Raw genomic sequence first — 72,089 nt, 5'->3', positions numbered from 1 at the left:
GAGATTTTAATTTTTAACAGTTATTTTCGTTTACTTGACTAGGAAAGAATTTAGACGAGTCGTCTTCGTGGAAATATTTTTTACAAGTCGAATGATTTTAATCATCATCATCATCAGCCGCAGGATGTCCATTGCTGGGCATGGGCCTTCCCGAAGATTTCCAGATCGACTTATTGGAAGTGGCTTGCATCCAGCGACCTACAACTACTTTTATTAAGTCATCTGTCCATCTCGTGGGTGGACGGCCGACGCTGTGAGTTAACTTTAAGTTTTTCTGCTCATTCAATCTACATAATATCTTATACTATATTAATTGATACCAACCGTGATGCTATTCCAACGTGAGGGCGACTTCAAAAACTTTTCAAGCATCGGAGAAAATAAAATTTAGTTTTACATTCAGCCATATTGTGTCCGGCTTCAAATCATTCTACACGATCCAATTCTGATAAAATAAGATAGAAACATAAAAATAAATCGATCTGGGAATCGAACCCAAGACCTCCGAGTACACTATCCATTTACATCCACTACACCATGGATTCGACCACCTTGTATTAGATTCATGATTCATATAAGTAACAATAAAATATAACGGAGTGCAATAAGTTAACGTTACATAATAAAGATAAATTGGTATCCACGTTAACCGCTTTGTGGGGCTAAATTTAGATAGTTTCGTACAATGGAACTTTTACCATCGCGCGCTAATGCTTCCTGAAACATAACATTAGCTATATGCAATGCATTGGCGTGAACTTGCTGCCTACACATATTAGAGTACTATAAGGGCTTTATAAATAAAGCAATCTCACCTTTGAGTTTTTTTTGCTTTGAATGTCGAGACGAGCTAGCCGTTCGCCTGATGGTAAGAAATACATACATACAACACCAATAAACAAAAGCAATACCATCCAACAACTTAAATTACAAAGTATTGTGTGATATTCCACTGCGCTCGCCATCTGAGACATGAGATGTTAAGTCTTATTATGTCCAGTAGTTACACTGCCTAATATGTTCTTCAAACCGGAACACAACATTCACTATACACTGCTGCTTGACGACAGTAATAAACATTGAGGTGGTACCTACCCAGGCGGACTCTCACATATGAGATACCTACCACCAGAACGTAGTACCTAGCATTTACTTATGTCAACAGGTCGAAATTCTTTAAATAACCTAACGCTTTGTAGTTAAACCACGTCGTTCTTATTATGACAGATTAGCTTTTGATTTGATTAAAGATTTATTCAAATCTGTTCTGTAGTTTTTTCGTGAAAGAGGAACAAACATACGTACATCCATCCTCACAAACTTTCGCATTTATATTATTAGTGGGATAAGCACAGACAAAAAATATTGTTCGCTATTGAAGTTTTCGACAATCGCTACACTCGGAAACACGCCCGCTTGCGATATTAATTTTTAACAGTGAAGGGTCAGAATTTGTTTGAAAAAAGTTAAATTGCCAGACGAAGTAATGGGCATTGAGTATTCGCGAAAAAAGTTCTTATTAGTAATAATAAAGAAGAAAGTAAATGGTAAAATTTGTATTTTGGTGTTAAGTAAATAAATTTTAACAAATGGAGCTATCGGCGTTCAATGTTTATTTTTTTGCAATAGAAATAAGTAACAAGTCAATAGATTATAATGGTAATATAATATTTGTTGAGTTACTAAATAATACTGTTAAGTAACCTGTTATATTTTGCAATAAAAATATAATCAAGATACTGTGACATCATTCTGCGTAGATCGGACCGTCAACAGCTAAAAAGAAACATATTTGTATAATTATAAAATGTATGCCAATATTGTAACTTTGACTTTTCGGATGATCAACACATCAGTCCGTCCCGTAACCACGTGACCACGAATGCTGCAAAGTATTCGAAACATCGAGACAAAATTATAATATAAAAAACCGCGAAAAAAAATGTAAAAATAGTTTTATTTCAAACAACAAATCTCAATATATTAAAGACTTAAAAGAAAGTGTAAATAAAAAGCTATATTAAGTTGCGAAAACTATGCGATGAAAATAATAAAAACGTCTGAAGCAATTATTGTAACATTTGTTTGTTCCACTATAGTTTGTAAATTGGCTAACTTTTATGAGCTAGGGAATAGTTCGACTTACGTTCTTAATTTCTTATTAAGAATTTATTGTTGAACAACTTACGGTTATATTGGTCAGATCGTTTTGGGTTTTCTTTAAATTGTTTGTGAACTTTGGTGGTCGTGAGATGTTTTTGTTTGCCAAATCATAGTTGGTTTTTATATAACTGATTCATGATACGAGTACGTTGTAATCATCAGATAATTCTGATGGTAAATTAATGTATATAATCAGAATAAAAATTATAACTTTGAATTAAAATACACTAGCTTTTGCTCGCGGCTTCCTCCGCGTGAATTTGTTTTCCGGGATAAAAGTCGGGCTATATATTTTTCCGGGATAGTAACCTACAACCTTTCCAGGGTCTAAACTATCTCCATACCAAATTTCGTTTTGTTATACCACTTTTTATGTCGTTACGTTCCCGTGGGAATAGGATAAAAAGTATCCTATGTCCGTCTCCTAGTTCTAAGCTACCTTCCTACCAATTTTCAGCCAAATCGGTTCAGCCGTTCTTGAGTTATAAATAGTGTAACTAACACAACTTTCTTTTATAAATATAGATTACACTAAACACACATTAGAAATCCTATGACACACGTACTTACTTCTTTATACGTGCACTGCGAAGTGGTCCCACTGCCTCTGAAGGTACGTCAAGTGAAGTCCAATAGAATGTCAACTGACGACAGATGATTAACACAATTATACCGGAATGTTGGAACTGGGTATACACAGGCTGATCCCAGAACGCGACACACTTACGTGGACCACTACGGGAGTTTAACACCTACATTCTGCCACCAGCAATAATATGAATAAAACTATTCAAAATACTTTACATTGTACCATTTCAGAATATCCCATACAGCACAATCCTTTATAGCAGGTTATAAATCAAACTATTTCTCATACATTTTGCGCTATAACTAAAACATTCACGTTATGTTAACTCCACGCTCCGGTCGAATACGAACGTCAGTAAAATCTTGCAATAATTTCTCTGCGGTCGCTCTCATGTTAGGGTTGGCACTCGGAACTTTGTTTTGATATTGATTGAATTTTTCATTTTTTTTTTTATATTTTGTACTTATTAATACCATATAGGGTAGTACATTTTAAGTAATATAAAGTTTTTCTCACTTGTTTTGATTTTACAGTAATTTTTTGGGTCATTATGTATAACATTAATTATTATTGTACTCATCTACAAACTCCATAAGACATATAAAGTCCTAATATTATAAATTCGAAAGTTTGTGAGCATGGATGTATGTATGTATGTTTGTTGCTCTTTCACGAAAAAACTACTCAACGGGTTTGAATAAAACTTTACTGTAATATTGGTTATACATTAGAATAACACATAGGCTACAATTAATAATGATTTTGTCTAATTTGGTCATAATAAAGCGATACATATCAAGTAAGTTGGACAAATAATACTATCCCGTACAACTTCTCCACGTGGGGAAAAGCTAGTAATATATAAATCAGAGACAGCACAAACTAAAACCTGTCATATGGCGTTGCTTATGGCTGTAATGAAAAAGGAATTCTATCATATTCTAATCATGTGTTTTCTAATCGACAAACTGACGTGGTCTGCCTATCTAACTCGCCATTGAAGCCCGGCTATCCTCCATATCGCAACCGAAATACGTCACCAGCGGTACTTAGGTTGATATATTACATATTATAGGTACGTACATATGTATAAATATACACTGGCGGACTCATAAACCGCATCAATGTTCAAGACGCATTTGAAATAAACATATTAACAAAGTATTCAAACTTTTTATACAAATTTTATAAAGCCCTCAGTGTAAATTTACTTAGCAGGATAAAATAGTTTAATTAATCACAATGAATGGTATGATAGGTATACTCATAATAAAAAATTTACGAATGAAAAGTAAATTTTCATAATTTTCTTTCGTAGTCCAAATGGTTAGATACGTAATAAATAATGGTAGCTGGTATTTCTTTTTATCTTCTATGAAAATAATGTGTCATTAAATTCCAAGAACTACTCGGAGTATCTAATTATTTGAGGGATAATGACGGTCACAATTCATTTATTTTTTATGAGTTCAATGCTATTATTACAAAAAAGATAATTTGTATTAATTTTAGTGTTTGATATTTAAAATTTTGTTTCTTATCAAGATTAATATTTATAAGTGATTGCGTTTTAAAGCTTAAAGGCAAGGAAGGCATAACTATTGGGTCATCGCTTTAAATACTAAAATTCCATCAATATATATGTGCTACGTACTAGATTTGGCGTTCCGACCATTCACTGTGTTCAACTGCATTGAACTGTTATCCATTCAAACTGATTTAAGTATGGTGTCAATATTGATGCGTGTGGATGTGTACGGTGTGCGCTCAAAATATAAAAACGCTAGTCTAAGTGCAAAGTTGGATGTGAATAAAAAATATTAATGAAATAAGTAAAATTATTTTTTAAGTCAATAAATAGATTATGACAGTGACATTTTGGTTGCCATTTTAGTTCAGATTTTGAACAAATAGTTTATATGGACGTTCGTATATATATAATATATAATAATAAATAATATCAGCCCTGTATTATATACTTGCCCACTGCAGAGCACGGGCCTCCTCTACTACTGAGAGGGATTAGGCCTTAGTCCACCACGCTGGCCTAGTGCGGATTGGTAGACTTCACACACCTTCGAAATTCCTATAGAGAACTTCTCAGATGTGCAAGGTTTCCTCACGATGTTTTCCTTCACCGTTAAAGCGAACGATAAATTCACAAAGAATACACACATTGGGATTGGATGGGATTTGAACCTGCGGACATTCGTCTCAGCAGTCCGTTCCACACCCAACTAGGCTATCGCCGCTTACAATATACGTCAATGCTAAATTTCATACGTAGCAGCCCTACAGACAATGCAAAGAGATTACACTGCCTGCCACAAACGCGTATTGCATATAGGCAATGCTATGTAATAAAACACATAACCCGCTCCACTCCGCGGTGTACGAACAATAAGAGTCTTACATTCGCATTAATACCGTGTGCTTAAGGTTTAATCGGTGGATGACCAGTTTTCGTGACCGATAGTGTACTATGAAATTGATAGCTGGTAAAATTATTTATCCGTTATTTCGCTGTTCCGTTTAAGCGTCTGCACATCATTTATGAATCGTATTAGCATACAGATGAATGAGAGGAAACTTTGCCGGTCTTTACATTTTTTTTATTGCTTTGGATGATGAGACGAGCTTGCCAGTAACCGATAACCCCTGTTGGTAATCGATACGACCGCCCATAAACAGCAGAAACACCATCCAACACCTTGAATTACAAAGTATTGTTTGGTATTCCACTGCGCTCGCCATCCTGAGATATGAGAAAGTCTTATATGTAGTAGTTAAACTGGCTACAATATCCTTCAAACCGACACACAAAAATGACTATACACTGCTACTTGGCGGTAGAAATAGACATTGCGTTGGTATCTACCCAGGTGAACTCTCACATATGAGAGACCTAACAAAAACAAAATATATAATATACCACCAGTAGATTATATATTTTGTCAGTGTTAAAAATTGTGACGACACGCCTAAAAGTGATGTAAAATGTCGACTCCATAACATATCTTCTAATAATTGCCAACATTTTCAACTATAATTTAAACGATCTATTTAAAAATTAATTTTCAAAATTCTAACATCTTTGGTCAAATGACTGGGAAAAGAGGTAGCCTATATGCCATCTAAGACATGGTCTTATATGCCAAATTTTATCAAAATACGTACAGCGGTTTCTTCGTTTAATTCTAACGAACATTCAAATATCTTAACTTAAAACACTACAACTTTTACATCTGTACTAACACAAGCTAAATAGTTTATTTGTGTAAACGCACTAATCTCAGGTACTAGTTAACAGATTTTCTTTTTCATTAAGGGAGCTACATTACTCCTGAGAGCCAAAGGCTACTTTTTAAACCGAGAAAATATTTATACCAGAAAATCTTTTTAACACGAGCAGAGTCATAGACAAAAGCTAGTTTATAATATTAGTAAAAATATCGTATGTAGCGGAGATGTTAATATTATTTTTAATAAATAATTTGTTTCATTTTCCTGTTTTCTTCTATCCTGGTAAAATAATATTACGTGATGTAACCTTCAGAGTTGTTTAGTTTTAATTTCTCGTCGTTTCTTTGAGTTATATGAGTAAATTAACAGTTACATTTTATTTAATAAGTATGAGGTATAAATAAACAATACAAACACTATCCAACACCTTGAACTACAAAGTATTGTTTGGTATACCACTGCGCTCGCCATCCTGAGACATGAGATGTTAAGTCTTATTATGTCCAGTAGTTACACTGTACATCGTACCTAGTGTAATACAACGGTACATAAGCCAGATATCGAACCTTCAACCATCATCTCAAGTCTGTTTCCTCCCACTAAGCTATAATAATCCATTACCAACATAAACTAATTATTAAAACACATGTAACATCAGCTGTAACACCAATAAACACCATTAACATTTTAGTTCCAAGTAAAATAGTTCAATTGATCTCCAAGGAACATACGGGTAGGTCAAACGGGCCAATAGTTTATTCTGCGGGCCGTTCCGAATAATATAACTCAAAACCGCTGTTACGCTCTGTTTAACACGTTTGAGAGCTATTAACGTGGATTATTAAATTTCATGTCTTACGGAATTGGATCTTCATGGTAATTCAGGGTTGGAAGGTGATGTATATTTTCGTGACGGTATATTATTATATTTTAAAATAACAAAATTAAAATACTTTATTTATCACGTAGGCGAACAAAGTTGCACTTATAATACGTCAAAACAATGTATAGGGATACTAACTATTATTTCTACATAACAATTAAAATTACTTATATAACTATGGTCATTTTTAAATTAGTGATAAAATTTATAAGGAATAACAAAGTATACATTTTGAATTATATAAAAAAGTTGCGATAGCTTAATGGGAGAGGAATGGACTGTTGAAACAAATATCTGCAGATTCAAAACCCAAGAGCAAGTATCTGACTTTTTTAAAGTTATGTGACTGTTCTTTGTGAATTATCGTTTGCTTCCACGGTGAAGGAAAACATTGGAGGAAACCAGCATTCCTGAGAAGTTCTCTTCATTAATTTCGAAGGTACGTGAAGTCTGCCAATCCGCACTAGGCCAGCGTGGTGGACTACTAAACACTTTCAATGGTAAAGGTGTTCGTGTCTAGCAATGGACAATATATAATATAGAGCTAATATTATAATATGTTTTTTGTGTAAGTATTCAATATGTCTTAAGGAAATGTTCTTGAAAGACCTTATACACTATGCTACAAGGGAGAACAAAACAAAAATACGAAAATAAAAAAATGAAAGTTTTCGACTCGTCCGCAGATATTCAAAAATGAAAAAGTCATGATAAAATCCAAATACTAATTCTATTTAGATGTCTTACAAATGTAAAATTACGTAAACACTTAAACATAAGAAATCATAACAAACAAAAACTAACATAATTTGTATCGGAAATGAAAAACACAAAGCGAAAATTTATTTAATCAATTTTATGACACTAACAATATAATACTTTAAACCGTTGACCCTCAAAATATTTGCTTCCCACCCAATAAACAACCCGAACTTCGAGTATCCCATTATGATTGAAATTGACATTGCACGTGGCCCGGGGCGGGTAGTCAGAACATTTGAAACTTTATCGGGGAGATACGATGGTTTTGTCCCATTGTATAATATCGTGCCAGTTTCGATTTCAAAGTCGAACAATAATGTTAATTTTTTATTCGTGCATGGGAAAGTGATGGCACCTGATGGTAAGTGAAGTGGGGGTCCAATAGAATGTCCACAGACGAAGATGATTACCCCTTGGCAGTCAATACAGTTGTGTCAGTCTGTTGGAACTGGATATACACAGGCTGATCCCGGAACGCAACACACTTATGCGGGTCAAAATTGTGTGTTTCAACAAATAACAACAAACAACAAATAACAACGGGTTCAGGTTATGGAGTTTTTTTATTATTATTACACTTTATTGTACATTACAATTGGCGATCTTATCGCGATTTCTTCCAGATAACCTGAGAATGGAATGGACACGATTTGGAATATAATAGAGGCTGTCGGATGAGTTTGGTGAGGAGTTTCTTTTTTCGTCGATTATCACGCGTGTGTGATCCGTGAATAAACATACGTCATCGCCATGACAACGCAATACTTGACATCAACAAAGTAATTCAATACCGCATGTTTTTTTGCGCCTTTCCCTACAATTATAATAATTTAAAATATTTTTAATGTGTACAATTTTATTGGAGTAGGTATGAACATGCCAGCATTATTTCACAAATCTATTTAACACGTTGTCTTGCTCCATCCAACATTATAAAAGGATAAAGCCGTGAAGAGACAATTCAATTTCTCCAAAATATTCATTAGACACTGGAAATAATCAGATCTTACACTACGCAACAAATTCCATATTTCAGTAAAGGCACAGTTTGAAACTCATAAACATACGTTTTGACACGTTCGAATCACTTTGTAACAGTCACTGAGTGATCATTTATCATGATTCTATTGGGGCTCGCACCTGTCTATGCTGTAATCACTTTCATTTCAAAAATCATTAATCTTTTATATAAAGTGGTAACAAAGGGTGGTAGAATATATTTCGTATCTGTCAGTAAAGTGACCATCATACACTAGGTTATAAGGTTATATACTAGGTTATAACTGTAGTGATCCATGTAAGTGTGTCGCGTTTGGGATCAGCCTGTATATACCCGGATCAAACAGACCGGCATAATTATGTTGACTGAAGGGTAGTTATCTCTCGTTAATCGACATTTTATCTGGACCCTAAAATCAGGTACATTGGGGTCACATTTACGTGCTCGCGAAAAAAAAATCGGGAAGCAATGGTGTGCAGGAATTATTGTAGTGTTAGTCGGCCAGTAAAATAACTGGACATTGGGAATTTATATCAAAATATTTCTCACGATGTCGAGCGCAGTTTAATGTTATACAGAGCTTTGTAATTCAAACTTCTTGTTGTTTTTTTCTTTTACCATAGTTGGAAAATATTTAATTGATAGATTTAGCCTATTATATGAAAGATATATTAATGGATGAAAGTGGAAATTAGGATACATTTGAAGAAAAAATATAATAATTCGGTTATTAACTTTATCTATGTGTTTTGTCTAATAATGCAATTTTTAAGGTTACTTTTTTGTTTTATTGTGTGCACGGCGAAGTGGCCTCATTGCATCTCATGGTTAGGGAAGAGATACCTAAAAACATGTCGACCGCTTAGATAAACTTATCCGGACAATTGACACAGTAATGCCGATCTATTTAATTGCTTCTTCACGCTCCACTAATATCAAAGTATCCGTAAAATTTAAGCGTATTTATATTATCACAGTACCTATGTATACAATAAACATATAGGTAACACTTATTATATATAATATATCTCTTTTTATTATTTTGAATGATGAGACGAGCTTGCCGTTCGCTTGATCGAATAAAAATAAAAAAAAATAAAAAAAAAATGCTTTATTCATCACGTAGGCGAACATAGTTGCACTTATGATAAGTCAAGGTACATGAGAATATTCAATTATTACTTAATTAGATTAGCTTATATAAACAAAGACAATAAAATAAATGAAAAATATACTTAGTAAACAAAGAAGCCAGCTCGGGCTGGCGGGGAAGAAAAAGAAATAAAATTATGTATGTATGTATTTTTAAATAAGCAATAAGGGAGAAACGCGTCGCGATCCTCACCGGTGAGGACAATAAAAGCCCTAACCTAGCTAACCTACCAGCCTTTCACTAACTACCTAAGCGATGACTACCCGAAGAAGAAAGGCAGAAAGAAACTCCGGGCTTTATTTTTTGTCATCAATTGTCTATTCATTTATAATATTGTTATTAAATATATATATATTTTTTAATAAGTCTTTTCTATACAAAGTCTGATTAATTATATAAGCTAATACACGCACATCACCGTAAAATTGCGGAGAAAATCCACATAAAAGTATTTAGCAATAACTAAAAACTAACGGAAAAAAACAATAATACTAAAAAATTATAAAAACTATGAAACAGTCAGTGTACAGCGTGCATACGCCTACATTTACAAACATAATATTTTCATTTCATATTTTGTCGCAGATCTTGGTCAATATAATTAAGATTATAAATTTTAAGGCTGGTGCAACAAAATGATCGGTCGGTCGTCTATTATACAACGCGATACAACCGCCCATAAACAGTAGAAACACCATCCAACAACCTGAATTACAAAGTATCGTTTGGTATTCCACTGCGCTCGCCATCCTGAGACATGAGATGTTAAGTCTTACTACGTCCAGTAGTTACACTGGCTACAATATTCTATTTATAACAATACAATTTTATATTTGGAAAAAGTCAACGATCTGGCGTATCCTTTTTTGTCGCAGCTCGAGTAAAACCTACGTTTCCAAATCTCCCGTTTTATCTATGCTATTAAGATTTATTGTAGTATCAGGGTGACTTGACGACTAGTTTTTGTTTACCAATTTAATTTAACGTCACGTTTGTCTTATCGCTAAGACTACGATTATTGATAAGTATTGTTCTCGTTAAATTTTTTGTAAAATGTTGAAATAAAACATTTACTTGAAGGTCATAATTAGATGCCTACATGAAGTATAACAATTACATTATTGACTTGAAGTGTTGCTTAAACAATCAAAAAATCAAAATAATTAAAATACTAAATATAAAAATTCATACACTGCTGAGGTATATTTATTAAAAACCATAATTATTCTATCAGCCGCAGCATCTAAATATAGAAATCAAAAAGAAAAAAATATATCCTTAGAAGACATAAAATCAGAATGTGATCGCCGAAACTCATCGTAATTCCCTTCTGTTATTTCTTTCACATTTTATTAGGCATTAAGATCTTCCCAAGTCCGACCTTATCTGTCGCTAAGAGATTTATTTCCCAGCCGCCCTCGAGTTTTACAACATCGAGTTTTTGCGAGACAGAATCTGTTCAATTGGTAGGCATTTGAATCTGTCGCTAATCTTCTGTTTGGAAAACATTTAGGGCCGTTCAGAGGGGATTGGTTGACGTAAATAAAGAAACGTGTTTATTTGTATGTTTGGATGGAGATCTAGAATACCCACTGGAATTAGACATTATATGGAGTTTACATTTTATTTCTCTATTATTTTCAATGCATCTACAACCGATATGTTTCTTAAGTCAGTTCTAAACTATTTCAAATAAAATTTTAAGATATTTTTTTTTACTATTTACCATCATCGACAATGAAATATTCTCTATAGTATTGAGAAAAGATTTTTTATTAGTTGCTAGGTTCATATTTGATTCTACTTATCATAAATTAATTGGTATATAATCAAAGTCCGTATTTATGTCTTTCAGACGGTAATTCATTCTTATTACTAAACATCCTAGGTAATAGAGATATAATCTTATTTACTATTTCATTGCTCAAAAATAATAAGCTGGTTCTCAAATTTTAGCAGAACCACTAAAACACGTGGAAGCAAGAAAAAATTTTGCTAATCTCCAACAAAAACACCAAACCGATAACATATTCTCAAGGCACGCATCCGATTCTTTATTGATAATAGACAATATGTTAAGCCGAGATTCAACAAAAAAAACAGTGTAGTGATTGAAAATCCGAACAAAACGTGTTGGTGCTCACGTAACCAAGCCATTGTAATATCAGAAGCATTCATACTCCGAGCTTCAAAGCAATAAATAATAACTCCTACATATTCGACAAACGGTGCCGGATCTGTCAAGTGTGCGAAATGACTGCCGCGGGTTCTGGAGCGAATTTAAATTTCTTGGCGTATTGCTTGTATTATGGCTTGGAATATTAAGTTTAGACTTTCCCGCCCTCACACCCACCACCACAACTCCTGTAAGCCAGGATCAGTGGCACGCATGACACCGAGCAGTGAAGCTTGGCGAGTCTCCGGGAAAACTAATTTCTCAATATCCGAATATTAAGTTTGTATTATAATAATAATAAATTTATTTGTATTAAAACAGACAAATGTTACAAAATTCAGTTTGTGTACAAATGTTACAGAGCAGTTAATTGCATTACATTTGTCACAATAAGAAAATGATCTGCTGATACCTATGCTAGGAGAACCTGTGTTATAGGTATCAGTGAAACCTCCAGCAAAAAAACAAAACATAATGTTATAACCATGCTAACTGTAACATACAATACAAAAATCGAGAAAATATTAAACTTATATTATACTAAATTATTATATGTCTGAAGTATTTAGTTTTTGTGAAGAAATATCTGGTGATTGTTACGGAGTCTTCATCCCACTCCCGTTCCACGATCTATTTTTAGGGTCGTTAAATTTTAGCAATTTTTTTATAGAGGCTTGTGTAAGTGACTCCACTGTAACTGATGGTATAAGAAATGGAGTCAAATAGAATGTCGATTGACGAGAGATCGACAATCGACACAATTATGCCGGCCTGTTAGAAACGGGATAATTGATTATTTGCATTTTAAGTGTATAACAATTGCTATTGTTACATTCTTATGCCTATAACTTAGTACCTCTTTTTAGGAATTGCAAATTTGAGGGCGTTATATTTATTACTAGCATCGTGGTCAAAGATGGTGACCACTTATCATCAGGTGATATATTAACTGGGTTGCCGATTCTGTATGAATTTACTAGATCTTGGCAGTGTTATGGGCACCTTTGCATCAGGAATGGTCCGAGGCGGCCTTTTCGATTAGGTTTAAGAGTAGGTACTGCGTATTTTTAAAATTGTGTTCAAATTTTATCAAAATTGTAATGACTATTTTAATTCAATAACTTGAATTAGTCTTTGTTATATTGGCAGCACTGATGAATTTTTAAGATATGTGTCACCGCGGTAATGTATGCCCTTGTCAAAAAATTACAAATAAATAGATAAATCTAGAAAAAAATCTAGATTTTGTTTCCATGTCCGTATGCGTGAGTCATTTCTAAAAAATGCATTCCATTTATTAGAATATAAAGTATCCCAAATTTATTGTAGAATTAATTTATTTGTATGAAAAAAATATTTTCTTTAACAATAAAACCTTCACTAAATTCTATTTATACAAATATTATTAGCATAATCGAAATCTCTGCAAAATTTTCTGTATTATTAAATCTATCATTAAAATGCTGTTATGTCTTTGTTAACCCCACTACTGCAACGAAACGAAAAAAAATCTAAAAGAGCTCAGCTTTCCATAAATCATTATTATAAAATATTTCCCATTTCATTCCAGCGTACTTCTAAACTAATAGAAAACTTTTAGTTGAATTTTATTTATCCATTACTCAGGCCAGTCAGAATTCCAGCGAGCTTAGAAGGAATTCTATAAAATTCTAGCACAAAGGTTACAGTTTAAAAACAAAAAGACATGATGCCCCACGTGTGTTTTCAAATAAATCTTTACAGCTAAAGATTTATGTTATTCATATTAATTAAATATGTTGTTAGTGGTAAATGCTGTTTGCCCATTAGTAGCAAACATATAACTGTACCTTATTTTTTCATTGCATTGAAAGTTATATGAAGTGCTGTAGGTGTAGCTTATTACAAATAAATATAAAACTAAACTCATACTTAAAAATGGAATATTAGTTTAATATTTTAAAATTAATCCGATCATTGGTTTTGGCATTATACGCCCACGAACATAGTAAACAGACAAAAACTTCGAATATCGATCTGTTACGTTGCGTTACTCATTTCTCGCGTCACGTGTTAATTTGCCGACAGCTTTTACTCGCAGCTTTGACCGTTTGAGGGAGGTTTCCGGGATAAAAGTCCCGCTCTATATTCTCCTGGGATAGAATGTAGCCCATAACCTTCCCACGGTCTTAAACTATCTCCATATCAAATTTCATAAAAATCCGTTCAGTAGATTTTGAGAAAATCGATAACATACACAAAGACAGAAAAGGGGACTTTGTTTTATAAATGGATAGATACTAACACGTATAATCTACGATTTGATATCCGTAAGTATAGATAAATAACCTAGACAAAGAAACAAGGGAGCAAACCTTGATTAATAAAGTAAAGTTATGACCGGTTGAACCCTAACAAAATAACCAGAAAGAGACCAAATTAAATAGTCACTTCAATGCCATGACTCATGAGGGCAGTTATGTAATTCTTCCATCACTTGACACATCCATACCTAACTGCCGACAAAGAACTAAAAATAAACAACTTTCACAAAGTAAAACACATGTCTCGCGAATATCGCTTCAACAGACCCCCGAACATTAAGCCAGCGTTTTTTGTACATAAAAGACTGACAAGGCCATTAATAAAAGTTTCCGAGGCTGGCCGCTGGCGAATTTCAAATATGTATGTATAATTATAATTCAGAGCATGCCTCGGTTTGTCCCTGTGTAACTTTTTTTGTATACGACCGGTACTTGAATATATTTGAGCCCTTTAGAAGTTTTTCGATGTGGGATGGGATAGGTAATAAGGTGTAAAATCCCGAAGGTTTGTGAGCGTTAGTTTAGGGGACGGATTATACTGTTCCCATTTTAATATCAGACCGTATCAAATCGTACATTTACAAGTTTGGTGAGGATTTAGATTATTTTTATCAGCGCCTTTTTGACGTCAATATCAAAATAATCCTGCATGAGTTTTAATTCACAAATTAAATAAAATTTTGTTTATAGCTTGCTTTCTCGGTGAAAGAAAATATTGTGAGGAAACCTGTATACCTGAGAAGTTTTCTGTAGGACTTTGAGGGTGTGTGTTTACCAATCCGCACTAGGCCAGCATGGTGGACTAAGGCCTAATCCATCTCAGTAGTAGAAAAGGCCCGTACCAGCAGTGGGAAAGTATATAAAACAGGGCTGATATTATTATTTATGAGTTTTAATATACATCTACACTACGACCTAATAATGAATTGTTATTATTGTTGGTACGAACCGACTTAAATCTGTAATGTGTCGAAGCTAAAATTAGATTTTCTTATGGGTAATAACATTATCTATGGGCTATTATAATGGATTTATTGATAAACAGTACTGTAAGCAAAATGATAGTCGTGTTTTATTTATAAAATATGTACTTACATAAATATTGGCATTTTTTTTTATTTATTTAAGACACACATTATACAATCAAAACATATAATAATGACTTTAACTAGGGACAGTACTTAATCCAGATAGCACTCAAAAATTTGTGCCCAAATCCTAATTATTGCAAACGATGTGTTAATATTTAGTTTATGATTGACAAAAATGTTTTTCGCACTTACATTTACGGACGAACAAAAAAAAAACTCATTTACTAGTTTGTCTAAATTTAGAACAACAACCCACGCCGTCCTGTGCCTTTAAAACAAAATATTTTTTTTTTATAAAAAATAATGCCTCTAAGCTAATTGCTTTTTTTGCTCGCTGACACAGTAAAGGCTATCCAGCTAACAGCCATTATCAATTTGAAATAAAAAATGTTTCTCCTTTCCAGCCGATTACGTAGAAAGGGTTGCCACTTACACCTATTAATCTTGGAGAACATTGCGAGGAGAATTTTCCACCAATAAGTCTTCAGCACAAAGGAATTCGGTGCAGTCTTTTTTGTGAGTAAAGAGCCGTGTTTTTGGTAGATGATCGAACGTTAAACACTGTATTGTTTTTTTTTTATTACGTAATCATTTCTTCTTATCGATGTTTTCATAAACAATCTAAATATCTTGTTTGATCTATCGCGAAAACCAATCAGAATATTTTTTTAAATTAAATATGATTTATGTTGATTGGTATATTTTCGAGATTAAAATTGTGATCGTTAATTATAATTATTTAAGTACCGGGGAAATAAGAAAAAACTGCCGAGTCCTACTAAAGAAGGCTTGAATCCGAGATTCTGAGTTTAATAATATTTAAGCGGTAGGATCTTGATGAGATGATGATCATCTTCATATCATCTTGAGAACAGAGCTTGTTAAACATAGTCTAGACTTCGAAGTTCCTAGTATTATAATGTGCATTTTAATATTTATTTTGTTTTGAAGTTCTGAATTCAATTTTAACATCGTACAGAGACATGAGTATATAGCATGTTAAGCGATAGGCTCGCCCCATAATATCAAGAGACAAATATAATCTTTAGTATTAACAAACCCTTTATTAATTCCTTCCTAACCGAATTTTAACTAGGGCGGCCAATCTCAACGGAGAACAGTTGGCTGTTACTACGTACTTGGGTACGCAGGAGATATTATAGTGCACAAGTGTGTCCGCAATACTGTGATGCACTCTCTATTCCTTTACTCTCATAGTTCTATAGACGGCAATGTGACATGACCGGAGAGAGAGTTATACGTGCTTTCCGCAGCACAGTGGTATCACACCACCAACTTTGACTCCGAGCTGCGACTGAATAAATTTTAAGATGGAAAAATCCAGTCACAACTATTTTGGCCCGACCCCGGATTTAAACCCAGTACCTCAGCGCACTAGTAGTACTCGAACCGTGTGAATTACAACTACGCCATGGTCAATCTAACATGACCCTACTGGTACTACTACTATGCACCCTAGTGCATCTCTGTCTAGCCATTCGGGGATAAAATGAGCTCATGTTTATGCAAAATTGAATTGCAGTACGAAACAGATTAATTGCCGAAACATTTTATGACAAATGAGTTGAGTTATTAATGTTCATAACGCATACGATAATTTAGGAAGCGGAATTGTTCGTGCATTTGATTGTTTTATTATTATATTAATAGTTGTTTTAATATATATTTTAGAGAATATATTTAAAAGTAGTTTAATCATTTTTTAAATCAAAGCTTTAATTCGAGTAATAAAGGTGCGCAATAACATAACAAAAAGGTATTTTAAGGCATTTCAGATGAAAGAACTCGAACACAATCGAATAGACGTCGGCCTATGTGTGTCGTCTTAATGTTAATTATTGTAATTAAAGTTAAGATAATGGAAGAAATATTTTAAGCTGAATGAGAATTGATAACGATCTTAATTATTGTTATATCGTGTCTTATTATATCGTGTGTAGTTATAATTTTTTACTTAAATTATTGGAAACATAAGGATGTTTTTTCAATGCTTAAATAGAAAGTATTTATTAAATAAAAAAACCCTAATATAATATATAAAAGCAAGGTGACTGATTAAAATATTATTGTTAAAACTGACATTTCAATTTCATTTTGTGCATACAAATAATATTGACGATTTAAAAATTTATCTTTAAAGAATGTTTAGAATGGAATTAAACCAACATACGAAAGCCGCATTAAAAAAAACATTCACTTTGGTAGACAGAGGTCCTCTAAGTACGCTCTTTTCACCATACTTATCCGTCCCATATTTTGATAAAGGGCGAGCCTATCGCCAGACCAAAATTCCATACTCAATGCTGATTATGATAAAAAACCCTAAAATTTTACTGAAACAGGATTCGAACCTGGTTGCTCAGAGCCGTGTCGCACCACACACAAAGCCACCTAGACAGATTAAAACGTTATAAAAACCACTGACCTGTGATAATGTTATTCTGCATCGCTCTCGGTGAACTAGTAACAGCTAACACCACAAAAGCGATAACAGTTCTTTGTCCGCACCCGGCTATATGCATTTCGACATATATATTTATTTAACTAACTAGCGTACAGACTAACATATATTGACATATGGACTTTGACACTTGATTTTGACTTGTATTCTGTTTATTCCACACGACGCCGTCCCGTCCTGTAACAAGAGAAATTTGATTTAGTCAAGTGGTGATTTCATATAAGCTTAATCTTATGAATAATAAGCGGCGATAGCCTAGTTGGGTGTGGAACGGACTGCCAAGACGAATATCTGCAGGTTCAAATCCCAAGGGCACACACCTCTGACTTTTCTAAATAATCATGTGTGTAATCTTTGTGAATTTATCGTTCGCTTTAACAGTGAAGGGAAACATCGTGAGGAAACCTGCACATCTGAGAAGTTCTCTATAGGAATTTCGAAGGTGTGTGAAGTCTACCAATCCGCACTAGGCCAGCGTGGTGGACTAAGGCCTAATCCCTCTCAGTAGAAGAGGAGGCCCGTGCTCAGCAGTGGGCAAGTATTATAATACAGGGCTGATATTATTATAATCTTATGAATATTTTGAAAACACGACCGAAATACATCCCCTGAACTTCATTAAAGATACACACTTCTAAACCTATTTTTTTATAATTACAGTAATCATGCTCCATGTTAGTTGTTCAAAGCCAGCCCTCGACCTCGCGCCGAATCTATTTTAATTGTTACCATTGGTTTTATAAATTGTGATCTGGATTTTACGTAGATAACTAGCGTTGGTGAAGTAAATTTTCAGCTTTTGTTTTACATATTAGGCAATTAAAAAGTATGAGCCCACTGTGACAAAATGTTATGTAGTATGTCAAGTAACCGGCGATAGCTTAGTTGGGATTGAAACGGATAGACTAATGTACGCAGTTGCAAAATCTATATTGTGCATGCACCTGACTCTAAAGTTATGTGTTTATTATTCGAGAGTTATCACTTGCTTTAACAGTAAAGAGAAACCTAATCATTTGGGAAATTTTGCATAAGAATTTCGAAGGTATGTGAAGTCTGTCAATCCGCACTAGGCCAGCGTGGTGGACTAAGTGTAAACCCTCTCAGTAGTAAAGAAGGTCTGGGCCTAGCAGAGTGAATACAGGGCGGGTATTATTATTATATATCAGTAGCTATATTAAATAATTTATAAAGTTAGTATAGTGGGTCTACTCATAAAATAATCATCAATTTGATCTATAATTGAAGAATATAATTTCGAATTACGAAACTAATTCCAAAAATATTTTACTAACAAAACGCAGCACTATCCCTTAGTACATAACATGTTTGACTATGTCCTTCCAAGAAACCTGGACGAAGTCACAAGCTATTCAACAAGTTATTCGATAATTCCTGTACTCTACAATTTCTAAGGAGTTACAGTTAGTGTTTACTAGAGGGTCTTATAACATGTGAGACGAGATCGTGAAGTGCTTTATGTGGGACGAAGGAGCTCTATTTATAAATACATAGTCGAATACTCTCCAAAGTTAGTTATGTAGGAACTACGCAAAAGATGGAGATGTAGCAACTAAGCTGCTATTCAAAGACCAGCAATATATTACACAAGACGCTAAAACCCGCCATAGTAGTCCACCTAAGTGTGTCGCGTTCTGGGATCAACCTTTATATCCGGTTCTAACAGGCCGGCATAATTGTGTCAACTATCCAGGGGTTCAGACTGCCTCGGTGGCGTAGTTGTATTGCATGTCCGGTACAATAGCGCTCTGAGGTCCTGGGTTCGAATCCCGGGTCGGGCAAGTCGGCTCAGTATCAGCCCGGAGTCTGGAATTTGTGCCCGATATGGCGATAGGCTCGCCCCCTATCACATCACGGGACGGAACATACTTGGCGAAAAGTGGGTGCCCTAGTTGCGCCTCTGCATACCCCTTCGGGGATAAAATGCGTGATGTTATGTATGTATGTTATGTATCCAGGGGTTATTATCTCTCGTCAGTCAACATTCTATTGGATCCCACTCCATGTACCCTCAGGTGCAGTGAGATCATGTTGCCGTCCACGTATAAAAAATGTGGAAAAGGCGTGTAAGCATCTTACTAATAACGTTCTGGCTACCTCAGTATAGTAGAAGTATTCCGTGCTCAGTATGACTCAATGAATTCTGGGGCGGACATTGATGGAATTTTCTGCTCAATATCAGAATTTTTGACAAATATAGCAATAGGCTTATCTCCTATGACATCATACGATAGAACACACATGGGGCAAGTGGGTGCCTTGGGAAAACCTTTCCATCTCATGGAGAATAAAGGCGTGATCATTTTCTAATAGTATTAATACAAAAGTTTGTGAAGATGTTTACATGCATAAATCGCCCAACGGATTTCAATGAAATTTGAAATACAGACAGATAGATTTTTATTTCAATAGAGTACACAAAATAATTGTTCCAGGAAAGGTCTTTTATACAATAGAAATCAAAAGCAACATCCCGATTGTTATTAATATCAATAATCTTAAGAAACGACAGAAATATAATGTATCAAAATTATTATACAAAAGTAAACCAATAAAATAATAAAGGATATACGAATTCTGAAATTTTAAATTATTTTTATTACGGCTTTGCACGAGAAGATAATGTAATTTTAATGTTATTATAGTAGTACTATACCATATTATTCGGCTTCTATGTTTGCCACCTTCGTAATCTCGTTTTTCATTATAACACACTCGTACCTGTTTAATCATTCATAACCAATCAACTTCACTATAATAGGTCATCAAATTTTTAATAATCTACCGAATTACGTTTTATTAAAGTCTAAATTGAAACATTCACAATTATAATACATTAATTTTAAAATAAAATGATAGGCTTCATTATTGGACTGGTAAATTAAATTAGCCGTTTAACCTTCGCTTAAAAAAGGTTCATTACGGTACATGAGTTTTGTGGTTTTCTGTTACTTAATATTAATTTCTTTACTGAATGTACGTCTCCTTGGTTTAACAGCATATAAGGACTGAGGATTGAAAGGTTCAGGGAGCGATTTTCAGGTCAATAAGCAATATGCTTTACCTAATAATATAATTTTGATTATAAGTGCTCGATAGATTTGTTGGAAGTGGAACGGACGAGACGATGGTCAACATTAACAGTGAAGTTTAATCAATTATGGTACGTGAAAACAACGGTGGAAGAGAACATCGTGTGGAAAGTCATATATATACCTGATAGACATTGCAGTCGTACCTTCCCAGGCGGATTCTCACATATGAGAGATCAACCAGACGAACGGCAAGCTCGTTTCGTAATTCAAAGCAATAAAAAAAAATGGATCTCTGTAAATACCTTCCACTCTGTGAAAACTTTCTCGTCACATTCAGTACAAAAATATTCTACATAAGGCCTTACTTATTATAAATACCTACATAACGTATCACTACCGTATAAATCTCACATCCCCTCACGACAACGTTCCGAGAAGTTTTATCTATTTTTCCACCCCAACGATGTCCCAAGCCGATCACCGCGTCTCCAACCTTGAGCTTATATCAAACTCCAAATAGATATGATCATCGGAAATAATGTACACTTAGATCTTCCTACAATGATGTAAAAGTAAAACACGAAGTAGAATATTTCAAACTGGTTTCTTTAATTATAATAATATAGGTTACCTTGAGAAGGTTTCATTTAAAGGCGCAGTAAAAATTACCATTGCTAAAGACAAAAGTTCAAAGGTAATATAGCAAACTATTTTCAGAAATAAAGTAGAATCTAAATTTATTCCAGCAATTAAAGAAACCATTGATATTAAAGAAAGCGAGCTCCAAAACGATTTCAATGTAAATAGCATCTACAAATACGAAAAGGTAATTACACCCACTGATTTGCATTGCACATATACGCTCGTACTCGAATTTCTTGTATGTTAATTCCAGATTGTTGGAACAGGGCGTCCTCACTGACTTTGATTATCTCATTCCAAAATACAGCTTGGAATTACTGAAAGCGGTCAAAATTATTCATTTACTGTCTACAAAGTTTGACGAGTCAACACAATCAGGAGTGAAATTATACCGCATAATGTATACAACTTTGTCAATTTCGTGAAATTCTTCATTACATTATGTATCTATTGTATTTTGTTGTAAAGCTATCGATGCCTGAATGTCCTTGATAAAGGCATCAGCAGCAGCAGCATCAGCATTTTTAATTACTAATAAATTAAGCGAGTGAATTTTAGTCCAGACATAAATATTACTTTTTCTATTAACCACATAAGTTAATTGTTATAAGAATGACTCTTAAAGGCCATCTAGAAATTGTTTGCTTTTAAAGACTTAAGTTGTTACGAAAAACGAAAACTATATGAATTATAAACGTGTATTTTGTACAATAAAGATCAAAACGATGAAGTCGTATATAAAGGTAATCAAAATTATTAATTATATTTCTTTGTTATCTCAGAATTCATAAATTATAGTGAAATTTTAGTTCTTACAAACAAAATATTACGTTAAATACTAGGAATACCTAAAATCGTTAATGAGAATTATGTTAACTATGTAAAAACTTTTAATTACTAACAAAACATTATTTAATTAGAATGTTAGACCGGTTTGAAATAAAATTAATTAGCTACATGAGACCAGTATATATAAGATTAAAAACTGTTGTCGCTTTGGCAACAATTAAGGGTTAAATAAAGGATTCAGATATTATAATTTTTCATTATTATTAGTTCTTTTTAAATCAACGTCGGGTTTTTTTAAAGTTATTATAACTTTACACCGAAAGGCAATTTAGAAATAGTCCATTATAAACATTCCTGAAACTAAAGATTAACAAAACCCATAATCCAAATTGGAATCCTCAAAGTGTGAAAATATTTCCTTTACAACGAATGGAAAAATAAATAAATAATAAGCCTAACAAAACTTGGTACATCTGGTTTGGGGTTAAGACAACGCCGCTTTGTCAACACCACGTAATAAAATATTCATTCCATCAATAACGAACATGGATAAAGTGTGGAACGCGACGCGAATAATATGGTTAATTGTTATTTGAACATTTTCGAATATCATTTGTAAATGTTTAGTCTCATAAACCTGTCTCTCTGATGATATAGTATTGTATTGCGGTATGACTGTGGTGTTGAGATTTTTTATTGCCTTAGTTAAACTTGCAAGCGGTCCGCCTGATGGTGAGCAGTATACACCGTCTATGGACTAATAACTGAAGCAATGCCAGAAGCACAGCCAAGCCGTTGCCTACCTTCAGATGAGCACTCTTTTAAGCCTCATGTAAAGGACAAATAGCACTCGGAGAAGATCTCAAGTTTGATCGCCGGGATGGGTAAAGTGATATTACGCTTTTTTATCAGTATTAGTATGTGTGCCCGATATGTCCATGAGCTCGCCTCCTATTTTATTCCGGGATGGAATAAATATGGTGAAGGGAATCTACACCGGTGCGTTTCTGCCTTAAAGGATGGCATATGTGAGTGTATATGTATTTAGAGTCTCAAAGGGGTGCCGATGTGGTTTTGAAAGCTCGTCAGTTCTATTCATGTCCCATTCCGAAATATATGGAATCTGTGTATTATTACTATTCTCAAATGTGAAGTTCCAGAATGTTATCCGATGTGTTTGCTCCGTCATTGGTTTTTTTCCTCAAAATTTGTTCCCATGGAAGGTAATGGAATTTTTTTATAATCAGATTTTTAAATAGTTTTGCTAGTGTCGTAAAGATGGCGGTATACGTCGTAAAGGTAACTCTTTTAGGAACCTTTCACGTGGCCAAACACCATGTTAATTAAATATTACGGAGTTTCCATTACCTCATGATATTAAAGTCGTTTTTCCCAATCCGATTCAAAAATCACATTATTCATCAATGTATTTATATCCATTCATCGTAATGTAAATTTATTCACTCCTATACAAAGTAATTTTCAGCCACGAAATTTGTGATTGCCTGGTATACGTACACCGATTATGTTTCGTGCGATATAGTAACTTATAACCTTGATCGGGGAAATAATTACGTTAGGAACGGTTGTTTTGTGTATTGCTTTTGGATAGAATACTGTAAGGTCATTTTAGAGTAAAAGTAATTTTGAGTTAAGTTTGAAAAATTATTTCTTCTTATAGTTCTCTTCTTATAGATTTAGTAAGATCAACCTAATCTGAAACTTATACTTATTCTAGACTTTACTTTTAATAGTTCTAACTATAGAATCATTATGATTTCTTTTCCTTTTTTATTGCTTTCAATGACGAGACGAGCTTGCTATTCGGCCGATGGTAAGCGATACAACCGACCAAAAACAGTAGAAACACCATCCAACACTTTGAATTACAAAGTATTGTTTGGTATTCCACGGCGCTCGCTATCCTAAGACATGAGATGTTAAGTCTTATTATGTTCAACACTGGCTACAATTTCAAAGTATCCAACTCACATTCTCATATCTTTGAACAAATAACTTTTAATGTCGAATTATTCCAGCTCAATTTTTATGGATTACAATTGACACATTCTTAGAGTTAAGAAATTGTTGACAATTGCCTGTAAGAAGATTGACGAATATGTATTTGATACTTACCTATCTTATTGCGTGGGTCTCGAGAAGTTCCTTCAGTTAAAGTTTATGTTTCTATTAATTCAGATTAATATCAAAATAAGTAAATAGGTCAAGCCAAATGACTGATCGTTCCATATTTCAATACAACTTTTAATTATAACACAAAAGTTCATTTAAAAATCGAACTCACAATACCAGTAAACAAAGCAACGCCCGACGGCCTTCCATTTTCCTTCAACTGAGTTTCATAATGAGCGAGCAAAAAATATTTTAGAATTCTTAATTATTATGAACGTGCCACGAAATACGGAACTTTCTCGAACAACGGGAAATACGACGCGACTTAACAAAGAAATCTCGAAATCTAATTTGCTATTTTTTAAGGAGCCGCAGTACGTTTAAAGCCTAAAGCTTTGTTCACAGTTATTTATGCTAATCGAGATTGCGGGGAAAATTCCGCACCCATTGCATAACAAGGCGTTATTTTGCTAATAAAAATATGGCCAACAATATTGATCGAGATTTACTGTTCTGGTGGAACCCGTTAAGGTGGGGGGAGCGGTTTAATGTCGGCCTAAAAAAGGTTTAGTACGCCATTTCGGGCTCGTATTGAAATGTTACATTAACGGTGAAAAATAGGCTATTGCCTTTTAACGTGAAAATTCAATTATATTAATGGTGTTTGATTACCTAAAATGTTTACTAAATGCCGCCTTGAGGCTATTTAGCTTGTTTTCTCCTTGCTATAACAACTTAGTACACGAATTAGCATTTGCTCGGCCTACATCTCCATACAAATCTGTTTTTCTAGAAATATCGGTTTAGTTTCTAATCCAGAACGTTGGGATTCTGACAGTTAAATTCAACTAGGATGCGTGTTTTCTTGTAAACACTATACATTAACATTTCGTTGCATAATTGAAGTATTTTTGTATTAAGTTAGTGGTTTCTTCTGACAGATATATCCGACAACTTTTGCTGATTAATCTGAATAATAAAAAATATCATGAAATGTGTCCCGGAAACTTCATAAAGCCGTTTGTCCTGTGCCTGATCTTTCTCCAGTAATGTCAGATTGCCGTCTCATCGGACTAAGGCAGTGAAGGAACAGATAATGCACTAGTGTAGTGCGCACACACTTGTGCACTATAATATCTCCTGCGTACCTGGCTGATGCCCTTTGAGATTGGCTGCCGAGGCCAAAATATAAGGAGGAATTCACTCAATTTACACCAATAACTATTAAATTTATCGGATAGATGATAAATATAGGCTAGTTTTACACCTGAAATTCTATATAAGTCCCTACACTATTCCCGTCGATTACTCGATCACATCATGGGAAAAACCAACACGCCAGTAATTCGAAGCGATATTGCCGCAGCGAGGCCCATTATAAAGGTAAGGCTATACATGTGACGAGACGACATTGTCCGGTAGATAAAATATATCAATGCATATTTTAGAAGAGAAGCAAAGAATCAATTGGCTCATGTATTGGTAGATTTACCAGCTAGAAGATCAGTTCTGTAGATGCGTGTCCAAAGTTTAAAATATTTGTATTTAGAACAGTAGTTTTGCATGACTGGTAATCTTAATGGACGATTTAAAATAAAATTTCTATGATACAAGGTATATATCGAAGAACAGAGTTCTGTATTGATAAGTTGCTTGGAGATTTTGTAAGAAATTCAACACTTTTGTCATAGGTGTTCCTTTGTAAGTAAGTTGTAACTATCCATTAAACACAGCTCTGTCACTGCCCGATTCCAGAATTTCTGTGTGGCCACACCTTATCTGTCATTGCTCATCGCTCTCTATCGATGTATTGCGCCATTATCCGTCTTCTGACGACACACTTGATCCCAAATAAAGTGAATTTACTTTATTTTTCTATTTCATAAAAACAGCGTAAACATTATAGAAATGGATCGCGTAAATTGTATGGGAATAAAAAATAGAAAAAACGGGAATTGGAGGCAAATAGCTATTATGGTAGTTAAAAATACATTACGAAGTAATAAACTTTTTGTAAGTCAACTAACTGGTAGTTAGCGGTTACTGTATTAACTATGTTTAAAATATGTACTGGTAGTTCATATGAAGTTGTGGTAATGTTTATAATAAGAATTCTATAAGCCAGAAGATGTAAAAGTGACCTAGTTGGGTGTGGAACGGACTGACAAGTCGAATGTCTGCAGGTTCAAATTCCAAGGGCACACAGCTCCGACTTTTCTAAAATAATGTGTGTATTCTTTATGATTTATCGCCTGATTGAACGGTGAAGGAAACCATCGTGAGGAAATCTGCATACCTGAGAAGTTCTCTATAGGAATTTTGACCGGCTGACTGGCCTGCTGGCCAGCGTGGTTGACTGAGATTTAATCCCTCTCAGTGATAAAGGAGACCCGTGCCCAACATTGGAACAGTCTAATACAGGGCTAATATTATTATTAAGATAAGTAATTGACCAAGTAGGTCAACTACGGCTTATTTGTGAATAAGTTTGCTTTGATTACTGAGACCGCCAGTATACTCAATTTTTCTTTCTTACCTTCCTTTTCTATATTAAACAACCGTTCATAAGATATTCTGCCTATGTTTTTATAAAACTGAAACTACATCACATAAAAATTCTGATTGTTAATCGAATATTTCGTTTTGTTTTAAGAGTATGCAGTTAAAATAACATTGCACTCCGGTTTATAAACAATTCAGTCCTAGTTTAATATTAAAAGATGTTAGTGTTATAGCATCATGTAAAAATGTTCATTTTTAGTTATTACTGCGAACGTACTGTAGGCATAATTGCAAAAATTCTAGATAACTTTTTCGTATATATTTTTTTTATTGTCACTTCATTTTTATCACCCTAAAATGGGCTTTGTGATCACCTAATATTGACTGATCATCATGCCTTATGAAGACCTACTATATCGAAGGTCGTAGATGCCTTACCACAATCGTTAACGGTAACTACATGTATTAATATGACATATCATAGCGATAGATTTATCGATACGGTATGTTATTCTAATACATCTTTTTTTTATAAGCGTTATTGATTGTAAAAAGGCACCTTGGTTATAGCCCCGAAACTATCAATGCCTATGAGGATTGTTAGGCATCTGCAACCTTACTTTATTACTAAACTTAGGAAATAAAATAAGACTAACATTTAACAAAGGTCATCTCTTTTTTCGCGGGTGAATAACGCGGTTTCGCTACCGCCGCCTGGGCGGTGAATGGAAAGGTTATGTTGTTTCCACCGGTCTTACGGCCCAATGCAGATACTGGGAGTATTGCATCATCCAAGCGAAAATTGGACCGAGTCCTTACCCCTGTATATGCCCCACATCAACCAAAACCCACGGTGGCCTTCGTCGGCGCATTCAGGGCGGCCCCGGGGTATCTTGTTGCAAAACACAGGTTATCACCACCAAGAAAGATAAACTGTAGCGAGCCATCTTCTGTAGAAGATTGAAGGTCCAAGGTTGTAATAGACTCATTTTAGTTCTGAATATCTTTAGCTAGCCTCGTTACTAGATAAATTACCAAGTGAATTTCATAATTGTCATTGTCAACCTTTGGAATTCCATTGCTAAATATAGACCTACTATAATTGACTGATGGTAGGTCTCTCATATGTGAGAGTCCGCCTGGGTAGGTACTACCGCAATATCTGTTTCTGCCGCCAAGCAGCTGTGTGTAGTCACTGTTGTGTTCCGGTTTGAAGGACACTGTAGCCAGTGTAACTGGACATAATAAGACTAACATCTCATGTCTCAGGATGGCGAGCGCAGTGGAATACCAAAAAATACTTAGTAATGCGGCTAGTTAAAGCGGCGATAGCCTAGTTTGATGTGGAACGGACTGCCGAGACGAATGTCCGCAGGTTCAAATCCCAAGGGCACACACCTCTGACTTTTCTAAAATCATGTGTGTATTCCTTGTGAATTTATCGTTCGCTTTAACGGTGAAGGAAAACATCGTGAGGAAACCTGCACATCTGAGAAATTCTCTATAGGAATTTCGAAGGTGAAGTCTACCAATCCGCACTAGGCCAGCGTGGTGGACTAAGGCCTAATCCCTCTCAGTAATAGAGGAGGCCCGTGCTCAGCAGTGGGCAAGTATATAATACAGGGCTGATATTATTATTATTATTATTACTTAGTAATGCAAGGTGTTTGATAGTGTTTTTACTTTTTATAGGCGATCATATCGCTTACCACCAGGTGAACGGCAAACTCATCTCGTCATTCAAAGAAATAAAAAAACACATTGAAAAATTAATTTCATTACAATAATTATCAACTGTATATTAAATTATTTTATTATACAATGCAAGTGTCCGTGGCGTTTTTCCCTCTTAACTTGTTAGTTCGGAGGGCAAGTCACGTCCGTGACCAGACTTAGGCGTAATCTGGTTTATTATAGCCTTGTTAACGAGAAAACTAAACTTGTGTATTCCCATTAACTGTATTTGATACTCCGTTAGACTTGGAATTTATAAACAATTTTATAGAGATGATATATTTTGATGGTACTCTTAAAGAATATAAATGAGAGAAATTATGATCTCAAATGTTAAGAAACATCGCTTTGATCTAGTGGCATTATATTTAAGAAGTATTAAATATAACCAGAGTTCTAAGATTATATAGAGCGGACTTTGGCAAGATTGTCATACAAGAATTTGCGCTCATGCGATGGTTACTCGATCTACTATGCATAAGCAAAACAATGTAAAATACTTAATATTTTCCATAATATCTTGGTTTGCATGATTTTAATACGCATATAAGTGATTTTCTGGAAATATGTTATTTTTTTATTAATATCTAAAGACGCTATGACATCTTCTCACACGGACATTTCAAATAAGACAAAAGTCTTATTACCAATTAGTAATAAGTTTTCGAATACAAATGTGGTCTTGACGTCCGATCTATAACTAAATATACTGTATAATGTCTTTGAATATAACTTATTTAATAGCATCTTAACTCACTGACTCGTAAGTCAAGTAGAACAAAATATCGAACTTCTATCGTAATAGAAGTTCGATATTTTGTTCTTTGTTGTTCTAATACGCGTGTGTAGACCACCCTTAATATCTTTACAAACAACTCAGTTATTCAGGTATGCATGATTTTTTCCTTCATTATTCATGCGAAGTACTTCACAATAGATACAAAGGTGTGTTTGTCAACTCACGCTGTTCGCCTGCACAGTTTGACGTGGGTGATATGAACTTTTAAAATGAGGAATACGTCTTTTGATCCTTGCACGCAAACAATTAACTGACGTATTTAGATATTCTCGCATTTAAAGTCTCTTATTTTTACGTAAATCCAAAATATAAGACTTGTAACTTGTTTTTTTTAATTGCTTTGAATGATAAGTTGAGTTTGCCGTTCGCATGGTGGTAAGCTATACGACCACCCATAAACAATAGAACCACCATCCAATAACTGTAATTACAAAGTATGGTTTGGTATTCCATTGCACTCGCCATCCTGAGACATGAGATGTTAAGTCTTATTATGTCCAGTAGTTGCAATGGCTACAATGTTCTTCAAAGTGGAATACAACAGTGACTTAACAGTGATTACACACTGCTCCTTGGCGGTAAAAATAGACATTGCGGTGGTACCTACCCAGGCGGACTCTCACATATGAGAGACCTACCACCAGTGGTGTAGAATTTATACTGTGTATGTGGCATGTTATGTTTATAAACGAATAAAATTATATATGTATTCTACACTTCACTGATCTAATTTCTACCTGTCCAAGATAGAATTTCACAAAGATTTAATACGTCATGTGAGGTGGCCATGACGGAATATTTTCTGAGACACGTGCCGTGAAGTTTCGAGCACCCAATGACCCGGATATCCGGGACCCCATTTACTGTATGACACTTCAACAATTTGAACATTCCCTTTTCAAATAGAAACAAGGGCATAATGTGTTTGACTGGGGACCGCGTTCCGGATTTTTTCCACTAGCTATTTCATTTTTCGCCGAGACGCTGCGACGTCTACATTCAGCCGGTATGAATTATTGAATTTCAACGCATTGTTACACGTGCCTATGGCAGGGGTTTTAAAAAGATGTGAATGAACACATTTGAGGCATATGAGTATTTGGAAAAACTCATGACGCGTTTTTGTGTATTTCGCGGCAGTTTACCTTACGTTTAGTGTTTTTTTATTGCTTTGACGGGACGAGCTTGCCATTCTTCTGATGATAAGCGATACGACCGCCCATAAACAGTAGAAACACTATCCAACACCTTGAATAAGAACGTATTTGTATTCCACTGCGCTCGCCATCCTGAGACATGAGATGTTAAGTCTTATTATGTCCAGTAGTTGCACTCTGTTAAATAATAATATACACTACTAGTCGAGTCACGGGCTATTTCTATTTTAATTAGAGGGGTTTAGATCCAACTGTGTAGGTCTGGCTGATAATTGGATGTATTTCACATTCCTCCGATTTTTTCTTTAACCGTCGCCCCGTAACCAGGCCGCTGTCCCCGAAACGTCGGAATAAAATAATAATAAAATAGTTTTATTTCAATGTCTAACGTTCGCGTATACTTAAAAAAAAAATTCTTTGTATTTATAACTACAGAATTTACTTCAAATTAAAATGAGCCATAATAAATGAGTCAAACGTCGACAAGCGGCTGAAACTCAACCCACTAACTAAATACGGCAAAATATACAAAAATAGATGCCTAAAAATTCCGCGTTTCTTAGAAGACCTGTCAATAATCACAGGAACGCTCGTCGTAGGTTATTTAAACTGTACTCCAAGCTAAGCCCATAATATGAAATGTCAAGTTGTTTATTAAGATTTTCACCGTTAAGATAATCTAATAAAAAATTCGAGGTATCATACTAAAATTTGACATTAATATAAACTAGATATTAAATTTCGCAGTTACCACAATTTTTATAATATGATAGCTGAGATGGGTAATATCTTCAATTACTTTTTAGTAAAATTTTAAAGATAACTTAGAAAAATGGATCTGACATCACAGAGAGATCGGGTTTATACCCGATAGTAATACTTATGTATTAAATACTACTAAGAGGGTTTCTTATGTAAATTTGAAATAAAAAAAAAGTCCCCCCGTGACCATGAAGGCTGCAAAGTCTTCGAAACGTTGGGAGAAAAATAAAATCCAAAAAACCGCGATAGAATCCGGAAAATTAGTTTAATTTAAATAAAAAAAAAACATAAATAATTCGACGTACTTGTAGCGGTTTTTTAAGTAAGTATTAGGCGTGTTGCGTCTCCCAATACAAACATACTCGTACAAGATTTTGACTACTTCTCAGCAATAGCAAGAATTAATAGTGCTTCTATATATTTTTACATCAAAATCATACAGCCTCCAATCAACGGGTTCTCAATAATAGTATTATAAATGCTGCCAAGTTTTACAGATATCGCTTATTTTATTTTCCTCTTTATTATTAATTAACACAGAAAAAAAATCATATACCATAACGACTCTAAAATAATCAACAGTTTACAAATAAAAATCCTTAAAAACACTAAACAAAAGTCGAGAAAACCAGCGCCATTTCTCGCTACGTCGAAGTTGCCACGACAATCCGATTAGGCCCGTCGCTGAATCTATAGAGATCGGGATAATCCCCGGCTAATGTATACGTGCCACGTAGGAGTCATATCATGTAATTATGGTGGTCAATCTACGTTATATAGATTGTAGGATTTACGTTTGTGATTTTGTGGGGCGAGTTTGATATTTCTATGGCTACTAAGTAAACTATGTCGAAAAATAGAGATATTCACTTATTGCGTTTCATTATAACGGAATTATTTACTATCAAACTCATTTGATTCAAAAGTTAATAAACGAAAAAAAAAACTTATAAATCATTTACTAACTTTTTGTATTGGTTTAGGTAGTAAATAGTACCTAGATAACGAAACGTTAAAAAAGTGAATGTTGCAATTTTTTTAGTTTACTTAGGAGCCATCGATTTTGTCATTTGAGCATGAGCTATGTTTCTTAATACAAAGGAAAATATTATATCAAAATAGATGCTAAAAAGTTCGCATACCTTAGAAGACCTATGAATAATCACAGGAACGTTTTTTATAGGTAAATTGAATTATATATGGACCAAAATATCCCGCAAGCGGGGATAGCCTAGTTGGGTGTACATCGGACTGCCGAGACATTTGTCCGCAGGTTCAAATCCCAAGGGCACACACCTCTGACTTTTGCAAAAATTATGTGTATATTCTTTGTGAACTATTTCTTGCTTGAACGGGGAAGGAAAACATCGTGAGGGAACCTGCATACTTGAGAAGTTCTCGGTAGGAATTTTGAGGATGTGTGACGTCTACCAATGCGAACCAGGCAAGCATGGTGGACTAGGCTTAATCCCTCTCAGTGGTAGAGGAAGCCTATGCCCAGCAGTGGGACAGTAAATAATACAGGGCTGATATTATTATTTTATTACATAAAACATATCCCACACCTATACACTATTACTTCATATTTGTAAGTATATATCGCTTGGATAATGTAATTTCCACAAATATTATTGTTTTATATTAGCTTAACAATTGTAAGAAAGCGTTTTAGCTACGGCCACACATTATCAAGAGATACATCTAAACGTCCTTTGTATGATTTTCATTAATTTATGTGTTTTTCTTAAATATTGTTTTTGCATAAAACTCATTAATTGAAAAAACCACTCCAGAATTTATTAACGGCCTAAAGTTGCCAAGAACGAATAGAATAAAACATAGAAACTGAAACTAGGAAGTGATAAAGATTCCACGAAGACAGAAGTTCCAGGAACGCCGCACTGATTAGTAAGCCGGAAGGCGCGCGGTTAACGCGGTAGCACTCGAGGGAGCTACTTATTTCCTTACAATGCCTTTTTCTTACATTGACTTATATGAAATACTTTTAGATTTTGTAGGGGCTTTTTTGTGATGGGATTTTAGTGTGGCATTTTCATACATACAGTCCATCACAAAAATAGTTAAACGAAGTCATCATTTTTAATTGGTTTTAAAGTTTTGTGTCCATATGAACAATCGTTTTTCTTCACTGAAATAGACTTTAAGTTTACTCTATTTTAGATAAAAAAAAAATATATTTTGATTGAAGATATTGGGTGGGACTGGGAGCGCTTTAAATTTTAGAATTAAAAACTGAAAAATAGGAGGAGAAAATCTATTTAAATTATCACCTCTTTCTGATTTTACAAATATATAATAATTAAAATCAACCAAAAAAAAATTATTCATGAATTTAAATTTAGAAAATTGTGAACTCTACCTCGGTCGGGAATTTATTCTTTACTTTGACAAGATTCTATCACAATGAAATACTTATTTTAATATTATATTAAATAGTTCATCTAGCAGTATATTTTTAGCATCGCTTATATTTTTCAAGATATAATTTTAGCAGAGCAAAGTGACAAATTTTCACCTAATAGTAAGGGATAGCGTTTAAAATCGATTGACGATACCTGATTAATCCTCGCCAGCCGACTCAATTATGCCGGCTTGATTGAATTAAATGAATCTATGTACAGATAGCTCTGAAGCCACGTATATCCAACGTAAGTACAACCCGAGCTAACTGATAGACCGTCACGACTCGTAATTGCTGTGCAGTCCTTTGATCTAACTAGATCCAACTGGTTCCTAAACATGTCTCTTGGGTGCGAATCACTTTGACCCATTATGCACTAGTACTGTGAACAAGTAACGTGGTAAATTGTACAATGTGTGAAACGAAGTAAATTAAGCTGTAAGAAGAAACATGATTTCAGAATATAGTCAAACAAAACCAATCTTTTTTTTATTGCTTTGAATGACGAGACGAGCTTACTTTTCACCTAATGATAAGCGATACGATCACCCATAAGCAATAGAAACATCATCCAATTCCAAAGAATTGTAATTCAAAAATTACAAAGTATTGTTTGGTATTTTACTGTGCTTGCCAACCTGAGACAGTCTTATTATGTCCAGTTGTTACACTGGCTACAATGTCCTTTAAAACGAAATATAACAGTGACTACACACTGCTGCTTGGCGGCAGAAATAGACATTATAGTGTTACCTTCCCAGGCGGACTCTCACATATCAGAGACCTACCACCAATCTGACGGTAATCTAAAAGTAATTAGATTATTTCATTTACTTGCGTATGGCTTTGGATCAATATTTGCTTAACTGAGTGTATGTGTTTTCCAACTCATATTAGGCCAAAGACATTCCTCTGAATAATAAAGCCATGTTTCCAGTATTGGTCAATATGTGGTATTTCTGTCCACCTACGATCTGATACTAATGTAATTACATTCACGCTTGACTAAATGTCCACCACGCTGGCCAAGTGCGGATTAATAGACTACACACCCTCGAAAATTCCTATAGAGAATTTTAGGTATGCAGGTTTCCTCGCGATGTTTTCCTGCACCGTTCAGCGTGATGGACTCAGGCCTAATCCCTCTCAGTAGTAGAGGAGGCCCGATCCCAACAGTGAGACAGTATATAATACAGGGCTGATATTATTATTATTCACTAAATGTTCTTTATACTAGAATCCAATAGTACTAGCATATAGGTACGTGGTAGGAACCATACAGAGATATACTTACCCAATACATTTGAATATAAAGACTGACTGCCTGCCTTATATACGCGATGATACACAAGATGAGAAATTGCTACATAGTTAATCTCTGAAAGACGCAGCTTCTCAATAGAGATTTCATCCGCTCCAATGGCCACCCCACACGTAATGGTTGCTAATTATCGGTCAGTGTTTTCCTATTGTTAGTAATTGATTTCTCTGTACAGCTATTGTTACGGAGATTAGATGTTTCACTGATATAACAGTGATTTTATCTATAAACATAGTATTAGCATATAGTAATTCAAGGTAACATACAAAATAATAGGTTTATGATAATTTGTTATTAAATTGCTACTTTTTGCCACATTTAAAGAAACCTTTTCGGTGCGTTTTCATTGCTCCTTTTCACCGCACACATGCAAAATTTGGAATGAAGAACTCCCTGCATCGGTGTTCTCTGACTACTATGACTTGTCCTTCTTTAAATGAGTGTTCACCTCCCGGTAGGCAAGGGTTTGACTGTGCCTCGGGCATTGCAAAGTCCATAGGCAGCGGATTTCGCTTATCATCTGGTAGACCGCTTGCTCGTTTGCTTATTAAAGCAATAAAAAAAACCTGGAACCTAGGATCGTTGCCTACTCCGAGACAAATGTTCATCAGCCGTCCCTTTTTAGGTCTGTATATTGTAGAATTTTCACTCGATAATTCTTGTACAATGCTGTTGAGAGTATCTTTGTTTATCATTCTTTATATAAATTCGAATGTTTGTAAATATATTTGTATGTTTGTTAGAGTAAACTCAGAAATCGATGAGTGTATTTGGATGAAATTACTACACGGCGAAATGTCCTAATTATCCGGTATTTTGTTATGTTTTAAATATATGGCATTGGCATCGTAATGGTAGAGAAATCTACAGTGATTTAATAATTTATGAAGCCGAAAAACCTCTCACACGGGAGAAGCCGCGAGCAATACGTTGTAAATTATGAAACAAAGACAAAATTATCTTAGATTTTATTCTAAATATCGATTCTAACTATATCAAAATATCAAATGGCGATTTTTATTCAAGCTGCATTTTTCGCTCGAATAAAAATAATTAAACTAAAATACAATATAGCCTTTGACACCCAATACAGCATTCTATTAACGATACTACGGGTTCTAGTTTCAAATATTTTTTTTTTTTTAGAATTAAAATGCGCCCGATGGTGTTACTATCTCGCGCATAACCCATTTTGGAGAAAATTTATAAATATTCTTTCTTTAGACTGTTGTAAGTTAAAAAAAGGAACATTTCTGCAAAAAAAACTTGTTGGTAAATCAGTTCAAGGTACACACTTGTAGATTTAAAAAAAAAATACAAATTTACTGTTTCTGTTTTTCTACCTACGTAAAAGATTTGTGTAATTTAAAAGTTCCACTGTATATTAATGTACATTGAGACAGAAGACTACAGTAATGTAGGAGATAGTCTACGTGTCATATTTCATTAAAGTTGAGTGATTTACATTTGTAAACATACAAACGTCTTCAGAAACTCGCATTTGTAATAAGATAGCAAATGAAATATATTTCTCTATAGATAAATTAGCACTTCCGCAACATTAATAAGAAATAATGAAAATGTTTTCCTTCCTTCTATTGGCAATAAGAGCGGCGTTAATCCGGATTTCATCTTTGTGTTGAATTGTATTGAAATCTTTTCCTATAGTTGCATATCTGTTCGAGAACATTTACTGGAGAAACATTATTAATGTATCAATGTGTCTCTTATAATGACTAGTTTTGCATATTGCAATAAAATTCATATCGATTCAGGTTGTTTTGAAGAGATCGCTTTCTAGCGATAACAGCGCCTATTGGTGTACTTTTTATATGATGTAATAATTGTATTAATTAATTTGGTGTATACAATAAAGTATTTCATTCATTCATTCATAGATATATTTTTAAAATTTATCTGTCTTTTGAAAATTGTGACCCCATTCAGGTGGCATTAGATGCGCGCTGTGAAAAGCGTTGAACGTATTTTGTATGTACTTTGATCGGGCTGTTATTTTTTCATGTGAACAATCTAGCCAAGCCATGTGGTATAGTTATATGTGAGAATAGACCGTCAGTTATTTGTATATTTTGTTTCGACTAATGAACAAAAACACACATCACGCATTTATCCCCGAAGGGTATGCAGAGGCGCAACCAAGGCACCCACTTTTCGCCAAGTGTGTTCCGTCCCATAATGTGATAGAGGCGGGCCTATCGCCATATTGGACATAAATTCCAGACTCCGAGCCGATACTTAGCATAAAATCCCAAAATCACTGTGCCCAGGATTCGAACCCAGGACCTTAGACCGCTGCCATACCGCGCATGCAGTACAACTACACCACGGAGGCAATCTAATGAACAGACAGACAAAAATTAAATCATGTCTTTAGTTTTGATACAGTACGAATATTATGTGCCGAAGAAAAATTCTAAATTATAGACAGACGTTATATTATTACACACGTAAATGTCATGTAGCTGTCATGTTTGCCAGCAAACATTCAGATGCTTCAAGGGTTAAAATGGCAGCATTGGATATTATGTTTGCGACATGTTCTTAGGAAAGACATTGTTAACATATCAAAACGTACCTTATCAACAAGAGGTACGCCAGGGATTCTGTGTGGAATTTTATTTACATTATCTAGTCTTTCCTCGTCACAATCCTTGATCCCTTTAGTATATAATATTATTTGTTTACCTGAATTTCTCTTTATAGTGGAACTTGTATCAATATCAGTATAGATTACTTTAATGACTTATGTTTACGCAAATGATGGTCATTAAAATTAAACTATTTTTCGGATTTTATCTTGTGTTTTTATATTTTAACCTTCTGACATTTCGAAGACTTTGCAGCCTTCGTGGTCACAGGGCGTTTATTAATATTAGAAAATCTTAACTTACGTGTAGATTAGCAAATAATCGCCTCTTACAAACAGTTAGCATATCATAATCATACAAAAACCTAGCGCAAATTATACGCAAAATCTTTATCATTCACAATCATACAAAAGTAGACTGAATCGTTTTAAATTTCTCATAGCGTTTATTCCCGTCTTCATTTGCGTTATAGTCGCAATTCCTTTGAAAAGACCCACGCGCCGCATCCACCTTTCAGTCATAGTACGCAAGTGACCCGTTTCACTTTTCATACTCTTTTATTGTATTTTAAAATTGAAATAAACGTTTGGGATCTAGTTAGGGATGAGTTGGTAGACGATTTAGGTGTTTTGTAGATAATAATATTTGTTCCATCAATTCTTACCTCAATTAAGTGTGGGGTCAACGCTAAGTAATAGTTCGTGTGATATGGAGAGGACTGGGTGGAGTAGAAACATAACGATAGACACGGGCCATCTGCCTTACATTAAACGGTTCAGAAGGATCCAGTTCCAGCCAATGCAACTACTGGACGTAATATGACTGAAAATCTCACGTCTCAGGATGGCGAGCGCAGTGGAATACCAAACAATACTTTGTAATTTTAAGCGTTGGATGCTGTTTCTATTGGTTTTGGACGGTCGTAACGCTTACCATCAGGTGAACGGCTATCTCGGCTCGTCATTCAAAGCCGAGGAAAGCAATATTTTATCGGTAGAAGCCGAGTATAATTAGGTAACCGATTGGTCAAAAAAAGATATCGGTTTCAAAAATCTATTGTTGCACCTCCAACTGAATACCATAACGACTGTCTAAAATTGAAATAACAAAGAAGTACCTTCATTAATAACGCCATAAAAAGTTTCAATGACGAAAGACTCAGCAATTTCCGTAATCATGCTTAGAATATAGTGATTCCCCTTCTAGCTAAAGGAATAAACGCCTCAAACACAAAGGAATAAAGATAAGTAATAGGGAAAGAATACTTTCTGGGAAGTAACAATTTAATGTTCTTTTCATTGCGTATAAGGCAGTAAAATAGATCGCGTTGATGGGATACAATTTTGTAAATGCTTTTGTGCCCTTTTACGGTATCACTAAGCAACTTCTTTATGTGCACGGCAAAATGACTCCACTGGACCTCATGATAAGTGGAATGGTATCCAATAGAATGTCGACTGACGAGAGATGATTACCCCTGCGCAGTCGACATAAGTATGCTGGCCATTTGAAATCTTAAATTACCCTAACAGATGTGATCCATATTCTATCAGACACATGCTGTCTGTTTGTGACTATGATTTTTTTTAATTGTACAGCAATGACCCCGCTGCAGTTTATGGTAAGCGAAATAGAGTCAAGATGGAGTATGGTCTAAAGAGATATGATTATCTTACCCGTCGACACAATTATGCCGGCTTCTTTGAAACCGGATACGAAACAGGTACGCGATACAATTTTCCAAATATTTCCAGATCGATAGTCGAAGACGGTGTTAAAATTTACTAGGTTTCATCCACAAAAATATTCACCATCTCAACTCCTTCAGCTATATTATAACAATATAAGGCTTCTTCGTATTAGATTTAAAACAAAGTCCCGTCAATTCAGGAATAAAGAAAACAAAATCTCAATTAATTTTGAAACTTAATCTAACCAACACAAAGTGCAAAGCACTAAATCTGCTAGAATAGAGGAGGCGAATGACGCTCCAATGCGTTATTGTATTGAACCATCGTGCTTCTATATTCAAGTGTTGGGTTCGGAATTGGAATGGAGAACGAGTACCTACGCTAGTGCCTCAAATCTCGAGTGTCTTCGAGCCACGGATAGTACGTTAAGCTGTCGCTTCCAGTTGCTTTCAAGTGGACATGTTTGTTTCTTATATATTTGTCTATTTTGAGTCAATATTCCATTTTCAATTCAATTTTTTTTATTGATTTTAAACTCGAGCTAGAGTAAAAGTTTATAATAGCTGTTACAGCAAATGTTAAAGGTATAGGTACCTAAATTATTTAGAGACGATTTATAACATAAAAATCAAAGTCAAAATAAAGCAATGTCAGTGTAAGCTCATCTTAATTCTGGACGTAACAATCTTCTTGAAAAACAACTCATTGCTTAAGCACAAAAACCCTCACTCGAAATTGGTCAAGTTATTGAAAAACCCTTGAACAAGACTGAGAGTTCTTTGCGGGGTAAGCAGAGTTGAAACCCAAATTAAAATACAAATCAAAAAGTTTTTAATGAGTTTGCGTGAAAGCTCGGAGTATATAAAAAGGATTATCTTGTAATGCGAATGTGGTTACCGTAAGAGAAAATATTGTTAAAATCGTGCGTACTCGTTAATCCTATAGTGTTTACTTTTACGAGAACATTTTGTGCTGAATTAATATGAATATTTTTATGTAGATTTTGGGAAATCACTTTATACATATATTTAGAGACCTTGAGTTTCTCTATGAAGAATTTTATAATTAGCGTGGTATAGTAGTCAAATTATGAAAACTAGTGAAATGCTGTTAGTTGATGTGTTAGGTTGTTAAACTTATTACATTGGTATTTCGTATTTTAAGTGCGTGCATTGGTGTTTACAATCAGACATTTTGTTCATCAGTGTTACATTAAACCTAACTTTTGCCTGCTGCTCCGCCCGCGGGAAAAAGTTTTTCCGGCTTAAATAGTTGCCTATAGCAGTCAAGAGTAATGTAGCTTCGTATTAATGAGAATAAATTCAAAATTGGTTTAATTGTTTCTGAGATAACCGCGTTTAAATAATAAACATTCTTATGATTTCTTATGTCAGACATTTTTTATTTACGTATACAAAACCTCAAAAACCGATATTCGCATAGATTATTTAAAAACTACATACTATATTGCGGATTGACTTAAATTTATTGGAATAGACAGTCCAAGTAAACAAAGTAAAAAAAATATGTACCAGTAACAGTTATATAAGTAACTAACAAAGTAAAAATAAATTGTATACTCAGTAACAGTTATAACAATATACCAAGCTATGCGTTTCCACACTTGGTAAACTCATCGGTTCCTAACTAAGAAGCCAGAGTTCAACTCCCGGGGCATTTCAATGAGTCATACGAACTTGACATCATGTTTAAGTAAACAGAGGGGACTTGTACGAATAATTTATTAGTGAGTGTGTAATGACGTCTTATTAAGGACAAAATTTTACACCTTTCGTGTATTTCGTGGGAACATGTCCATTGTACGTCGATACCAGAATTAAAGAGGTTTACTGGTGGATGTGAGAGTCCGTCTGGGTAGGTTCGACCGCAATGTCTATTTCTGCCGCTAAGCAGCAGTGTGTAGTCACTGCTATATTCCGGTTTGAAGGACATTGTAGCCAGTGTAACTACTGGACATAATGAGACTTAACATCTCATGTCTCAGGACGGCGAAGGCAGTGGTATACCGAACAATACTTTGTAATTCAAGATGTTGGATGGTGTTTTAACTGTTTATGGGCGGTCGTATCGCTAACCATCAGGCTAACGGCAAGCTCGTCTCGTCATTCAAAACAATAAAAAAATACGTTAGATGAAACTTCCATTATAATGGTGATAATACCAGCTCTGTATATTGCCCACTGCTGAGCCCGGGCCGACTGAATAGTATAGGCCTAAGTTCATCATGCTGGCCTAGAGCGAGTTGGCCTGATCCAGTTTCGAATTTGCCAACATAATTAAGTCCACTGTCCAGTAATAATCATCTCTAGTTAATATATATTCTACCTGGACGCTACTCTTCTTGCTATTGTGCAGTAGCGTCACTGCAATGCACGCGTAAAAAAAATATAACCAACTTTTTGAAACCATCTATTTATCTGCCAGACAAATCTTTTTATTATTTTAAAGCGGCGATAGCCTAGTTGGGTGTGGAACGGACTGCCAAGACGCATGTCCGCAGGTTCAAATCCCAAGGACACACACCTCTGACTTTTCTAAAATCATGGGTGTATTCTTTGTGAATTTATCGTTCGCTTTAACGGTGAAGGAAAACATCGTGAGGAAACCTACTCATCTGAGAAGTTCTCTATAGGAATTTCGAAGGTGTGTGAAGTCTACCAATCCGCACTAGGCCTAAGGTGGACTAAGGCCTAATCCCTCTCAGTAGTAGAGGAGGCCCGTCCTCAGCAGTGGGCAAGTATATATAATATAATACAGGGCTGATATTATTATTTATTTAAATATTTTTATTTACATTGTAACCTTGACTTCAAATCTAAAATTGTAACAATGAATATGAGACCCAAGTCACGACCTTCAGCTTTATCTAGGCTTATAAAAGAACCTATTTTTGAGCCGACAATAGCTGGCATCCACCTACCCATGGAGATGTACCGAGCATATTTTTTAAACCAGACTCCAAAATATTAAATTTACTCAACGGGAATTATAAGCAACTTTGATTTTGTAATAGCTGACGCGATTCGATTTCGAATTACTTTAAGGCATATTCGTTTGAGAATAGAAATGAAGTTATATTTTTACTAGTAAAATGTGACGGTCGTCTGGTGATAAATGCTATAAATATATACACACGACTATTATCCATGTGGGCGTAAGGTAGGGCGCAAATAATGCACCTACCTTTCGCCATGTGTAGGTATTTCCTCCCAGAACGTAAAAGGAGGCGAGCATATCCCAATATTGTATTCAAATTTCAAAGTACTGGATAACACTGAATAGAAAAACCCAGTATCTCTTTGCTTGACCCGGGATTCGGTAGATACACTACCGATGCATCACTACATAGTATAAAACAAGTCGCTTTCTCTGTCCCTACCTTTGTATGCTTAAATCTTTAAAACTACGCAACGGATTTTGATGATTTTTTTTTTAATAGATAAAGTGATTCAAGAGGAATGTTTATATGTATAATAACATCCATTAAATAGTGGAGAAATATTGCACCCGTGCGAAGCCGGGGCGGGACGCTAGTTTAAATATATAAGTGAATAACAAAGATTTTTTATTTACAAAGCAGATTATATTGTACCAGGTTCCTCAGCCTCACTTCTTGCGTCTTAGAATGTCCAATTATCAAACATTATACAATATAGAAAAGACAAGAGTTACAATATTTTTTTAACCAGAAAAAAGTGTGTACTTAATACCAAAAATTCCGCTAGTATTTTTCCAGGCAGATTTTCTTACACGAGAGACCAACAGACCACTTTGCTTAAAAGATTTTGGTGGTGGTAGGATACATTTTATATCCGCCCAGATAACGATCACTGTACACAAGGTATTAAAACCCACCATCGTGGCTCACGTAAGTGTGTTACGTTCCAGGATCAGCCTGTGTATATCCGGTTTCAACAGGCCGGCATAATTGTAACGACTGTCGAGGGGTAATCATCTTTAGTCGACATTCTATTGGACCCCCTCCCACTTACCATCAAGTGCAAGAGTCACTGTGCTGTACACGTATAAAAAAAGGATCAATTAAGACATTCTAAATCACGTAATGACCTTCCTAAAATCACTCATCACATTCCATTCAAAATACAGAAGTTAAATAAACAGATTCCACACAAATTGTTATTAATGAATGTTGTTAACAACACAAACATCTGGACTATTCATATTAATGATAAACTCAAGGCCTAGAAAAGGGCAATGATCCAATTGAATAAGACAGAATTTGTTTTGATTAGTTCACGTTAACAATCCTAGAGAATGATGTTTATATTAATACGTTGTCTACACACCAGAGAGAAATTCCAATTGACAGTTGATCGCATGATAGATATAAATACCGGATGAATTACGGCTTACTTACTTGGGTACTTAAGATAGGTTTCAGTCTTGGATAGCAGATAAATTATAAATTTCGGGCGTTAACAAAGCAATAAAAAATAAATAAACTAAATTATAAAATCTAGGTTTTTAAACATGTATACATATAAGTTGCAGCTATCCGCCATTTCCATGATACGATTTCAGTCGCTTTTTTCGATCTATCGCTAAAATGCACCAAAAAGAATAAATATTTTTTTTGAGATGCTTACAAATTACTTAATTTTCGGTATCGTATCAGAGATTGAGATGGAGATCATTTATGGAAAACAGCCGTGAATCGATAACATTTTAGTTATAATACAAATTTATTCAAATACATGTTAAATATAATTTCATTTATAAATTCAAGAAACACATTTTGCAACCTTTTAATATTGAATTATCAAAAGTATCAGTACTCATTCTTATCACGAGTAAAATCTTCGTTATAAGAACTGGTATATTATTTCTAATTTACATAAAACACATTTACTTAACTTGTGTCGCCTATTCAAAATGATTCAGATTGTACGCCAACTTAATTTATGCATCGAAAACTTTTTGATTTAAGTAATTGCAGTAAGATTTAAGTTAAATTCGAATATATTGTTTGTTCCATTTACCAGATTTTAATTCATCTATCGGAATATAAAATGGAAAATATAGACTATTATTCCTACAACTGTACTGTAACTGTAATCTTTTTTATTTAATCCTTAAAATAACTTTTACGATTGAACAACAGAACTAATAAAATAAAATGTTTCAGTTTGCAGCAAATATTGATAAAAAAAAATCCAGGTATATTTTTAAAACTAAAAGCGGTTGGATTTTGACGCCAATTCTGCAATCGGGCATTTTATAAGTCATATTTAATACCACCTCTATATTATGTACTCTCCACTGGGAAGGAATCTCCTTTACTACTGAGAAGGTTTAGTCCACCACTCGCCTAGTGCGAGTTAGTTAAATCAAATTTGCATTGCAAAAATTATAAATTAATTATAGTTTTTTTTAAAGTTCCAAATAAATAAAATCTACATTAAAACCTGCGCAGCCTTATTATACACGATTAAGAATTTACAGCACAAAATAAATTGAATAACTATATATTACTGACACAAATATTTAAAGTGTCGCATAAATTCTACTTCATTTAGAGCATGAAATAAATTAAATAATTATTGACACCAATATTTAAGCGTTACATAAAATCTACTTTAATTGTATTTATCTCAGAATAAAAAAAATCTAATATAAAATATTTTATGCGATTCTTTTTCCAAAAGTAAAATATTTTGCTTGGTTTTTATGGAAACTTTACTATTAAAAACGCTACCTTAATTAATAACTCTTCGTTTTATAAATCACATTATAAGCAAATCTAATGTCAAAAATTGCAATGAAATATAATTATTTCAGTCTAAAAATTTCTTTCATTAATAACTTCATAAATTTTATTAAACACGGAATTTTCAAATTGACTTTAAATATTAAATATAAATAACCCAAAAACCATTCACACAAAAAGAAATCCGCAAAACCTCTGTTTAAATAGTGATGTTCAGAATTCATCGTCGTCAATAAAGTAATCAAGTCTATTACAAAAGAGCACATCATTGGTTCTGGCTTAGCAACACAATTCATTCATCTAATTCCTAGTGGACTTAAATCCGCAGCAGAAGTAACAGAAATTACAAGGTGCAACATATTACCCGATTTTTGTAACTTCACCTTAGATGTTCATAATCCACTTAAAATAATTTAAAACAATCAAAAAAATACATCAACTTTAATTTAATAGATATAAAGTTTAAATTTCATATAATTCCGAAAATAAAGGAAAAATCTCTTGAGAAATTTAACCATGTAAAAAATTTCTCACAAAAAAAATGTATTTGAAATGAAATTAAAATATTATTTCTCACGAAACTAAAACATAACAAAGTATTTTTAGTATATAAATAATAAATAACATTTCCACAGAAACTTACAAACATAACCGCAATATCTCACCGCGAGCCTCTCAAGTTACCGCAGAAAAAAATCTTTTACGATCACTAAACACGTTCAAAAGTTTCGGCTGAATTTATTTAAACCGGTCATATACTTTAACAACGCGTAAACAACTTAACGACACCACAAAACACCCATACAAATCCCGTAAAACATAGATAAACCCACAAAAAATAACTACTTACCGTAAATTTGAATAAACATCCCTCACTTTGCCACATCGTTCACAAACACAAAATAGCTGTAAACACAGCAACGTACTAATATAAACCGTAAAAAACCGTTTTGAACCGCACTCGCGATGTTTGAAAAAATACTCATTATATATTCACAAAACTTTTTTTCTCTAATTTACGTGCATTATTCGCGGTTCGTTAGTGAAAACATCGTTCAGTTCGCAGTCGTATGTATCGTGCGCACGCTACCGGCGCCGCGTTCACACTACACGAGGGCGTATCTTGATAGATCCTTATTGCGCCTGCGTGAAGCCGAGTGACTCTTCGGCCTGACGGAGTTATTCACGAGTTAATTAATATATCAACTTTTCTCAGTCCCTTCGAATTAACCGTCACTACCTTATAAAATATTTGGTTTGGTGTCTTTCCCTCCTGGAAGTCCCTAACCTTGTAACTCACAACCAATTAATGCTTTTGCGTAAGACGATCCTGATTGATATGGTTTAGTTAAGATTAATAGGTTCCCGTGCTATCGGCTGTTAACAGTTTGTATTGGGTATCAGTTCCTAAATGGATGTTATTCATAAGTTGTTTATGCGAAACTATAATAGATTACTTTAAGTATAGAAATGTGATTAGGAAAGTTTATTGGCTCACAAGTAAAGTAGTAGTAATTAATAAATTATCGTAGTAAGATTCCATACAAAGAGAACATTCCATTCAAAGTAATCCTCTTCCGTACCTTTTCTATGCAAAAACGAAATATACCACGCCAATGTTTATTACCAAGGCTGGTGGCTTTCCCGTCCCATAACTTATTCATGTTAATAAATTAATGTTAAGTGTTTGAGATGGAGTAGTATTCGTTAACGACTATCTCGGACAGCAGCATCGCTAATTACTTCGCAAATTAAATTCGAGTACGGAAACTTTGACGGATCAATTTATTACAACCACGTCACTTTCGTTTCTAAATTTTAATTTGAATTACTGACTTATAATGTCAATTATGAATTTCATAATTATCGAAGCGGTTTCTAAGAATTGGGCTGTCTACGACATTGAAGGCATTGTTACATTGCAAAGCAATTCGTATGTGATACACAGTAAACTATCTTTAATGAAGTATTAGGGTATAGATATCTTAATTTAGCTCTTAAAAGTATTTACAGCTTACTCCAAAAAAATAATCAGATACTTAATTGTATACGTATTAATAACGTAATTCTAATATTCTTTTACAATTTCCAATAGGTAAGTACAATATATAATGGCGGTTCACTAAATTACTATTAACAACGCTCAGTATAAACAACAGAAGTATACCAGGATATAGCTTAATAGGGGACCGGACAAATTTTCAGAAGGTGTTTTAAATTGATCATTGTGGATATAAATAGCCAAGAAAAATAGTATTTTGCACAAATAAAGCTTAAAAAGTACATAAAACCATGCCTAAATGTTAAATAGCTATAATTCCCGCGCAAACGCTACATTATGTCATTTCGTCTCGTGTGACGTCATACGTGGATAAAGCAACTTGACAAGTCTTGTCATTTGAACAGTGATTTAATAATGCTAGATTAGGGTTATTTACCCTAGATTTAGGGTAAAACTGAATCAGCAGGGTATTTTTTTTATGGTAATTTTTGGGGTAATTCTACGAGTTAAGGTATTAAAGCTATTGTTTCACGGTATTGTAATAAATATTGAGCTTAGAGAAAGATGTTTCCTACAAAAATTGTAGGCCATGAAACAATTATAATCTTTTTTTTTCAATACAATTTTCATGTACAGCTAGTTGTTCCTAATAAAATGAGATAATTAAATTAATAATTATTGAAGTGGAAGTGAAGAAAGAAGTGGCGTCTGCATAGATAAAGATGTAGAAAAAAAAAGTAACGAATTATTTATGATTGATTTAAGGGTAAAATTTTAAATTCCAAATAATCCTGGGGTAAAGAGAAATTATGATCTGGCAACACTGCATAGACCGTGTTAATCTCAGGCAATCTCAGGTTACTGTGTAACAACCAGAATTCTATATAAATAAATATTCTATTCCATATCATGTGGCAGCTAAAACATAAATAAATACATCTCATAACCATAACCTACCTGGGTGTACAAATGATTTAATTAATTGAAATATTCATCGATTTATTTTAAACCGAAACACTATTTTTTATTTACTTACATCAAATTATTAGAGCAGTTCTGTGTCAAAAAACACATTTAAAGCATTAAAATAACACAACGCGGTATGACATCCAGATGACGTCTGTTTGTTTACATTTTACCCACGTGTGACGTCATGCGCCGTGATTGGTGTTTCATTTGCCGTAAAGAATAGACTAAAAATATTATAATTATTGTATTTTATTTATTGATTTAAAAATACAAATCACAACTCTTTTACAAAAATAAATATGAGATAATATTTTTAATATTACAAACTTTACTTTAAACTGAATTTCAGATTTTTTGGTAATACCTGTCCGGTCCCCTATTCATTAAATATGTACCAGTGGCGTTTACTTCTTTGTATTTTTGTAAATTATCATTACTCTGGTCTCAGACCAACAACTATGCTAATTTCTTATATTACACGAATATTTTACATTAAAAGTACTAATTAACGGTTTGACATTTTTTTATGTTCAATTTTACTCTAGACGTTTCGAAGCGCACCCCCTATGGTCACGGGATGTACTCCGTTAAACAGTTTTATTTCAATAAAGTAAGATAGCTCGCATAGCTGGGAAAATTACACACAGAACATAGGTTAGTTTACATAGTTTGTGGTCTGCCCGCCATGCACGCTAAACGAACTTAGTTTAGCTTTTGCGCTGCAACTACGTTAATCTCTAATAAAATATATATTTAATAAATTATAACACCCTGTAGATCCGTCAATCCAGTACTTACTATAAATATGCGATTATTCTTTATTATGGATTATTAGATATATAAGAATGTTAGATATATAACACCCTGTAGATCCGTCAATCCAGTACATACTACAAAAATGCGATTACTCTTTATTATGTATTGTTAGATGTATAAGAAAGTTAAGAGTTTTCAATATATAAGAATGTTAAATATATAACATCCTGTAGATCCGTAAATCCAGTACGTACTATAAATATACGAGTACTCTTTATTATGAATTGTTACATGTATAAGAATATTAAATATATAACACCCTGTAGATCCGACAATCCAGTACGTACTACAAATATACGAGTACTCTTTATTATGGATTTTAAGATTTACAAGAATGTTGGTTGAAACGTTCAGATCCGAAATATTTACAGACCACACATTTGTTTAAAGCGCAAATCGACCTCAGCATCTATATTCACAATTAACTCTTCGCATGCTGCGTCACGGAGTCTGAGTTGACAAAATATTGGCAGAATATCATATTGTTATTTTTAAGATTAATCGTCTACTAGTTTGTTACCCCTGTCTCCTTCCACGTAATATAGTTTCAATCAATAGACTGAGCAGCACCGGCTTTGAAAAGCCTTTTGTCTAAAACGCTTTGATGAAATACACATTTATTAGTCAAAATCAGTTCATTATCAATAAATGTTATAATACTCCAAAAACTTTTCTAGGTTGGTTGTGAGCGGTTGCCGAATACATTATATCAGACTGGATAGACACCATCGTGTCCTAAATGAAATCTTTTTAATCATTAAAATAAAACTATTTTTCGATTAATTGTGAAATTTAGATTTTTTGTAACTTTTACTTTTTGGACCAATAACACCTCAGTCCTGTCCGTGACCGTGAAAGCTGCAGTCTGTGAAACGTCGGTGGAAAATGATTATACAAAAACCCGGGATAAAATCCGAAAAATAGTTTCAATCTCAACATTCGCGTAAACATAAGACATATTTTTGATATTTTTTTTTTATTTTCTCGAAAACAGTAACGTGTTCTCAAGTTCAGTATATAAATAATCCGATTAACACGACGAGTCAATTTTGCAACTTTTTGCAAGCGAGGACTTTATAAATTTTACCATAGCAATGCAAAAAATCAATTGTATTCTTAAGGGCAGTTACTTGAATACCTTCAATGCCTCTTAGAGTATTTACAGCCCCTACCATGAAATATTAAATTACGAAGAAGTTGTTAATGTATTCTACCTCTAGTGACTTGATTTATATAATCATAATTATGTGATTTTCTTTTCTTCCTAAAATTTTTATAAAATATTCACTATGATTTAACATGAACTTAAATGTAGTATAAAATCTATGACACAAAACACCAGTGAATAAGATAGAATCCAAAAAAATACTACTTCAATTATTAAGATAATTATAGAATCCCATTAAAGTAGGCGTATTTGTTTGAATAAATGCCTAAATATTGTAATAACCCATAGTATACTATAAACGTCACAACTGTATAACTTAATACTAAGACAGAGAAGCAACTAGTGAATCTTTAATTTGACAATACATCCGTCTCAAAATCTTATAGAGCAGGTTTACGTCATTCATTGGGCCGTAAGACCGGTGAAACCAACATAACCATTCCATTCATCCTCCAAGTGGTAATAGCAATAACGCGTTTTTTTCCACCGAAAAAAACTAACGCTATTATGGGGCACAAATGTTAAACTCAAATAACTGAGGTATATCTTTATAAAGTACACCCAATTTTTTATGTCATTATGTTAAAAAATAAAGGTAATTTTACATTTAAATCTATCAAGTACAAAGCTTTGCATGCGAAGGTCGTAAGCCATATCTTGATAGAAGTTCTCAATGTCACAATTTTTTGGTATTCCATTATGATTTACATCTAAAATCTTAATGAAATATGTTTAATGTTTGATATGTTAAACCTAAACCTATTTAGCCGTGTCATTAAAAAGTAAAAGGCTTGTAAGACCTAAAGAGTGAGAAAGGAACGCAGATTATATTTTGTATCGGGGTCATTTTGTGATCACTAAATCATTCTTCTTTTAAAATTTATTTATAGATAGTAAAATGTACTACGTTATAAATTTTTAGGCATTAAGTGTTTGTGTTAATTTGCGTGAAGGTCAACTCCTTCAACAAGGTAAGGTGCTACGTGGTTACTAATTTGTCGTCTAAAAACCTAGACTGCTAAATTAAACCGCCCAACAGGGTTCCACAAATGTTTTTATTTGACAAGCGTGTTATTTACCAAAAGTTAATTACGATGGTAAATATTAATTGACTACGTTGCTCATGCACGCGAATATACAACATAATATGTACCTGAGGCAAAGAATAAACATAATAACAGATAGGATTATTAATATAGTATTTATTAAAATCTGTAGACGTGCGTGGATTTCAAATATGAAGATTTAAAAAACTGTTATATGAATGGAGTAATATGTATTTATATACATATATTGATGAACGTTCTATAACTGAATTGAAAAAAAAATCAAAGACATTCAAAACAATTTACTAAATGGGAAATGAACCATTGAACCTCATGCCGGAAAATCAGTCGATAATATATTGATTGAAATGACAATCTGTAATTTTGTATCAAGAGATGGAGGTAATTTTCTTGCTGTGTGATAACGAAGTGTATTCCGTCGATGGACTTTTAAATGATTAATTTTAAAATAATTTCAGCTAGTAGAATTTAACAATACAGAGCTGTTTAAACAATTCCCAATCCGACTTAAAGGTCAAACCTATCTCAGGTATTACTGTATACACAGAACAAAGGACTTTCGCTTCTGTTCCGCTTATTCTTTGATTATCCCACGATATACGCACTACGGCGTACTGAATTCCGATACAACCAAATATTTGGAATATCCGTTATTGAATGAATATTAAATGCTAATTTTATTACCGACACAGGTATGAAGGAACGAAGCCTTTAATTCAATTAACGATGGGGCCCTTCGAATGTATAATAAATAGAGTTCGCCCTGGATTGTGGTAAATAATTACTGATAATATATTGCCAGAAATCTCGGAATGTTTTGAAATGTGTATCCATATTTTGTTTGAACGGATACGGCCAAGTGACCCTACTGTATCTAATTGTAAGTGGAGTGTAATCCATTATAATGTCGACTGACGAGAAACGATTACCCCTCGACAGTCGACATTTATGCCGGATTGTTGAAGATATACATATACATACATACATAAAATTGTCTGTGGGTGCAGAAGTAACATTCATTATTATTATTGCTTACGAAAATAAAAAGATTGCTGGTGGTAGGAAATTAGTATTCGTCGTTGAGCTGAGTACCAGGATCAGATTGACAGTATTATAAAATCGACTGGCGAGGAATATTCATATCTTAAATGGACACGACTCCACTAACCATCAGGTGGTCACGTTAAAAAATGTTTATAGAACAAAATAAACACCACCACGCTTAAAATAAAAGAATAATCAAAAAGAACACCTCGACAAGACAGTCCAAGTTGAAATTCCTGTACAATAAAACATTAACAATAAATAATGAAGGAGCTAATACGCAGCGAACAACTCCCGCGGGATACCCATGGGCTCTTGTTAGAACACACCCGTATGGGTCATAAATTATGAATAAATTAATTTATGCTAAGTGGCTTATGTCACTTTTGTAAAATAATGTTCGGCCGTACGCGGTTTTGTTCGGGATGTTGGTAAATTTTGGTTTTTATCAGTAATAGATTCGCTTATTACTGGATTTGGAATATTTGAATTTAATAAATATTAATACCGTTTTTAGATAGCAGTATTTGTTTTGTGCGATTTGCACGCGTGAAATATCAAGGCTTTGTGCATTTTGATGATTTTTGTACAATGTACTCGCTAAAAATTATAGCCGCTGATAATATTAACAATCGAACTTTGGTATAAAGTACTGCGAGTCACTATACTGCACTCGACACTTTGACCAGACCCATGAGTCTTCGAGTTATATATAACTCCAAGGTGACTGACTGATATAGCGATCTATCAACGCACAGCCCAAACCACTGGACGGATCGGACAGAAATTTGGCATGTAGGTAGATGTTATGACGTAGACATCCCCTAAGAAAGGATTTTGATAAATTCCACCCCTAAGGGGATAAAATAGGGGATGGAAGTTTGTATAAATCTTCTTAGATTTTCGACTGATTGAACTGAAATTAAAGATTGGAGCTACTATGATGAAGACGTTCGCCTAAATAGGATTTTGATAAGTTCAACCTTCATGGGGATAAAATTAGTTTGAACCTATCAGTACCGGGAAAATATGTAGCAAAACTTTTATCATACAGTGGACTTTTATCCCGGAAAACTCCTTCACGCAGGCGAAGCCGCGAGCAAAAGCTAGTAATGATATAACACCCAACACTAAAATTCTTCGAGCTCATCGAAGTACGTTGACATTAGTTATAATTATAATGTCAAGTTACCATAATTGTGTTTTTGAAAATAAATTATACATTCCACATAAATTTTAATGGCTATTGCACTTCAAGATTCTTTTTTTGGAACTATGACGTGCTTAGGCAATTTTGAACTAGAAAACGTCAACGAGCAATGTTCCCATTATCCAACAAACCGCAGATCAGTGTGCTCCGAATTGCGATAGTCATGTAGAAGTTTCCATGAATATTAACGTTGTTATTCAGGTTTCCATCAAGAATGCTTCGATGACGTAATTGTATTGTGTGTGCGTTATGACATCGCTCTGAGGTCTCGGGTTCAAATCTCGGGTAGGGCAAAGTGTACTAATTTTTTTGTTTAGAATCTGCATTATTATTAAATTAAACAGCAACCGTTTACTCAAACTACAACTCGCCATAATGGCCTACATGAGTGCGTCCGGGACCAGCCTGTGTATATCCGGTTCCAACAGGCCGGCATAATTGTGTTGACTGTCGAGGGGTAATCATCTCTCGTCAGTCAATATTCCATTGGATCCCGTACCACTTACCATCAGGTGCACGGGTTACGCTACCTAACCGGTGTAAAAAAAACAAAGACTACTTATTTTATATTTATTTTTTATTCAATAATAAACAAAATCTTTCATGTTAAATTAATAGGAGCTTAACATTTTTGCCACAAAACTCTAATCTTACGTATATGTAAAATAATAATAAAAACAATAACAATTGTAACAGACAAGCCTGAACGGAAAACACGTCATTCAGAACAATTGCGAATGACCTGCGTATTGTAGCGTCCTACATCAATAACCTTTATTAAACCTTGGCATATATAACCACCTAACCGTCCATGTTATCGGTCAAACAAAACAATTGCGATCGCAACTATGTGCGAAAACAATCGGCAGTCATGTAATGCAAATACATCATTCATATATTGTCCACTGCCTACAAGGTGGACAGACGACCTGGCTAGGGTCGCAGGATGTCGCTGGATGCAGGCCGATTCCAACAGGTCGACGTGGAGATCCTTGGGGGAGGCCTATGTTCGGCAGTGGACTTCCTGTGGCTGAGATGATGATGATTGTCCACTGCCGAGCACGGACCTAGTTTACTGAGAGGGTTAAGGCTTTAGTCCACCACGCTGGGCTACTTATCTTAAGCTAAAGACTTAGCCCCTTCATAAACGTTATTTATCTAAGGACGGAGCATTATTGTGATAACAAGTCTGTTTCTCAGCTTTGTTTATCTGACAGCCAACTAGATTAAAATTATATCTCAATATTAGCCAATCACATCGACCCTATGTCTACGCACTGCGAAGGCTGCCATGCCGTCATCACTGAGAAACAGAGTTGTTATCACAGTAATGCTCCATCCTTAGATAAATAACGTTTATGAATAATCCCAAGGTTGACTGGGAGAGAATGCCCATGGCATTAAGTCCGCCTATATACTATGTGTACAAAGTGTAACATAAAATAAATAAGGGGGTTTATCTTCAAAATTGATTATGGAGATTTTTCAGGCAGGCAAGTTCCCTCAGAATGTCTTTCTTCACCGTTGACGTGATCGATAATTGTTTTTTTTTATTTACTATAAGCACGGAAAAGTGGCCCCATTGCACATAATGGTAAGTGGATTGGGGTCCAATAGAATATTGATTGACGAAAGGTGATTACCCGTCGACAGTCGACACAATTATGCCGGCCTGTTGGAACCAGATATACAAAGGCTGATCCCGGAATATGACATAGTTACGTGCGCCACTATGGCGGTAAGGTGGTCGCTATCCAGGCATATATAAAATATATCCTACCACCAGCAAAAAGGTGGATGCCTTGGATTTTGAACTGCGGACAACGGTTTTGGAAAGATTTATTATTGCACACAAACAGTATAACGTGCACATAGTAACAAAAAGAGAATAAAAACATAAAATTAGAAAAATAAATTAAACCTATTGTGCCAACAATGGGAAACCTCATTCAGCTTCTTGCTGCAGTGCCAGTCTGATACCGCAGTGCTGATTTTCTATGAGTTACCCCGGGTGACGTACGGACACTAAGTAGGTGTATTACGCAAATAAAAATAAAAAAATATAAATATGTACACAAACATTACATAAACAACAAATACAAGTGAAACAAATAATTCAGAACAAGTTATGAATGATCATTCGGAGTGTTGCATAATTACCCACGCATTATAGAAAAAGTCGCTCGCATCTGATTCCGTGAGCGACAAAAGGTGGGGACCGAGACAAAAAGTTTTGGCAAACAAGTCAGTCATAATAATTATGCCGCCTCATATTTTGTAGCTCCACATAATTTATTTACTAATTTCTATCCTATTACTAGTTACGGCAACCTTATTTAAACTTAATGCTCATGTTCCAATGAATTATGTACTTTTATTACAAAATACAAGGCAGGCAACCTCATGGGTTCTAATTAAACTTTCGTGACCTTAGGTTATCGTACCCAGCAGACCAACAAGAAAATGTGGACTAAAATTACCAAGTTCCTTTAAAAAGCAATGAAAAAGCCAACACAAACGACTTTTCCCAGGAAACATACATTCAATCTGACATCAAAAGTTTCAAAATACATGGTTTGTCGACATTTCATTTGAGTATTTAGCTGTTGGTTTGTCTTTTTGTTCCGTTAAACGATTATGGCGATAAGTACGGGACCATCAATAAACTGCCATTAAAACATCCAGCGAAATGATTCATTACCCGGAAAAATGCCTCTTCCAATGAAATTGACGATCTGTACGAGTGAAATAAAAATTGTATAAAATACTAAATGGATTTTAAATACTGATTTCATTGAATGGGCAAATCTTTCGGTAATGGGTAGTTATGGTTTATCATACAAAATTGGTATTCATATTTTGGCTTTATACTTAGATACTGCCGTCATTTTGGCTTGGAATATGCATTTTCAAGAACCGTTTTTGAATAAATCTGTTTATACTTCGAGAAATGCCCGGTACATTTCCATTCCGAAAATCGAGAAACCTTTGGATATTTTCCCTTATTCCTGTAATTTGTATCCACGCATACTCGGACAATTTACCTTGTAAAACCATCGTAATGTTTGTTTCAATTATCTTCTTTTCCGACAATATCTGCTACTATCACTATAAATAAATGATGAAAACAATGATCTCTATCCTTCATTCTTATTATGACCTCCCTAGGTAATCAACAAGCCAGTAATATTTTATCATGGAAAAACGCATCTGAGAATAGCTCTGAACTTCATCAAGCGAATAACACTGCGGGGAAAGGCAGTAGGTCATTAATATCTTAGGGTGCATACGAGATACGAGATTGCATACTCTCCCTGCCTATTAAAAGGGGTTCGTCAATGGGTCACTGTAATAGAGCGTCCAGGAAGATAGGGTCTAAAGAAATTTAAAGATAAAAAGGAGATAGCTAAGAATGAGGAGATTCAACAGGACAATGCAAAAAGTGCTTTACTACTTACGAAAAAATGATCAAAATTATAATTACCTTTTATAACAATATGGCTGGATATTCGATTAGAGACTTTAACTCGCTAATTGACTGCAATATTTCATGAATATTGCGTTTGACGTTGACAAATAGCAACTTTGTTTAAATATATTTAAGTATTCATTTCTGTTCATTTAATATTTGCTTAGTTTTGGTTTGGGTTTGTCCTTGGTATCGTGGCGGCGTATTGATGTGAAATGAGGGTTCAGATATCCCAAGTTCAATTCCTGGATCGGGATCTGTAGTTTTTTTCAAGACTTGTCAGAGATTAACTTCTCGAGAGTCAAAGTCAGGCAGTCATGGTAGAAATTTAATCCAATCGTTTTTGTAAAAGCATAGAAATTAATTATCCGACCCTTCCCCTAAATTGGGTTACAGGGACTGAAGTAAGGTCAGGAGGCCCTATTCCATCTATGGGGGCAAATCCGTGTTTTTGCAATTACGAATGTTCTAATCGAAGAGCAGCTTTCATAAGTAGGGGATTTTCGGGTCTTTTATCTATACGGCGCGGCGATAGCCTAGTTGGGTGTGGAACGGTCTGCCAAGACGAACGTCCGCCGGTTCAAATCCCAAGGGCACACACCTCTGACTTTTCTAAAAAATCATGTGTGTATTCTATGTGAATTTATCGTTCGCTTTAACGGTAAAGGAAAACATCGTGAGGAAACCTGCACATCCGAGAAGTTCTCTATAGGAATTTCGAAGATGTGTGAAGTCTACCAATCCGCACTAGGCCAGCGTGGTGGACTAAGGCCTAATCCCTCTCAGTAGTAGAGGAGGCCCGTGCTCAGTAGTGGGCAAGTATATAATACAGGGCTGATATTATTATTATTATTATCTATACGGCTATCAATGCCGCCCTTCGTCATTGCAAAAAGACGGACTTGCCCCCGTAGACGGAATAGGGGTTCCTAACCTTACATTAATGGGGGGTTCAGTAGAAAAATAACAAATTTAACATGATCAGGTGAAGTATATGGTAAACGTATTTCGTTTCAACCAAAATATGCACGAGAGCAACACACCCACACGTTTCTCTCTAAGCTTTATGTTACAGGATTACCTCATACGTAATCCACATTGTTGCCAGAAACAAGAATTATTCTATTAAATTTTCCACTACATACAACGCGTGGCGAATTTGAAGTGGCCTGGAATACGCCTTATCCAAACTGAGAGCGAAATATGCTATTACGTGGTAAAAATTATGTATTTTATATAAAAACACGTGGGTGTGATATAATCTAGGAGAACTAAGGTATTATAGCAGCCCTACATGCTCCACTCCGTCTTCTACTGCTGTATGTATATATAGTTATATTTTTTATTCATGGCAAAGCGACCGGTCTGCACCTGATGGTAATTGGTAAGTGGAGTGGGAGTCCAGCTAAACGTTTAGGTCTTAGTTCACAAAGCTTGATTAGTCGGTTTGATATTATTTTGTTTCATTCTTCGTCCTATGTAGAATACTTGGGTAAGGTCTTCTTGTATTTTAGTTGTATTACAATACGACGGACAGCCCTCAGGTTCGAATCCTGGGTCGGGGAAAGTAATTTTTGGGTGTCTCTGCGCAGTATCAGCCCAGAATCTGGAATTCGTGTCTGAATGTCAATAAACTCGCCCCTATAACTTCACGGAATGGATAGTACACCAGTTCTGCCTCTACCTACCCCTTCAGGAATAAAAAGCGTGAGTGTGTAGCTTTCCTTATATTTTTCGCAAAAACGATTGCTCTGATAAATATTATATACGTAACTCAAGAACATAAATTGATTTCCAAGCCGCGACCTTCTTCCCCAACTATCACGCTGTTTTGTTTCTTAGAATTTTAAGTTGTGTTTATCATGCTAGGAATGTTCTGGGCGTATCCTAACCCAATGAAAAGTTGGGTTCACTCCCCTTACTTATCAAACGGTCAAAGTCGTCCTAATAGCTCTAAGGGAATAAAGTTACACTCATTTGCATACATTACCTTCGCTCCTTAAGAAAGTTGGGTTTAAAGGTTTGTTCCACTTGGGACCTCTGAATAATTCACGGCTAAAAAGATGTTTCGGAAATTCGTTTTTACGAAGAGTCTTTAAGTAAATATTTCATAATATTTATGTAAAAATGATCATAACATTTTCCTGAATATGAGGTTTATTGTTAACATTGTGTAAAACTATTTTAAACAGCATACAAATTTTCCACGTAATATCCCTCAGGATTTATAGTTAAATGGGGTAGAAATTAATATTTAAACATCAATGCAATGGGAACAACCAAGTTGAATGAAAAATAAAACGCATCAACGTTGCTTAACACAATATGAGAAAAAATCTATAATATATAAATTCAAATAGTATGCAAATTCTAATAATGTTATCGACTAATAAAAAAGAATATTAAAGGTCTGGTTCACAACTTAAATGCTCGCCCTCTATCACATCATGGGACGGAACAGGGTAGGCGAGAAGTGAATGCCTCTGCATACCCTTCGAGGATAAATGCGTGACGTGTTTTATGTGTGTCTTTCACAACTTTTAAGTGAATGTTATTACATAAAATATAAGCCGACCAACTACAAAATTTACATTCTAATCTGTACTTCCAAATAAATGATAATAAAAGAGTATCTACATTAGCAATGCGATAACTGTCAATTAAAATTTATTCAAAACTTGTGAAACATGCCCTAACAGTGATATTTCTTACATTGTAAACAAACCTAGTTAATCTAAATGAAAGATCTTTTGGTACTAAGAATCTGAGAAACTCGCTATTTTTGACGAGCACTGCAAAGAGATCCTACTGCACCTGATGGTACGCAAAGTGGAGTCCATATAGAATGTTCACTGACGAGAGGTGCTACCTTTTGCCATTCAAAACATTGTGCTGACTTATTTGAACCATACACAAGCTAATCTCGGAACACATTGGGCGAGATGGGTTTTAACACCTTGTGAAAGGAAGTATGAAACATTTATTTGCACAATATACTGGCATGCACACAAATATTTATAAAAAAAACAAATACATAGTGGGTTTGGGTAACGTGCATCCTATGATACTGCCGAAAAGGTTCCAGTTCATCACTAAATACTGACCAAGATGTGCCTGGCGCTGGTTTTTAACTGGAACCTTCACCTAATGGATAGTGATAGTAAAAGGGGATAGTTGTATTCAATGGTCATCAGGTGGATATCAGGGCGAATACAAAATACCAATACAAATTACCATTAGCAAAAAGTAAGAAATCAAAAGGTAACAAAAAATCGGTACAAAAGGAATCCACCAAGCGAAAGCAGCTCCACGAACGCACGAGAAATAAATTCTTAGAAGTTCCCAATGCTCTCATTCTATGGTGATTACACGGTATAAAGTTTAAGATAACCATTTAGCAAAATGTTTGAAGCTGGAGTTAAAAGTACGGTGTTGGTTGGTATTAGCTAAAGTCTGCTGCTATTATTAGAAATAAAGAATTACTTAAGAATGTTACAACTGGAGCCTCTGGTTGCTTAATTAAATTGATTTTGAGGTACCGGATTTAATTGCAGCTTTTTCTTCAATATTTGTGTGATAGAATTCATGATTTTTTTACGTCCATATTTATGAACTTTTTTTTTAAATAGAGTATTGTATTTATACTTTTACTTATTGACGTACGTCTTAAATTAACAGCATACAAGGTCTTTTAAAATCAATTACGTATATACATTTAGAAGACGCAGATCCTATACGCATATATACACATTTTACTGGTGGTAGGCCTCTCATATGTTCTCACATATAGGACTCTCGTCCGCCTGGGTATGTACCACCGCAATTTATATTTCTGCCGGCAAGCAGCAGTGTGTAGTCACTGTTGTGTTCCGGTTTGAATGAGACTTAACAAATCACGTCTCAGGATGGCGAGCGCAGTGGAATACCAAACAATACTTTGTATTTTAAGGCGTTGGATGGTGTTTCTATTTTTTATGGTCGGTCGTTTCGCTTACCATCAGGCGACCGGCAAGCTCGTCTTGTCATTAACAGTAATAAAAAAAGACATAGGGCAAGCCTCTCTGCGTGTAGTGCAAAAAATTCCGAGGCTGATGCTGAGTAGAAAACATTTAGGGACATACAAATGTCTCTAAAAGTTTTGCTACACGGTAGGAAAGACTTTTTACGAGGACGAAGCCACGAGCAACACCTAGTAGGAAGATAAACAACTATCATTTTTATACCAACTCCTCCCTACCTTTCTATTTGATCATGTCGAACAAACGTTGTGGGAAATGACAAATTAGTTTTCCCTGAGATTCGCCGAGCTTCACTGCTCGGTGTCATAAAATGCGTGCAACTGATCCTGGCTTACAGGAGTTGTAGTGGTAAGTGTGAAGGCGGGGAAGTCTTTATCATTTTTATTGTATTCCAATGTATCTCTTTCGTACTGTTGGCGACGCAAATACTTTTTGGTGAATTTAGTTTTGTTTTTTAATTATTTAAGTACCGACCCCTCTATAAAATGTTGTTTCTATGTTCTTACTTGTCACTTGACAGTTTTTCATGGTATGTGAATAAATATTATTCTTATAACACCTGTTTTTTGTGATTTGAACCTACGGACATTCGCCTCGGCAGTCCGTTCCACAACCAACTAGGCTATGGCCGCTTTACACCACTGACTTATCGTGAGGAAACCCGCACACCAGTGAAATTCTCTATAGGAATTTCGAATGTGTGTGAAGTCTACCAATCCGCATTAGGCCAGCGTGGTGGACTAAGGCCTAATCCCTCTCAGTAATAGAGGAGGCCCGTGCTCAACAGTGGGACAGTATATAATACAGGGCTGATATTATAATATATTATATATACACTTATTTTTTAATCTTAACTGGTTGAGTATTGGCTCATCGTCAACACATACCATTAAATAATATATAATTTATTTCAACTCCAGCAATATCAAAATACATTACCCGCGTTCCCATACGATGTATATCGCGTGCGAAAGATTTTCGTACTAAATACACCGCCCATTACGTCACCGATAACTATCTGCAACAACCCAGTCCTGTTATGATATAGGTATATCCATTAGCAAATTGCTGCACCCGGTGTATTTTGTGTTGTTTCTCACCGTAGATTTATTAATATTTGCTGATATATAATAAAGATTTTTAATTCGCTGGAGGTAGTTAAAGGATTAAATATTTAAACAATGGATTAAAATAAAATAATATTAACGATTATACAAAATAATTAATTGAGAAAAAACATAATTAATATTTTCTACGACTCCAAAATAAACGTATTATACATATTGTTATATGTCCTATAGAAACACATTTTATACGACGCCCTTCTACGGTGAGTAACTAAATGGCGCAGTAAAATGCACCCAGAAATTGCGGACTTTTTTGTACATAATAATTGTAAAAGAATGCAGAAAGGGATCGTGTTTTAAAACACGCGCGTCGTTGGTGCGGCTAAAAACCGTCTGCGAAGGGCTTAAGAATTAAAATATCTCTTACTGCCGTGGCTATTGCTGTGAATAAATACATCATTTCGACCTGTGAGTGGCGTAATAATAATGTTAATTTTTAAATTTTGACATTTAAAATATCTATCCCATTTTTTTACTAACGGCAACAAATATTCCTACCAAATATTTAAACTTTTATTTTTAAATTCATATGTCTGCCGTATATTTATTTTTGTTAATATTTATTTTATAAATTATTTAACGCCGACCATCAACCATGTTAAAATATTTTAATCAAACATTTTATTAATTCTCAGAGCAATTTTAAACATCACGTATATGGATTTCCTATAGTAATGTTAAAATAAATTATTGAATTACAAAATTCACGTCTATTTCGCGATGTTCAAGCAATTAAAGTTTTAACAAATATAATTTTTTATGCATGAATAAATTCACGGCGTTAAGTGGATTTGCATAATTTTAAAATAATACAGCATCCGTATTGGACAAAAGTAGAATTAATTTACGTTCGATTCGTGCACGTAATTTTTAAAATTAGCTCGCTTTATTGAGAATTAATTAAGATTTCCATTTGAGATTTTTTAATCGTTGCGATATTAATTCCAAAATATAATTATGCTTATAACAGTAAGTTTATAATGCATATTAGAAATCGGATTGCCGATTTATTTATTTATGACGTTTTCCACTACACTTAACACTACGATTAATAATAATAATAATATCAGCCCTGTATTATATACTTGCCCACTGCTGAGCACGGGCCTCCTCTATCACTGAGAGGGATTAGGCCTTAGTCCACCACGCTGGCCTAGTGCGGATTGGTAGACTTCACACACCTTCGAAATTCCTATAGAGAACTTCTCAGATGTGCAGGTTTCCTCACGATGTTTTCCTTCACCGTTAAAGCGAACGATAAATTCACAAAGAATACACACATGATTTTAGAAAAGTCGGAGGTGTGTGCCCTTGGGATTTGAACCTGCGAACATTCGCTCGGCAGTCCGTACCACACCCAACTAGGCTATCGCCGCTTATACGATAACACTACGATTACAATAATTTAAATATTTTAAAGTTAGGAAAACTCAACACCTGTATAATTGAATTTCTCGTCATCTTGTTTGTTATATATTTATATTTTGAGTAGTTTTAATATTACTCTTTATATTTTATTGACCTTAGTATTGAGAACATTAAAATGTATATTATTTTGAATAAGTTTTAAAGTAAAATTAGTAAAGAAACACAATTTTTAAACCGTTCCGCACACATTAAATATTTGTGATAAATTGATCGATGCGTGCGCACTTAATCTGTTCACGAGTTTTCGTTACTTCACAAACAAAACTGCGTAAAGTTTTATCGAAGACAGAGCGAGCTGCTAATGTTTACTTTAAATGGGGAAATTATTTAAAATTGTTTTTTACTGGGATTTATTGGAAAAGGTACTTATTAGAATTTTAACGTTTGATAATCATTAAGACAGCAATTGTCCTCTATGAGTTTATTGTCAATCGAAAAAACGTTGTAAAATCCATTCTGCAAGTTAAACACTAAAAATATTTTGTATCATAAACCCAACATTATAGTAGCAATAAGGCAAGAATAATAGCGACGATTAAAACTGACATTAAATTTAGTAAAAATCCTTGTTTTCCGAGAAATGGGCTAGATTCCATATAAAATATTTTAAACATTTTTTATACCTGTATATTTTTTATACTGTATGACAATTAAACGAGAGATGATTAAATACGATTATGAGTGTCCAAAAACTGCAACAATACAGGAGCATTGAATTACAAAGCTCTAAAGAGATGTAGCTTGCATACCTGAGAAGTTTTCTATTGGAATTTTGAGCGTGTGTGAAGTCTACCAATCCGCACTAGGCCAGCGTGGTGGACTGAGGCCTAATCCCTGTCAGTATTAGCGGAAGCCCGTACAGCAGTGGGACAGTATATAATACAGGGATTATTATTATTATATATGAAAAAAGCGGCAATAGCCTAGTTGGGCGTGGAACGGACTGCCGAAACGAATGTCCGCAGGTTCAAAACCCAAGGGCATACACCTATGACTTTTCAAAATACATGTGTGTATTCTTTGTGAATTATCGCTTGCTTTAACGGTGAAGAAAAACATTGTGAGGAAACCGGCATACCTGAAAAATTCTCTACAGGAATTTTTGAGGGTGTGTGAAGTCTACCAATCCACACTAGTCCAGCTTGGTGGACTGAGGCCTAATCCCTGTCAGCATTAGCGGAAGCCCGTGCAGCAGTGGGATAGTATATATTACAGGGCTGATATTATTTTATTATTATTATATACGAGGCAGTGGCGAGATGTCCATAGTAGCTGATTCCAACCAGGTTCAGATATGATAACGATTGTTGATTTTAGAAGTAAGACAGATAATTCTTAGTTTTTTGTTTTAGGTTAAACTGTACTCTACCGTGGACTCCGTGTGATTGACTGTAGCAAAAATGTTATATCTCGAGTTACCTTATGATAAATTTCACCCTTCGCCACTGATATGAAGAATTACGCTGCGTCACACTGAATCATTGGATTACTACTGAATAATATCTAATAATTTTAAATATTGGAATTTTAGTATTTACAAAATAATTTGTATTTATTTATTATTAATTGGAAAACTTACAGCCTAACACATATGGTCTTAAGTATTATAAATATACAACTGGGCCAACAACAAGTTTTCACCGGTAGTTAATACAAAATTGCGAAGAAGGCAAGTTCATAAAAAGTATGTTTATGTTACACTTTATTGTTATTTTTTCCGATAATATTTTTTTTTAACAAGCACGTTAAAATGACCCACAGCACCTGATGGTAAAATAATAAATTCAATATAATATTAATAATAAGTAGGTTAGTAATTGATCTCATACGATTCAACTATTACAAAACTATTAGGCCATGTTTGTGTAATACTTATTTCTAAAGATAGTTATTGTCATCGCCTCATAATAACATAAGCGTATCCAAGCAAAATGAAACATAGAAATAAACACACACGCCAGCGGCAAACTTGGAAACAAAATATATGAAACTAGATAGCTGCGAAAGTAAATAGAAGTTAGAAAATAGTACATCTTGCTTACCTTTCACTTACTGACACTGTAAATATGAATTACTACACTGAACACGGACATTTTCAATTGAAAAATTTTGTTACTTTACTTTAAAATTCTTTTAAGATTTTATGTTGTCACAAATGTCACAAAAGAATATCGATTTAAACGAATAACGATACTTCACCGAAATACCGAATATTTTGTGAATTTATTTAGTCGATTCGTTTAAGTAAAACTCATATAAGGCAATTTTAATCGATATTAATCATATTTCGAAAACACGAACATCCAATCGATATTAATCATATTTCACAAACATAAAAATCGAATTTTAAAATATATTTTCGTCGACAGGAAGACGCGACGTAATCCCCAGTGATGTAGACACAACTGAATTACTCATGCGGTAAAAGTGTGGAGTCTAATAAGAACCCTTGGTACCACCAATTACTGTTAATTATATTGACCTAAGCTCACCCGGGTGATCTAATTCGGCGGTCATTGCAGTGACATACTGTGACTTCTTTTGGATTAGACAATCGTTTGATCAGACAATAGAAATCGGACCACCAACAGCTAAAATTTAAAAAGTTGTATAATTTTAAAATGTAGGTAGATATTGTAACTTTGATTTTGCAGATGAACAACAGTCTCAGAACTCAGTCCCTCCCGTGACCATGAAGGCTGCAAAGTCTTCGAAACGTCGGGAGAAAACTAAAATATTGAAACCGCGATAAAATCCGAAAAATAGTTTAAGTTTACAGACAATAGAATATTTTATATTAGTTTACCTGTAGTAAAAAAATATGTTTATCATTATTAATATTATGTATAGCATTACCGTATTGAGGTTTCATTAAAATATGGTACTCGCTGTGTGCTGTGGCGAATGTTATGTACGCCATACTTGTCAGTGACTATAATAATTGTTTAATACTAGTGTAGCTCTGTGAACTGTTATTATATGTATGCTAATAAATAAATAAAATGCATTCAAGAATATCAATGTTACACTCAAGTTTGTTCGAGAGAGTTCTAGGAATATGCTCAATTCTGAGGGAACGACTGAATGAATTGTCGGTGAATGAATGTAAGTGAATGAACGTATAAATAATTGAAAAGATGTGTTACGTGTAAATGTGCAATTTCAATGACAATCTTCTATTTATTACTCTTCAAATATAAATGCGACAGTAAAGATCTTTGGAGTTTGTACGTTTGTAAGTAAACATCGTCACCACTGAACGGATTTGCAATTAATTTAATACTTATATACACACTATCCTAGATTAAAATATAGACTACCTATATCGTGAAAGATATATCAGGCGGGATTCGAGACCAGAACATAAAGCAGTTTAAATAAATTAATCTCACCATCATACTCAAATATGATCTGTAGTAGAAATTTAGTATTGAACTATTCAATACGCAAAATTTAAGTACTTAGTCATTTAAGAGCTTGTTCTTAGCTGAGTTGGCGTTGATTGTTATTGATATCCTGGTATTAAATAGTGACTACTTTAAGATGCTGGCGTTAATTTGACAACGTCTCAAGTCGTATCGCATTTCAGAGCGAATTTGAGTTGCACTTTATAAGGCCTCTAGTAATCTGCAAACATGAGGGATAAAGACGAATCTATATTGATCCTCAATATTGAGTGAAATACACATTCCTAATCAGTAAAATAAAATATTCATCTACAAAATCGGCATTTATGTTATAATTTAGATTAAAATATTGAAGTTTCTATTTCTTTTATTGCTTTGAATGACGAGACGAGCTTGCCGTTCGCCTGATGGTAAGTGATACGACCGTCCATAAACAGCAGAGACACCATCTAACACCTTGAATTACAAAGTATTGTTTGGTATTCCACTGCGCTCGCCATCCTGAGACATGAGATGATAAGTCTCGTCATTTCCAGGCTACAATGTCCTTCAAACCGGAACCCTACAGTGACTACAAATTGCTGGTTGGCGGCAGAAATAGACATTGCGGTGGTACAATGAGAGACCTACTACCAGTAAAGTGTTCTATTTATAATATAATAGGTATTAAAATGTTAATAAATTAGGATTCTTCTGCACAGCAGCATGTATTTTATGCTTAAATAAGGGTATTGCAGCAAATTATTTCCGTTGGAATTTGAAGCTATTATATCTCGGAGTCGTTACTGACGCCCTTTAATAATATATCGTTGACTTTCCCGAATGAAACCTAGTCGCGAACACGAAACTCTATTTAGATATCGAATATGTATGGTATGAATATTTAAATGTTGCAAATTGTGAAATAGTGACCCGATGTTCGTATGTTTTATATTTATGGAGTACAGTCGCATTGGCCGGTGGGGACTGGGGATTGAAGGCGTTAAAGTAATAGTGGCATTGGCCGGTGGGGATGAAGGGGTAACGTGAAGACCATGTCTAACCAAACGCAGTGACTTTCGGCTTTGTTTTCCTAGTGGTAAGATTTGTATCCATACGATATTTACCACCCATAAAAATCCACCATAGTAGCCACGTAAGAGTGTTTAGTGACGAGATTATGTTGTATATCCGGTATAAACAGGCCGGTATAATTGTATAGAGTGGCGAGGGATAATCATTTCTCGTCAGTCGACTCTACTATTATCAGGTGTAATGAGGTCACATTCCAGAGACCGTATACAAAAACCTCGTGCCCGTTAAATGATATAATAATCATTGAGAAAGCAGCTGGATGTGGAACGCAACTTACCATCTAGGCTAGCACGGTCAGTAATGGCTTATTGAGGAGATGTTCAGCGAATATAAACCTTTGTCCATTAGATTTAAAGCCCATATACTAGTAGTGATATTTGGGTTTATCTGCTCAGCATCAGCCTGGATTATGAAATTTTTCATATATATGGATATGTCCTGCATATAAAAATGCCCGAAGTGGAGGTACGCTCGCCCCCTATCATATCATGGGACGGAACACACTTGACGAAAAGTGAATGCTTTGGTTGCGCCTCTACATACTCCGTATAAATGCGTGAGGTGAGTGTACTAGTATAGAACATAATACTAGTAGAATAGAAATATCAATAAACGATCTTCGATCAAAAATTCCTACATTTTCGAACAATTCTCAAGTGCAATGTGCGAACTTAACATTTCTACCTCTAATTATATTGTGGCAAAATACAGACGTCACGTTTATGACTAAAGATGAAGATAAGATATAAACTGCGTCATAAATTGGGGTTGAAAGTAATTGATTGAACACACCTCGGTCTCCCCTATTATCAGGGGTGAGTCAACGTAGGGGTCTTAAATCGAAGGGGCGATAATTGTTTGCGGGTACACGGTGTCATAGGGGCGCGTCGAAGTTTTGATTTTGAAAAATTGCTTCCAATCTGTTTTAATTAGTTTGTTAGTTTAAAACCACATATCGTTACGTTTTGATTTTGTTTACTGGTTAGTAGTCCTATGTTTTAGTTTTAAAGGATGCTGATATTATAATATGGTGGAACTATACAATAGTAATCCTTTAATATACCTCTTACAAACACTTTTTAACAAAAAATATACCGCCTTCAAAAACCATTAAAAACCCAAACATAATTTAACTTTAGGTCTATATTATACAGTTTACCAGTTTTAATTCGGTGCCTAATAAAAATAAAAATATGAGATAACAAACACGTAAAAAAGAAACATACAGTCATATTGAGAACCTCCTCCTTTTTGAAGTCGGTAAAAATGGATACAAGTCAATCAAACATTAAATTATTACAAGCGTTTTACTTACCATTATGAAACAAGGTGAAATTTGGCGGTGTGATACCTCCGTGCCTTGGAACGCACGTAAAGTCGTCGGTCCTGCACCTGATCTCTATCTTGTCATGTAGGATTGTCCTCTCTGATCTCACCGGACTATGAGAGCGAAGGAACAGAGAGTGCACTTGTGTATTGCACATATCCTTGTGCAATAATTTTTTTGTAAGTAATTGGTATATATGTTCTGAGTTATTTATAAAATTAAGTAAAAAAGATGTGTTATTGACACGAGTGTTTATTTCAGAGTAAGTATGTAATTAGGCGAACTACAAAACAACAACATTCAAATATTTATAAAAATAGAACACATAAAAAATATTAGACACAAAAAAGGGATACTTTTACAACAAATTTAATTGTATTTCCTACGTGCTTGGCTCATCTCCATTGAGATCGGCCGGCGTCGTCGAAATTCGGCTTGGAAGGATTCATTCATTTACGGAAAAAGCAAAAGCTTACACTACGTCTCAGTTATTCGAAATGTAAAAGGGGGATATCTTCAAACAGGTTCATACCAGTATAATTAGTAGTGAGTCATACAGTTACGCGGTTTTAATTGCGAGCGTGATGGCGTCATCCAACTCTGAAAGCGTATTTTGGGCGATGAATGTGCTTTTTAGTCATACAAAAATATTTAGAGAGATACGTTGAAGGTAAAATGGAAATAAAAGACATGTTTTTGTATTCAGAGATAACAAGCTATCAAAATGCTTAAGACGGTTCATCGATTGCCACCATGATCACCTACCATCAAGTGTTGTGTATATCCGGTTCCAACAGGCCGGCATAATTGTGTCGACTACCGAGGGATAGTCATCTCACGTCATTCTATTAAATCCTGCTCCACTTACCGTCAGGTGCTACTGGACTTCGCCGTGCATTTGTAAAGTGACCATCTAAGCAATCTTTTGCCATGCGAAATTTCTTTTTGAATTTGATTAGAAAACGCGTATGGAGGTATCAACTTGAACTTTATATATAATTGCTTTATGGTTTACTTTGACTAGTGGCGAACTGAGTGAAAATCTAATAATAAATAAAAAAGAATAAAAAACACTTTAGCATTTACAATATTAAGTAAAGATGTAGATTGTAGACAGTATAAAAGCGGCAACGCGAAGCCAAACTCCGTACCAACTGGAACTTTGTTACCAACTCCTAAGTGTATTCTATTTTGTGAATTTATCTACACTAACATTTTTAACTGTTCGCGAGACAACGGCTACATTAAAAAGTTTTAATTTAGAAGGCACTTTAAGATATAGTATGTAGGAACAGTTGGCTTCAAGACATAATTTACGATAATATATGCGATAATTTTTATGATTCTTATCTTGCTCAAAAGTAATACTTTACTATTAGTTAATCGAACCGTGTATGTAAATTAAAAAGTGTAAGTCTGGAACAAAATAAATATCAATAAAAAAAATCAATTTACATGCCCTAATGCCACTCTAGAAAAATTTGTCACAGAGGAAAACATCACACTTTTAGTCAGAAATACACTCAAGCAATCACCATATTTGAACTCAACAAAATGATCAAATGGCCAGCAAAATAAAACTGGGATTTTTTAATGAAAATATTCGTTACTCATTGATGATTTTTGGCACAGGGTTAGCAGAGGTATAGACAAATATGTAGTCTCATTAATGAACACAGTGTCAAATACTCTGGATAGTATTTACAATACCTTCGAGAAATATGTTTATTTTAGCTGTAAATAAATTATTTTTTCTTATTATCTATTTTAGGCATTTAATAGGACAGTAAAGTATATAATACATATGTATATATTTTCTTTAAGTTTAACTTGAATTATATATGGTTTCAGTTAATAACCAATATTTATAACAATTATATGGATGGTAATCAAAATTGCTCAAATGTAACCCATTGATCTTTGCGATACAGGCCTGCGAACCTAGTACAAAGATCACTAGAATTTTAAATTTATTATCCTAATTTTTGTGGTAAATAAATAAAATAAAATAAAAATATAGTATAAAGGTTTATTTGTGTGCACCTTGTCAAATGAAATGGTCTAAATACAGGTTTGTTTCCATATTAAGTAAAACTATGTTAAGATACAACGATAAGATATTAAAATGACGTTTAATTATACATACTAAAATTACGTATAAATTACTTCCAAAACGGAACACGACAGTTCTTGTAAAGTTTTAGTTGGCAGCAGAAATAAACTGTGTTTTTTTTAACGTCCCGGCATATTGGTCCCTCTGCACCTGATAAGTGGAGTGGAGTCCAACAGAATATCGACTGTCGAGAGATGCTTACCCCTCCATAGTCGACACAATTATGCCGGCCTGTTGGAACAGGCTGATCCGAAACGCTACACACTTACGTAGGTCACTATGGCGGGTTTTAACACCCTGTGTACGGTGATCGCTATCCGAGCGGATATAAAATGTATCCTATCACCAACAAAATGTGTACGCCGTCGGTCTCTAAAACACGCGAAACTCACTTAGTGAAAGTGTATTCAGAGCTAGCGAATAAAACGACTTAATATCGTATTTTTAAGCCCGTATTTCTTCAAATGACGTGTTCACTTATGTTTCATTAGCGATTCATCAGCTTCCCGAGTGACAATGGCTTTGCATTTTCGTTTCGTATTTGCACATCGCTCGAGGTTTGTGTTATGTGTGTGATGTTTATGTTTTAATTATTTTTTATTTAAGGCGATACCTCAAGGTCCATTTTCATACATTTT

Source organism: Manduca sexta, chromosome 22 (assembly GCF_014839805.1).
Source record: "Manduca sexta isolate Smith_Timp_Sample1 chromosome 22, JHU_Msex_v1.0, whole genome shotgun sequence".
Lineage (NCBI taxonomy): Eukaryota > Metazoa > Arthropoda > Insecta > Lepidoptera > Sphingidae > Manduca > Manduca sexta.
This window is presented reverse-complemented; position numbering follows the sequence as displayed.